Source organism: Pygocentrus nattereri, chromosome 1, assembly GCF_015220715.1.
Source record: "Pygocentrus nattereri isolate fPygNat1 chromosome 1, fPygNat1.pri, whole genome shotgun sequence".
Taxonomy (NCBI): domain Eukaryota; kingdom Metazoa; phylum Chordata; class Actinopteri; order Characiformes; family Serrasalmidae; genus Pygocentrus; species Pygocentrus nattereri.
Genome location: NC_051211.1, coordinates 14419745 through 14491833, shown reverse-complemented (window position 1 = coordinate 14491833; position 72089 = coordinate 14419745). Strand labels below are relative to the sequence as shown.

Here is a 72089-nt window from a genome sequence, read left to right as displayed (position 1 = left end):
CATTTAAGACAAAACTTTTGTCAGTTTTCATTTTATCTAGCCGCCTTGTTTATCTCAGTATAGCATGAAATTAATAAGAGATATGAGTAAGAAAAGAAGAAAATGAAAATGTACAGAGTTTAGTTGTGTTGCATGAAGGCAATGCTGTGTGTGTGTAGCAGGAGAGAAACAGTTAAAGTAAAAGGTGGAGTGGTCTGCATCATATAATTCTCAGTCTTAAAACAAGTCCCACTCTGGCCCCGAGGGTATGTATACTAATCATATTGACTTTTTAAACCCAAATATCATTGATGGATAACAATGTTGGGTAAGCTACTTTGAAGCATTCCTTTGCAAGCTACCAATTACTTCACACTAGAAGAAGTTAAACTAAACTGAACAAAGATATTCTGGGGAGAAATCTAATCTTTAGTAAACTAAAGTTACTTCAAGTAGTTCATACTACTTTGTGAAAAAAATGACAATGTAATGTAGTTTGAACTTATAATAAAATATAATACAAAAAAGTCACACAATTGAGTTTATTGCAAAAAGGGCCCATTTGATACATCGCTATTCATGTAAGGAATGTCAGCTTTTATGGCCCAAAATTGTTTGTAGTTTCAATAGTTAACTACACAAAAAGTAGCAAAAAGCAATTTTACTACTTGAATAACTATGCAAATATGAATGTAGTTAAACTACCAGCCCCCCTAAAATGTAGTGAAATGTCTAGTTTAATTACTACTCCCCAACACTGATAGAAACCCTGTGATTGTTTTTACTAGAAGAGTGAAAGTGCATCATATTGAAGGTTGATATAATGTAAACAGTAACAACTGAACAGCAAATAATATTTACCCATTTATTTGTAATAATAAATACTAGAAATAGTACTTGTTAAACTGCTGTTTTGCACAGCCCAAATAAAATTCTTAATGATAATAATAATCACACATTCCTGTTGCTCAAATATACAAAACCGATCAAATTCAGCATTGTGTGTTTTCCTGTCATAATACCTGGCCTCCTTCTAAATCTTTGTGTAAAGGAAATGTCAATACTACTGCACTGAATTTGATTTGAAATAAATGTGATTTACAGATATGCTTCCATATCAGGAAGTAATGATTCCTAGTTTTTGAATTCTGCAGCAGTGAGATCATCAGGCACATGGAAGTGTGATTGTGCAGTGCTGGAGTCCAGAGTAACAGGGGCTTTAGGACAGAGAAGAAAAAGAAACATGAGGTTCCTCAGACATTTATATACCCTGTGTTGCATGAAGGCAATGCTGTGTGTGTAGCAGGACAAAATATCCTCAGTTTTGCTAAAAGGTGTATAAAATCAAGTGCAAAGCCATGCAATCTCTATATACAAACATTGGCAGCAGTAGGGGTCATAATAAGAGCTCTGTGCCTTTAAGAGTGGCACTGTCATAGAATGGCACATTTGCCACAAGTCAGTGTGTGTTATTTTTGCCCTGCAAAATCTTCCCTGAGCAACTGTGTCATCATTGAAGCGTCTAGAAGGAACAAAAGCTCAACCACAAAGTAGCAGGCCATGCAAACTCACAGAGCAGGGCTGTTAAGTGCTGAAGCGAGTTACCACTAAAAATCGCCTATCCACACTACAGAGTTTCAAACTAACTCTGAAAGAAACATCAGTGAAGAACTGTGAATCAGGATCTTCATTAAATGCGTTTTCACAGCCAAGCAGCTACACAAAAGCTTAAGATCACTATGTGCAATAAGCATCTGCTAATGTGTTCTTTAGAGTGATAAATCACACTTTACTAACTGGCAGTCTGATGGACGAATCTGGGTTTAGCTGGTGCCAGGAGAACCCTACCTACCAGAATGCATAGTGCCAACAGTCAAGTTTGGTGGAGGAGGGATAATGGAGTGGAGCTGTTTTTCAGGGTGGGCTAGGCCATTCACATTACTCGTTGTGAATTGACTGTAAGTGTATTTTACTCAGAGAGAAGATTAGGAGAAAAGGACTAGGCAAACTTAGTTTTGCTGGACCACCACTGGCTGCATGGCATCGTCACAAGATCTTTCTGTCCTACTACTACTAACAATAGAAATAAGTAGAATATTCAGTAATTGCTCAATTACAACAAGATACTTTAATTAAACAGGTATACAGGACTGTTATTATCGTGTTCTATGTGTACTATGCTACACAGTCATCATCCAGTGCTGGCATACAGCTATAGTGGATAAATCTGGGATCTCATTTGACTTGTTTGATAATTAATTTGATAAGTCGGACATGGTACACTACATTTCCAAAAGTATTCGCTCATCTACCTTCACATGCATATGAAATTCAGTGAGATCTCATTCTTAATCCATAGGTTTTAATATGATGTTGACCCACCTTTTGCAGGAATAACAGCTTCAACTCTTCTGGGAAGGCTTTCCACAAGGATTATGAGTGTGTTTATGGGAGTTTTTGACCATTCTTCCAGAAGCGAATTTATGAGGTCAGACACTGATGTTGGATGAGAAAGCATGGCTCACAGTCTCCGCTGTAATTCATCCTAAACATGTTCTGACGGGTTGAGGTCAGGACTTTGTGCAGGCCAGTCAAGTTCTTCCACACGCTCACTCATCCATGTCTTTATGGACTTGATTTTATGCACCTTTTGCCATGGAAGTGATTGGAAAATTTGAATTCAATTATTTGGATGGGTGAGTAAATACTTTTGGTAATATAGTGTATTTAGAAACAGAGCACGACTCATAAGATAAGATAAGATAAGATAAGATAAGATAAGATAAGATAGACTTTTACTATCCCACTGGGGGAAATTTGCGTTATTACAGCAGAATACACAGTAAGCACATAAAGAGTAGTAAGTAGACAAAGATGTCCATCATACAAAATACAAAATATAAGACCCATTTATGACCCATTTATGTACATTTTTGCCACATATGAGCCTGTGGGAGCCTATGATACCAGACAAATGCCTTCAGTTACTCAGAATCAAGCAAAACTTTAAGTTAAACCCTGTAAATAAAAAAGGTCGCCAGTCCATCGCAGGGCAGACAGACACAGACTCACACCTAGGGGCAATTTAGCATGTTCAATTGGCCTGACTGCATGTCTTTGGACTGTGGGAGGAAACCGGAGAACCCGGAGGAAACCCACGCGGACACGGGGAGAACATGCAAACTCCACACAGAGAGGACCCCAGTCACCCAGCCGGGGAATCAAACCCAGGCCCTCCTCACTGTGAGGCGACAGCGCTACCCACCACGCCACTGTGCCACCTTTCAGAAACATCTTACCACTAAATAGAAAACCAGAAGACATAGAATACTAATAGAGTTGAAAAAATAGAAATGGCGTTGGTTATTAACTGTTGTTATATTTTTAAATTTTTAACTATCAACTGCAGCTGACTATAATGCAAAAAGCAAACGTGATCATTTCAGACTGACTCACGTTATTATGCTTTGGTATTTGGCATACGTCCAAGGCAACCTGGTGTGTACATCTCAAATATGGATAGAATTAAAACATTGATAGGCATTATAAACATCATAATAAATTTTGAATTAAAACATTTATTGATATGAGATGGAAAAGGGGAGAGGTTTTTATATCTGAATGACAGCACCACCTTGCAACACACTTAACTTGAGCCCTTTTTAGTTGTTCTTAACATTAAATGAACTTTAATGTCGGGCATTAACTAATCACACTATGTGTAGGTAATAGACTGTCTTCTCTTCACCTCTTTCAAAGCTTAAATTCAAAATTCAAATACACTAAAATGCAGTACCAAAAAATCCCATGGCCTTTAAAATTTGTAACGAGGACATTCAAGGTTTAAATGAAGATGTAAGGAGCCAAAAGTATATTTTGGAAATATAACTGAGTAAGAGTACCAATACCATGTAATTTCAAAGATACTTAAATAAATTACACAAAATAATACCTAAAAAATACTTAAGTGTGGTAACAAACTACAACTACTTTTCCACCCTGTACTTAATTAACTCAAATTTTTTATTTGCCACACACAAGTCAAAGAGGCTGTTGCAAAGCTTTAGCTGGTAAATGTAGAACATACATGCTTTATAAGAAACACCAAGTTATAAGTGTTAATTAAAGCACAGGCATTAACAGCTCATCCTGTTTTTTCTGTTATTCACTCTCTGTAGGTTGAGTCTGTTATGTGTTTTGTATCCACTGTGAGGGTTCTGATGGAGATGAGTCCACAGAGTCTAAAGCAAGAAAACACACAGATAATAGGGCTAAACACTTGGACAGAAACACTCACTGTCAGCACATTGACATATTCTATCACACGAATGGACATACAGACAGATCATAAATAGGATAATATTAGGACACCACAACAGTTTGGCATAGATTCTACAAGTCTCTGGAGCTGTACTGGAAAGATAAAGTTGCTCCCTCTGTTGGTGTTTTGATGTTTGTGGTGGAGAGCACTATGTAACTTTGGCATGTTTTGTGGTAGACATGCAATTCTTTCATAAATTCTTCAAACCCTTTCTCTTTTTCACATTTTATGTTGCAGCCTTGTGATAAAATAAAAAAAAGTTTTTCCCTAACATTGTAAAATATTGCACTGACATAACCGTTCAGACGCTTTACTCGGTACTTAGTTGAAGCACCTTTGGCAGTGATTACAGCCTCCAGTCTTCTTGGGTATGATTCCACAAGGTTTGCACACTTGTAATGAAATTTTACTTTTTCTTTTTTTTTAAATGAATTTGCATTTACTCATTATGGGGTATTGAGTTCAGATTGATGGGAGGAAAACCAGAAATTTTTAATTTTAGCATGAGGACTGAAGAAAGGGTCTGAAGACTTTCCAAATACATTGTATATGCCCCTTTTTATAAGTCAACAGTGGCTTATTACTCTAGAATGTTCCTTCACTTTTTAGCAAGAAACAATTTTAGCAACTAAATTAAATCTGATATATGTGTATTGTGCAAAATAGTAAACCAGGTGTGAATTTCGAAAAGGCTGAAGTTAACTTCTTATACAGCAGCTTTTTGTTTGGATATTCTGTTCCACCTCTGTTCCACTTGTACAGGCACCTAAATGTAACTGCTGCATGATTTAAGGTGGAGTGACAAATTCAAATAAGAAGCTAATTTCAGGTCATTTGTCTCATATGTGCTTCCCTTAAACTCATGTCACTGACCATCAGACACTGTTTGAATGGGAAAATTATTATATACATTCACTGTAATTACAGTCATTAAACAAGGCCTTGACTATAATTACAATAATTTAAGGCAATTACAGTGATTAAACAAAGCCCCATGTATGGCCTCATCTGGTGCAGCGGAACAAGTTAGGCAGCTTCTTAGATGCTGCAAGAGCAAATAGATGCCTATTAATCGCTCTGGTGTCCATGTTAATGCTAATGCTAACCTCTAAAGACAGGCCAATCTTTTGTGTCTACTGCCTCAGAAAACATAGTGGACTACTTTAGATGCAAAAGACAAGAAAGCAGGGGAAGACAGAGGGGCTGCTGTGCTTTCATTTTCAGTTTAAACATAACTGAAACATCCATAGCTAACATTAGTGACATTTGCAATATTTGTATGTTGCATGGAGTTTGCATGTTCTCCCTGTGTCTGCGTGGGTTTCCTCCGGGTTCTCCAGTTTCCTCCCACAGTCCAAAGACATGCAGTCAGGCCAATTGGACATGCTAAATTGCCCCTAGGTGTGTGTGTGAGTGACTGTCTGTGTCTGTCTGCCCTGCGATGGACTGGCGACCTGTCCAGGGTGTATCCTGCCTTCCGCCTGAAGACTGCTGGGATGGGCTCCAGAACCCCCCCGCGACCCTGACGGAGAAGCGGCTTAGAAAATGGATGGATGGATGGATGTTGCATTATCTGTGCATATTTATGGCATACTGACATAATGGTTATGGCAAAACTCGTACCTGGGGAAGAACTGAACTGATATACTGCCCACTACTAACTTTATGTAACACTGACCAATGCTTGTAACTGGTGAAACATGAAGATAAAGTCCCAGTGAAAACACTTACTGGCATCAGAAGATGTTGCTCTGAAGACCTACACCTGTGTTGTGGCATAAGGGGGAAAGGTCTCAGTCTAACAACAAGAAAGAACAACAGATTAAAAATGATTTTGCAGTTACATTTTCATTTGTTCATGTTTGTAACTCTCTTTGGCCCTGAGTGTCTGGGTGAATTTTTGAAGTGAGGATCTTACTGTTAGAGATTCATAGATATCATCTGAGATCTTGGTCTTAAGATTAAGAGCTGTGTATGTGTCGTCTTCGGGATCTGGGCCAACATTCTATATGAAGAAGAAAAAAGGAATTTGTCAGCTCCGTGCACAGCTGCCTCTCTCTGCAACTGTATGCCTAAACAGCACTGCATGGCTCTGCACTCTACCTGGAGGCCATGATGAATAATGATGCACATGTTCTAATGGATCACACACCTCATAATCATCTTCAATTACTGCCTTCTTCTTCTTCTTCTTCTTTCTCCTGCTTTCACCAACTTCATATTCATTTCTGCTTGTTGTCTTATTCTTCCTCCAGCTTTTATCTACCCAGTATTTCCTTCCATCTGTTTTCCACTTCTTCCTCCTGCTTTCAGGTAATAAATGACAACAGCTCTACATTGCGTATTGTCATGCTTAATTATTATTATAGCAATTGATAAATATGTTGATATTGTTTTAGTTCAGCATGATGTTTCTTATACTTTTTTAAGCAGGTTGTTGACATTTCTTAAATGCTATTTTAAAAATGACATTTACAATTTCCTTTTTTTTACAAAAACAACTGCTTATCTTGAATTCTGTAAGCTAAGATATTATGTTAATAAATAGAAACAACAACAAGCTTGAATACAGTCTAATGTCCATGTGCTTGCATAACATGCATGCATATGAAGAGATGTCACAACACATATTGACTAAAATATTTGTGTTCAGCTACATAGTAAAGTTCATTTTCATGGTTCACAGCAAGTCGTACTGCCCTCTAAACCGCACTGACCAGTCTGAGCAACCTTAATGAAGATTGGATGTGGATGTAAGAGAAGGTTGAGAGAAGCTTTGGGAATGTATTTATGGAAAAGGTTTGGGTGACTATTGACTTGTAGTGTTTACTTGAGCACTGGACCACTGAGACTAAAGTGCTAAAGTAAAGAAGCAAAATTTGGCAACAAAACATGTCTTGGCTGCTCCACTACATCTGGTTTATGTCAGACCGTTCCTTGTGCTATTTGCTAATGTAACCACTCTAGGCCGGTTTCACAAGCATGGATTAAACCTAGTCTTGAGCTAAACTGCTGTACCAATGCTGAATCAGCACTAGAAAGGATTTTAGTCTAGGCTTAGGCTTAATTGGATTCGGAAAGCTGACCCTAAATGTTGGATACAGAGTTTGATTGTAATTGTGAGCATCACCTTATCCACAGAATGGTGAAGAGAACAGCTGTAGCGAGCCCTCCACAGAATCCACCGATGCCAGCAGCTGCAACCTGTGCTTTACCTGAGTGAGAGGGTTAAAAATACCTGAAATAAAGGTCTTTAAACCAGAAAACAGAGTCATGTAATTGAGTAGCTAACGCTGCTCACCTATACATGTGACTGGTACAGGACGTGCATAGTCATGGCCAATTCTGTTGCCAGCCTTGCAGTAGAATGGTGCAATGTCCTCTTTAGTGATACTGGTGATGCTGTAGGTCTGCCCATATGCCACAGGTTCACTTTCACCTTCTTTATACCAGGTGTAGTCCATCACAGGTGGGTTAGCGTGAGCCTTGCATGTCAGGGTCACAGACACTGACGTCTTCTTTGGCAAGTCTATAAGTACAATATCTCATTTTGAGCTACTGGTCCTAGAACTCAATCAGAGTTAAAGGGAACTCTTAAATACATAATGTATAAAAAATATTGCGTGCCAAAGGACTATAAATAGTCCTTTACTTACATAGAATATCAAGTGGTGTGTACTCTGAGAACGCAGATCCATGCTGGTTGGATGCCCTACACTTGTATTTGTAACTGTCTTCAATGCTGATTTGTTCAATGCTGTAATTCTGACTGTAGGCTATTTGTAAATCTTTTCTTTCTGATCTCTTAAACCAGGTATAGCTCTTCACAGGTGGGTTTGCTTCACTGCTGCAAGTCAGAGTCACTGAATGACCCTCACGTATTCCACCAGATGGTCTGCTAGACACCAAGACAGTCTTTGGGCCGTCTGCAAAAAAAAAAAAATTAAACAGCAACAAAAAGTCATAAACCACAGAATTCTAACCATAGAATTTAGTGGGTGGCTTACCCAGCAATCACAGTTGCCTGCCCACTAAAAATATTGTTTTTTACCTTAGGAAAAACAAAGGCACACTGCAACCACAATACACTTATTGTTGTCCATTTGTCAGTCCACATTTATGTGACTTCACAATGTCTTAAATGACCACCAGATTAATAATCACTAGCAGTATTAAAATGGTAAATTTGGTGGAACACTCATACTATGACATGAGTACGCAGTGTACTTCATAATAACAGGTTAATTAGGTCAAAACTGATATTAATGCTACATTCAGGCAACTTGTTTAAAGATAGACATACACACTTCCTATCTGAAGTCTACCTACTTCATGAGTCATCCTTCACCATACTATCCACAAGTAGGAGAGTGTATGTGTGCTGTACCGACTTGAATACCTGAACTCTACAGTGAAGGTGTATGGTGTTATGCTGTGAGGAGAATTTTGCTGGCATAGTTTGGGTCCACTTCATCCCTTTACAGCAGAGGTGCAAAATCATGGTCTTGGAGATCTACCACCCTACAGAGTTTAGTTCCAATCCTAATCTAAGACATCTGATCCAGGTAATGAAGGTTTATAGGGGTAACTCAATATTAGAGCTAGGTGTGTTGGATCTGAATTCTCTAGGATGGTTGAGTTCCAAGGCAAGGATTGGGCACTCCTGCCTTAGAGGGACCAAGTTATCAGTACCAAGATATTCTGACTGATCAACATTATCCTATAAAATATTTCTATTCAGTTTAGAGTGGTCTCTTCCAGAATGATAATGCCCCCATTCAAAGGGCACAAGTAGTCACTAAATGGTATGATGAGTAACTAGGTAGATCAAATGCTTTGGCCTTAACCGTCACCAGATCTCAACACAATCCAAGATCTATGGGACAGTAGAACCAACTTGTTCAGTGCTGTCCCCCACCATCATCAAAAACTTAGCTGAAGAAATATATTTTGGACGAATGGTATTCTATCTCACCAGTACTGCACCAGCCATTTGTAGAATCTATGCCAAGTTGCAGTGAAGCTGTTCTGGCAGCTTATAGTGGTTCTTTAATCTATTATATATAATAATATAATTATTCATCCATCCATCCATCCATCCATCCATTTTCTAAGCCGCTTCTCCGTCAGAGTCGCGGGGGGGGTGCTGGAGCCTATCCCAGCAGTCTTCGGGCGGAAGGCAGGATACACCCTGGACAGGTCGCCAGTCCATCGCAGGGCAGACAGACAGACACAGACACAGACAGTCACTCACACACTCACACACTCACACCTAGGGGCAATGTAGCATGTCCAATTGGCCTGACTGCATGTCTTTGGACTGTGGCAGGAAACCGGAGAACCCGGAGGAAACCAACGCAGACACGGGGAGAACATGCAAACCCCACACAGAGAGGACCCAGATCACCCGGCCGAGGAATCGAACCCAGGTGTGAGGCGACACCACTACCCACCACGCCACCGTGCCACCCATAATATAATTAAATATAATAATATATAATATAATTATAATCTGTAGACCATATGTGTCATTGGGCTCCATTACTGATGGCTCCCTTCCTAGGCCCAATCCCATTTCACCCCTTGCCCCTACCGCTTAGTCCTTAGTGCTCTGTTTTGCGTGCTCAGGTCTAGGGATAGGGTGTCCCAATTTTTGTTGAGATAGAGGGGTAGGGCGAAGTGTTAGGGCTACATGGCCCTCCAAACTGAGTATTATAAGAAAAAAAGAAAAAACAGCAAGATGGCTGCAAAAGTGACCAAAGAAACCCACAAATGTATTTAACTTTCCCATTCCACCTTAAATAGTCCTGCAATATTGACACCTGAAGCGCAAGAATGTAACTGCTGCACCATTTAAGGTGGAATGGGACAATTCGAAGAAGAAGCTGGTGAATAGTTAATTTCAGCTTCGTATCACCAAAGAATTAGTGGTGGGCAATAATACATTGTCTTATATCCCCTCTTTGAAAGCTTATGATGCCCTAAATGTAACTGAAGCCCAGCAGCGATGTTGCTGAACTTTTCCTTTCTCTGGTATCACTGAAGACGGGCTGGGTTGCCTAACAGTAGCCTGTTAATGTTGTTTTTTTTTTATTTGAGGGTTGTCCCATTTCGTAGGGTGACACTCAAAAACAAGGGGTAGGGGTAAAAAGAAGAAATGGGATTGGGACTGTAGTCTCCCGTCCAGGCCCTTGGCTTTACTCCCCAGCAGAAGATTTTTTGTGCAAAATGTACACAGAATATTTTGTTCCAGTAGATATAAAATGCTTACTTACATAAAATATCAAGTGTTGTGTACTCTGAGAATGCAGATCCATTGTATTTGTACTTGTATTTGTTACTGTCCTCTGGGCTGATACTTCTGATGCTGTAATTCTGATCAGTGCCTATTTGTATATCTTCAGTTCCTGATCTCTTCAACCAGGTATAGATCAACACAGGTGGGTTTGCATCACTGCTGCAGGTCAGAGTCACTGAATCGCCCTCATGTATTCCACCAGATGGTCTGCTAGACACCAAGACACTTTTGGGGCTATCTGCACAAAAAAAAAAAAAAAAGACAAATCTTACAATGTTTCACCTGCCAAAGAACTGGTGCTGGTGCTGGAGTTGCTAGACTATCCAGCGATATTGATTACCTGCCCACTAATCCCAAAAAAGATTTTTCTTGTGGTTTCACACTGCAACCACAACATACTTACTATTATCCATTTGCCAGTCCACATTTATATCACATTTATATCACATTTATACTTTCTTACTTTACCAAAAACCTGTGAGAGTCAGTACAAATACATCATTGACTACTGTCAGGGTCACTATGACAGAGATTTTCTGTGGGAACTTTAGAAGTACATCATAATTTTTATCTGCTGACCCTAGCACTGAGTGAGAGTGAAAGAGAAGTGTTATGTCCAAAATGTGCATCAATTGTGTGTCAGTAGACACAAATGGTCCCTTACTTACATAAGATATTAAGATGCATGTACTCTGAGAATGCAGATCCGTGCCGGTTGGATGCCCTGCACTTATATTCGTAACTTTCTGCAAAGACAGTATGCTTGATGCTGTAACTCTGCTCGTTGCCTATTTGTATATCTTCAGTTCCTGATCTTTTAAACCAGGTGTAGCTCTCCACAGGTGGGTTTGCTTCACTGCTGCAGGTCAGAATCACACATGTTCCCTCCAATATTCCACCAGAGGGTCTGCTAGACACCAAGACCATTTTTGGGCTATCTGCAAAAAGCAAAAGACAGTCAGCCCCGTTACTGACGCCCTTGGTAAAAAAAAATTCATTAAAAAAAATTCACTCTGACAGTATGAGAGAAATATAACCTTTAATTGAAGTAAACTTGGCAAAAAACCTTATGATTTTTAACAAAACCATCTGTCATAATGATCACCACCCCTGCATTTAGTACTTTAGTACAACCTCTCTTTGCCAACATCACAGCAATGAAGCTTCTCCTGTAATTTTAATGAAATCGGTAAAAAAAAAAACAAAAAAAACACTGAAACCACTTCTAAACAGAGAATCACTTCAGTTCCTCCAGAGTTCTAGGTCCCCTCTTTTGGGGTTGGTCAGATGATGGAGCATTTTGGAGTCTGAGGTAGTTGTGGTGCACCAGGATTAATATGGTTTGGTTCTGGATCTGGAGGCATAGTCCAGAAGAGACATTGAGAGGTAGGCATTGGTAACTGGATTTTTAGGGGGGGCTGCAAACAGGGCAGAGAAGTGGGGAGAATAAAGTCCAAGCTTAGAGGCTCCATAGTTGCAGGTGGGGAGGGACTGGAGGGGTCACGAGCAGTCAAGCATTGATAGGTAGGGAATGACGGAGCCATATTGTAGCAGAGTGAGAGGACTTGTCTGCCCTTAGAGGACCCACAAGTGTGAGCCAGAGATGTGTGGAGAATAAGCCAGTGGCAGGTGGTACAGTGCAGGGTTCAGGAGCAGTAGCATTGATTATGAGGTAGCTGAAGGGTGGGGTCAAGAAAAGAAACGTAAAGTATGACTTATAGGCTCCATTGGTGCAGGAGTGTCTAGAAGTGGTGCAGGAGGCAGAGAGGGCCAAACGCTGGCAATAGAACAGTGATGAAGTAAAAGAGAGGGTGGGGATTGGGTTGGTGGGTGTATCTGAGGAGAGGAAACTGGAAATGAGGTGGTAGGATGGAGGGGAGGGGGGTGAATGATGGAGGAGCAGGAAGTGGAGGAAAGAGAGTAAAAAGGTGGATGAAGGGAGAGAGAAGCATGGGAAGGAGGACAAATAAGGGATGAAAACAGAGGGAGTAGATGGGAATAAAGGGGTGGGATGAAAGGAGGGAGAAAGAGAGGGCAGGATGTATACAGAAGATGACACAGATGGGGAAAAGAGAGAAAGAGGGTTAGGATGGGGTGAAAGGAATGAGGGAGAGAATATGGTGGAGAGAGGGAATGAAGGGGGGAGGAATGGGTGAATGGGTAGAAGAGTGAAGTGAAGTTGACAGAAGGCTAAACACAAAGAGGCTGTGCATCCCACTTAATAAATGTAAGGCATTGGTATGTGAGAGATTGGAATTTTGGCAGTGCACTAAGGCTAAGAGTTGGGTGTAAACAGGCAAGAGCAAGGTAGTTGAGCTGTGTCAACCTGGGGAACCTCTTGAGATGACTGTCAAAGAGGTGATGTCATCATGTATGGGGTGGTGCTGGTATGAGTTTATGAGGTACAGAAATTTTGTGTTTTTTTTTCTTCAATCAAATTAAGATCACTGCTATGCTGTGAATGGACCATGATCCAAAAATATCTAGCCAAGAATTCGTCTGACTATTGACCTCTACTTTAGTCAATTGTGCTCTCTTGGACTCCCGGTTACGGACGGGTGTAGCAGCACCAGGGATCGAACTCACAATCTCCTGATGAGGCCAATGCTTAGATGGCTCTCTTTGCTAATATCACAGCAATTTTTTTTTCTGTAATGCTTGACAAGATCAAGAGCAAGTAAAATGAAAACTCACCTTAATGCATTTCACCGTGTTTGTCTGTTTAGCAAAACACTAAAAAAGCAAGATCATCACTGCATAGTAACATATAAACATGTATTGTACATATAAACACCATGTGACAGAAATATTACTTTGATGCTTTCTTTTTGGAATTCACTTGAAACGCAGAGCTTTTCTTACAGAAAGATATGATTTGAACTTTTTTTCTAGATATACCAACTTTACACTTTTACTTAAAGGACCATTGCTAAGGCCCCCCTACCTAACAGATCCACTACATAGGTGTACAATATAGGACTTCGGACCACTGATGACAGGAAGGGTGGTGGACTATTTTCAGCATATCACTGACACTGAAGTGTGTGGTACTGGTAAGAGTTTCTAAAGCACAGTGGTGATGCTCTTTTTTTTGTTTTTTTTATACATAGGATTTGAGTGGTCCACCATCCAAAAATATCCAGTCAATATTTTAATTCAGTCACTCTGGGATCAGAAACTGACCTCTCATGAAAGGCAACAGTGTCTACAATCAAATTAGAGGTTGTACTTCAGTGATACAAATTGGAAATATGTCACTTATGTGTAGCTGAGTAGTCCTAAAAAAGTGGGCATATGGTAAATCTAGGTCAGCACACTTGGTCAACAACAACAAAAAAATTATATACAAATTTATCTATTGACTCTGTATGAGAAGGATGAGAACATTATGAGGTATAGTGATAACGCAATGCATAATCACTAAAGTACGTAATACATTAAGAATTTACACATGGTTTACATGTGAGCTGACAGTGGAAGAGAGATGGCAGCAGAGAGCAAGCGTTTATTTATTTCCAGTGGAGCTGAGACAAAGTGAAGTATTTCAGCTCATGTGAAACATTCAGCCATTGGAATGCTCTGGTGCTTGGTCATAGTCAATAGTGCAGTAGGGACAAGGCACGTGGGTGCAAGGGCTCACAGAGTTTGGATTAAAGATGAATAAACATATACATACAGCATTTCGTTTTGCCCTGCACTTTCACTTAACTCTATAGGTATTCAGTTACAGTCTGTGGCCCATCAGTTGTCATACACAATTTATCAGCCCCCTCTACCCCAGGTTCTGACCATAGGACCACTGTTGACCAAATCATATTTGAGTGAAGATTCATTCTCAGCACTGCAGTGATGTACTGTCAGGGTAACTGACATCAGAGGTGTTCTTTGGGAACTTCAGACACACACTGTATTCTTCTGATTGTTGCCACCTGTTTTCCACCTGTCCCTCATTATCCCTGTGTTTTATAAGCCCCGTGTTTGCCCTTTGTTTTTGCTGGTCACTGTTCTGTTTGATTGTGCTTGTTGTTTTATGTTTATGCTGTTTAGAGTTCTGTGTTCATTTTTGTCATGTCTGTCCCTCCTGCTCTTCATGTCGGCTATATGAACCTGGACCGTTTTGAACATGACCCTGGATTTGTCCATAAAAAAGTCGCTTATCTCAGCGTATGCATCCGCCTCCTTGCTCCCCGGCATTACAGCTCCATAATTAACTATATTAGCTATATCAGTGATGAGACGAGAAATTCTCTCATCTAATCACTAATATAGATGTAGCTAATATAGTTGTATTTTATTACCTACACATAACATACTACAGCTGACAAGAGAACATTCACTGATAACCAGCATATTGATGGTATTTCATATAACTGACATTATTAAGAAATCAGCAGGTACATTAGCTGCCTTTCCTGTTAGGTGGGGTTTGATACAGACAGCCTTTTATAACATGTTTATTGTGTGCTTTTACAGTAAGGACAAAGATGCAAAAGAGGGAAGCAGGGAGAGAGAGAGACAGACAGACAGAGGGAGAGAGAGAGAAAGAGATGAGGGGTATATTAAATAAAATAAATTTAAAACTACCACTTGATTTAGTGTAGGTTTATATAAATGCATTTTCAGCTGAAAATAAAAATAAAAGAACTAGTAAAATTATTATTATAAATACACTTCAACTGGATAGGAGTCAAATCAGGGACCAATGAAAGGAAAAGGTGCATACCAGTTACCAGGTAAAAAGGAGTAATACTTTTGTTAAAAAGAACTAAAGGAGAAACTTACAGTTGGTGTAATTCTCAAATTTGGCAGTTATTTTATTCACTATGAGATGTAGGTCACATTTTTGCAAAATGGACCACACTAAAATTCTGATCCTAGTTATGGCCCTGTATATATACACATACATACACAACAAAACAAAACTTGGTTTAGACACTGGAGCCAGTAACGTTCCTTAACACATCCTCACAACATTAAAACCTACAAAAGAGATTCACTGGTTACTTCTGTTACACCTGCACTGTGTATTGAAATGAACTTACCTATTTTTCTACTTGGGCTGGTATCAGGTGTTGAATGGTCAGAAATTGCTGATGAATAAGAAGGAAGATGTTTTTACATTAATTGATCATTACCATGTTTATAAATATATCGATGCATTATTAATTAATTAATTTAATTAATAATGCAATGTATTAATTACTGAATAATATAAATAACAAGAAGAAGAAGAAGCATTCGTAGCATTATCAAGTTTGCAAGCTGGCTTAGTGATTTGAAATTGTATAAAATGTCTAAGTCTGTTGATTCTCTTGGTTTTTAAAGCAAAACTCTATAATTAATTGATTTTGGATGGCCAGAGACAGAGACACTGGTCAAAAGACTGAAAGAACAAATGTATAAAATAATGGTAATATGAATGTATTGAACCTGCACTGTGTATTCAAATGAACTCACCTTCTGCCTTGTATGGGATGACCCCATGTGGTGAAGGGGTAATGGTTCCTGTTGAATAAGAAGGAAGTGTTTCACACATTCATTAATCATTAATATGTTTATAAATGTGTCAGTGCATTATTAATTCATTATTTACACGAATGTCATTTTTAAACGAATAATTAATGTAAATAATAAGATAAAGAAAAAGTCTTCATAGCATTATCAAGTCTGTAAGCTGACTTAGTGATTTGAAATTGTATTAAATATCTAAAACTGGTCCTTCTGCTCATTTGATTTCCATTTCAAAACACAGTATTGAAAATGGGTCAGTTGTCATTTTTGCTTCTGTTGTTGGCAGTGGAGAAATCCAGAAGCAGCTTCATTTTACAGTTTCACAAACTGAACATAAAATCAAATAAGAAACAAACAGGAATGGAATAAGAGGTCATATTTCACTGATCCAAAATATCACCTCATATTTGACTTTTTCAGCAACTATGAGGTTGTTGCTCCACACTTGGACTGTCATGTGTTTATAGTAGTCTTATGACACTGTTGCTGCTGCAGTAAATCTGGTTTTTGGAAAAGAGCTTTAGAGGTGCATTGAGTGGGCTTTTCCACCCCCCTCCCCTCCCCCATAAAAAGGGATGTTGTTGTAATTTACTGTTGTTAATGCCGTTGTTGTGTTACTCTACAGTGTGTGTGTGTGTGTGTGTGTGTGTGTGTGTGTCTGTTTTGTGTTATTCTTAGGTCATTGTGGGAATCTAGAATACAAAAGGATTAAATTACGTATTTTAGTGGACATTCCATGACTGACAACGTGTGGTTTGATGCTCTGTAGCAGTCATTTTGTAAAATGCATTTTTTATCAAATATGTCACTGGTGTTTCCTTTCTTATAACACCAATGAGGATCGGTAACACCAGTGACATCCATGTTTCAAAGAGGTTGGGACAGGGGCAACAAAAGACTGGGAAAGTATTTTATTATTTGCAAAAAACAGTTTCAGTTGCTTGTTAACACAAATAGCTAATCAGCCAATCACATGGCCGCAGCTCAATGTATTGAGGCATGTAGAGGTGGTCAAGACAACTTGCTGAAGTGCAGACCGAGCATCAGAATGTGGAAGAAAGGTGATTCAAGTGACTTTGAACATGCCATGGTTGTTGGTACCAGACAGGCTGGTCTGAGCATTTCAGAAACTGCTGATCTACTGGGATTTTCACACAGACCCATCTCTAGGGTTTACAGAGAATGGTCAGAAAAAGAGAAAATATCCAGTGAGCGGTCAGTTGTGTGGACGAAAATGCCTTGTAGAGGTCAGAGGAGAATGGGCAGACTGGTTGGAGATGATAGAAAGGCAACAGGAACTCAAATAACCGACCAAAATCTCTGAGGAATGTTTCCAACACCTTGTTGAAAGTGTGCCACGAAGAATTAAGGCAGTTCTGAAGGCAAAAGGGGGTCCAACCTTTTAGTACCAAGGTGCATCTAATAAAGCGGCCGGTGAGTTTACGTTGAAAAGGATTTGAAAGTCATCGTATTCTGTTTTTTATTTATGTTTATACAATGTCCCAACTTCATTGGAACTGAGGTTGTACTTGAATTCAAACGGATGCAAAACCAGAAGTAAAGATTGAGTGAGGTTTAGTTTCATTTCTGTGACTGCACAAGCTACATGATTAAATGTAATAATATGTTTTAGCGAGAAAATAAATGAGTGACAAATCTGGCTTTTATACCATTCCTGGTATGGGTTCAGTTAGTTGGGTTATGGGTCTACAATAAAACGGCGACAACCTTCTCTGCTAACGGATCGCTCTTTATGAGCCTTTTCTGCCAAGAATTGACCCATTTCCTTGTTTTCAATGCTGGATTTTAAAATGAAAATCAAATGAACATAAGGTGCACGGACCAAGACTTCAGTGCAGCTGCTCTTAATGTCTGTCGTTTCTCTTGGTTGTTAAAGCAAAGCTCTGTAATTAATTGATTTTGGCTGGTCAGAGCCATCACTGTTCAACATGTTCACTGTTCAAAAGTCTGGAAATATAAATGCATAAAATTATTGTAATGTGTTAGTCCTGTGCAACTTCACAGCAGCAGATCATTTAAAGGAAGCTGGGAGAATGAAGAATTTTGAAATATCTACAGAATGATGAACAGTGATGATGATTCTGAACTGACTGAGAGAAATATATAACATCAAGAATGAAGTTATTGTAAAATTATTGTCCAAGAAAACTCATCCTTAGACAGTGATGAGCAAATTTCAAGGCAGATGATGTGAAAAGAAAACTTGTAAATATAAAATCACATTATTTCATTTATCTATTAATAACTTCTTGTTGTTCCCAAAAGACCTTAGGGATTGAATAAAACATCTAAAACAACTAAAACAACTACAAAGTGTGTAGTTTATAGTATTTAGTTGTAGTTTTTGGGGCCCAATTATTATAATTTTTTCGCTGTTACCCTGTGAATGCAGAAGCAAAGTAGAGAGCTAACATTACAACTAGGAATTCATATTTTGGCCTTCTATAATGATTCAGACTAGAGCAGAGATGATCACTAGTGCAGAAAGTTTGTATGAACATAGAGCTAAAACAGAACACAGGTAAATATCCCAATATAACACACATAAATAAAAACAGGAGAGGCCTAGTAAACAAACAAAAGCATAGGCTACGTTATTCTATGCTAAGCTATGACAAGGGAGTAAACAGGAACTAGGCACTAAACCTTTGTGCTGAAACAAAATGCACAATGCCATGATATTCGTATTGGGAAAAAACGTTTTGCATTATTACTTAACCTGTGAAGTAATTCAGTTAAGAATGTTTTAGTAAGCCCAAGAATAATGTGCAAAGTAAAAAAATAAACATATTGTGGACACCCCAACACTCCCAAATTCCCATTTTCACCCTAAACAAACATACACAAGCGCACATTATAGCAAAATAACAATAAACAAAAGTGGCTCGTGTAACTTACTATAGGTAGAGCGTAATGCTGTTGGAGAATCAGTCCTGCAGAGGTAAGGGCAGTTAATAAGTGTGAGTGAAGAAATAAATACCCTGGATACCGACTCTTAAATTACGCTCATGTATACTTTCTCTCCTTTGACTTCTTTAAGCAATGTTTCATTGAACTGCCAGAGAAAAATGTCTGTAAAGGAAAATTTCACAGCAGGCAAATTTTTATATATGCACCAATAATTTTACATGGTTTCCCAGGTATTTGGGGAGTCCCATGGTGCTTGGCTACTCCAGTGTTCCTATCTGCTAAATCAGTCACCATAGTGCCAGTGATGCTAGCTTTAATGGCAACACAATGTTTCTGGTTTGGTAATGTGGCCGCCCACACATGAAATACTCTTTCCACCACACAAATATGCTGTGGCATGTTATAAAGTTATTCTGAGGTATCCCAAGCATGAGAAAGCAACTGAGTGAACCTGTATGCTACAGCACCATTAAAAAGGTCTGTGGTTGAAGGAGGCTAAACATTGACCTTTCCATAAATTTGTATTTGAGTGCTTATTTTGCCTTAATAGACAATATAATCTCATAAGTTTATTTTCAGGGACCCCCCAGAATTTAGATTTTGTGACATTCAGGGGCCAAGAGGTTAATTAGAGTACCCCCCCCCCCAGGGCCCCTGCATTTTGCACCTTGCATGGTTTGACGGGACATTGTCTCTCATTAAAGCTACACTATGCAAGACTTGGGAGACCTCTCTGGTGAAAATGGTGAAAAAGCTTCGGATCTCCTTTCTCCAAAGTATAAGGATCTGATAAAAGCAAGGTCATTGAAAAAGTATTCAAAGAGAACTTGGTCAAAACTTGGTGAAGGACGAGTCTTTTGAGGGCATATGTGAATGATTTACTATTGTAATAATATCTCGAACACTTTAATGTTGATTTTGCATTTGAGACCTGAACATCGAGCTGGGCCTTCTTTATGAGTCTATGCCTGTGATGTTAATATGTAAAGATGTGTGACATGGTCTGAAAAACCTCCAGCAAATTCTGAACTAACACCTCTGACTTTGACATTATTATTCATTTAGGTTTTACACACTATGTTTTAGTTTGTGTTTTTTCCCTCCTGACTCAATAACACTACTTCATTTAATTTTAGTAAATCCTATAGTGCAGCTTTATTTTACACACAACTATGTACTTAAGTAAAATCATCTTATGATCATCTATCCTGGTCACCAGGTTGATAACTAGATTACTAGATTACTAGATAACTAGATTACATATAATCAAATTCACAGAGTACTTTGAGTATATCAACATTTATATTCGGGCTTAGAAACCTTTATTTAAAAGTGAAGAATATTTTTTTTTTATTTAGTGTAATGTATATGTGACATTTCACTCTCACTGTCACTGTGATCAGAATAAAATGATCCAGGGCACTGTTTATAAACAATATTGTAACACACAGTTTACCAACAGGTCAATTAGGCACACTAGAATGTAACAAGAATATATAGCCATCCTTTCAGAGAGCTTCAACATTTGTATCATTAATGATGACTAGGATTAGGGTCCTCAGGGCCCATTATGGGAATGCACCATAATCCAGCTGTGTGTGACGTGGCCGCAGAACACAGACGCATGCAGATCTTAAACAGTGGGTTGTAATACGAAAACAGGAGACAGGCAAAAACGTGATTGAAGAGGAGTTCAAGAGTCCATACACAGGTTCTACAACACAGGCGACAGTAGCGAGGGTTTTTCTTTTTCTTTAGCAGACATTTGGATCCCTTGGCATGTCGTTCAAGCTATGTCTTTGGAAGATTTAGGTAGTTTTGCTTTTTAATGAGAATTTCACCAAAATAAAACCACCACTGATAAAATCATCGATACTTTCAGAAACATTACCTGGGGTAGTTTGTTGTATAGTGCCAGTAGTATGTCAAAAGCTGAGCTGTTTGATTGGTTAGGTTGGAGGAAGAAAGAAATAAATTAGAAAGAATGAAATAAATTAGCACTGACTCACCAGTGACAACACACCATCAACCATGTAAATAAACTGATATGTCTTCTAAGAGCGTGATGATTGATTGGCGAGGGGTGCAGCTCATTGGCTGTTCGCGCTCACTGACGTCATGGACATACATGGGGCGCCGTTTAAAACTCTTATAACAGGAGTTTTAATATATAAAATAAATAAAATATAACAGCGGGGTTAAAATGGTTTATGCTCTTCTGGGTTCCAGGAAATGATAGTATTCTTTCACGTTAAAATGTTTTTATAAACTGTAATTTTGCTCAAATGCTCCATCGTAACCCATTCCTTTTGGGCTCGCTCCGGAGCGCCCTCTAGCCTTTGAGAAAGCTGAAAGACATTGCAAAGTGGTGATTCTCCTCTCTACCAGTTGTGTGGCCGTGTTTAAAATAGCATACCGTGTAGTGTAAAGTGCATTTGTATATATTATTGTATACTGTACTGTATCCAGTATACGACACAAGCAACATATGAAGTAGGTGGACCTCAGAAACTGCTCAGTGAGTGGAAGTATGAGGCAGTGTTTCTAATAAAGTGCACACATCTCCAAAGTGTACTCTTAGAAGTTACTCTTAGCCAGATATACAACATTACTAGTAAGAAGCTGAATATAACATCTGTATGTATTAGAATTTACATCAGTGATACATCAATAGATTTCTTTATTGTTATACATCAAGGGTGGTATGTCTTTATCACTGTAGGGAAGGCATGTTCCCAATAGTTGTATTAAGTTTTTCCATAATGCATTCTTGATGTTATAATGAGAAAACACTGATGAAAGAAAACACAAAACACAAAAAGAACAAAAAAAAAACATTTTGATGAGAGAGAGTTATGCAATAATGAGCTACCAACTATTTTATAACATGAAAAATAATCATAAATGCTAGTTTTGGACCAGCAAGCTCATTTATTCAATGGTAGATTAAGTACAGAACTATACTTAAGTGAAAGTATAGGTAACGTATCAAACTCTGAGCTTCTGAAAGTGGAAATATAAAAGCAGAAACTTAAAGAAAAAAAAAAAAAAAAAAAAAAAAAAAAAAATATATATATATATATATATATATATATATATATATATATATATATATATTATAATCTTAAGCATATAAAAGTAAAAAGAACATATTTTAACAGATCATATTAAGAGTCTTTTTTACTTCTTAACATTAAAGTAACTTGGCACTAACAGATCTGAGTCTGTCATACAGTTAAACACAGCATTGAAAAATCCCAGGGCCTGAGAACCTTGTAACAGGGACATTCAATAGAAAGGAGTAAAAGTAAATAGTTTTGGAAATATAACAGATGTGCAAATATTCAATTTTAACAATACTTGAATAAAGTACACACTTAATGATATAGCAAGCACTTTATAAGGTAATATATTGGTTTGCCACACAAGTCAAATAGGCTGTTTGCAGTAAAGCTTTAGCAGGTAAATGTGGAACTAGGCAAAAAAGAAAAGAAAATAGGCAAACTTTATAAGAAACACTGTATTTTAAGCAATTAATGTCTCATTCTTCAATTTTTGTATCCGTCGTGATGGTTCTGATCATGACTCCACCAAGTCTAAGGCAAGAACACACACAGGTAATAGTGCTAAACACTCAGACAGAAACACTCACTGTCAGCATATTGACATATCCTATTATATCAATGGACACACAGACAGATGACAAATTAAAGAAAAACACAACAGAACATTTCTTAGTCTGTTATTAAGCTACCATAAGCCACCAGAACAGCTTCAGTGTGACTTTGCAAGTCTCTGGCACTGAACTGAAGGGATAAAACTCCATTTTTCCATAATTTATTCCCAGTTGTGTTTTAATTATTGTGGTGGAGAGCACTGACATGTAGTATCTAACACGTTAGTCCAAAATCTCACTTAAATGTTCAGTTGGGCTGAGATCTGGCGATTGCAAAGGCCCGAGCATAAGATTTCCATCATTTTCATACTCAAACTATTCAGGGACCCCTTGTGCTCTGTGAACAAGGGCACTGTCATGGTAGAAGAGACCACTCTCATCAAGATGCCATAGGATAATGGTGGTCAGAATAACTTTTTTATTGATGTAAACTTGTGCTCCCTTCTGCCATGTCGTGTACTCCACACTTGTACTCATCTGAAATTCACCACAAGGCTCTCTAATGTGCATTTGTCTTTGTAATGAGGTGTTTAACACTGCAACCCCACTGTAATATCCCTCTCTGTAATAGCCCTGGATGAGCTGTTCTTGCTGACAGCTTAAGGACATCTTGCATCGACATTCTCAGTCACCTAAGGAACACTTGCTCTTGTGGTGTTTCTTACATATTGCACTAATTTGAGCATCACAGTCACTGAATGTGAACCTCTGTTCACAATTTCCAACCCAATTGCAATGCTTAGCGTTTTCGTACATGTCACAGAGCATTACAGCTTTATAGTATCATGCATTACAGCTTCTACACCTATTATGTTTCTCCACTCAAGTATTTCTCTTAATTTGTCACCTGTTTGTGCTCACAGAAACTTTGTGGTGAAGTACAGTATAACTATGTGTAGTAGTGGGCAATATTTCAGGACAATTTACAGGACAAAATATGGACAATTTCAGCATGTGCTATAGTGCACATGTATTTTATGACAAAAACATGTTAGATGTTTATGTAATCCTTTTTTGTAGGTTATTATTACTCAAGAATGTTTCTTCACTTTTTAATAAGGAACATTTTGAAGTTTATCTGAAATAATTCTATTGAGCAAAACAATATTTCACATCTGAATTTATACAAGGCCTAAGTTGGCTTCTTATCTGGTGGCTCTTTGTTCAGATTTTCTGTCCCACCTTAAATAGAACAGCACATTCTGGCACCTGTACAGACATCTAAGTGTAACTGCTGCACCATTTAAGATGGAATGAGAAAATCAAACCATCGGAAACTGCTGGAATTTGGAAAATATTATAGTAATTTAGTCATTAGGCAGTTTCTCAGTTGCTACGAGGAATCCCTGTAATTGGTTAGATTAGGCTAACATCCCCAAAAGTCATCTGTGCATATTTATATATTAGTAATGGTTATGACAAAACTGAACAGAGCTGAACTGATTTACTGCCCACTACTAACCCTGTGTAAACACTGACAAGCTGATGAAGCATCAAATCCAAATGAAATCACTTACTGGAGACAGAAGAGGTTGCTCTGAAGACCTACACCTGCGTCACATCATAAGGAGCACTGCTCTGAGTCTAACAGTGAGAAAGAACAACAGAAAGGAAAACAGATAAAAGACTAACTTACTTTGCATTTACATTTTCAGTTGTTCATGTCATTCTCTTTGGACTGGGTTTTGAAGTGGGGATCTTACTGTTAGAGCTTCATAGACATCATCTGAGGTCTTAATATTAAGAGCTGTGTATGTGTCGTCTGGGCCAACATTCTACACGAAAAAAGGAAAAAAAGGTGTGTCAGCTCAATGCACAGCTGCCTCTGTATGGCTAAACAGCACTGCATTACCCCGCGCTCTACCAGGAAGCCAGTATTAATAATAATACACACGTTCTAATGGATCACACACCTCGTAATCATCTTCAATTGCTGCCTTCTTCTTCTTCTTTCTACTGCTTTCATCAACTTCATATTCATTTGTGCTTGTTGTCTTATTCTTCCTCCAACTTTTACCTACCCAGTATTTACTTCCATCTGTTTTCCACTTCTTCCTCCTGCTTTCATGTAATAAATTACAACAGTTCTGCTTTACATATTAACATGCTTAATTACTATCATGTGATGAACATGGCAATGGTGTTTCACTTCAGCACAATGGTTGTCATGCGATGCTTTAAAAAGCTCTTTTTTAAGCAATTGTTGATATTTTTAAAACACATTCATTATTTCTTATTATTTTTAAAAAGTTCATTTTTATGGTTCACAAGTCGTGCTGTCCTCTAAATACTCTTAAAGGTTTGAGCAACCTCAGTGAACACTTGGATGTGGTTTGAGCAGAGGGAGAGTTCTGGGAACGTATATACGCAAGAGGTTCTTGCAACTACTGACCTTGTGCTTGTTAGCTGCGTTAGCCTTGTAGGTCCAGTGCTAAACTACGGACGCAAAATTTGCAAACCAAACATGTCTTACCTATCAACTACATCTGGTCTAATCAGATGATTCCTTTAAAACAGGGGTGTCAAACTCAATTGCACAGGGGGCCAAAACACACTTTAGTTTGCAGGCCGAACAGAATAAACATTTATTGAACACACTAAAACTAAATGTTTTTTGAACATAAATATGAATAAAAATAGACAGGAATGTTATTCTGGAATAAAAAATAAACTTAAACTTTAAATAACATACATTTCTTGCTCTCCATAAAAATATATCCTCTCAAAATTATACAAGTTAGAAATATGAACATGCTGCAAAACAAAACAAAACCTGGAAATATAAATACATTTTATGCTTTTCAGCAACAACAAATAACGAATCAAAGCATTCAGTTTTCTTTGCTCTTGTGCCATTTTATCAGAGCTGGATGCTTGGGCATCTTTTTTTGGTAACAAGTTCGTTTATGTTTGGCGTGAGGTCCCGTGTTGTGGAGACTCTCAGGATGGACTGCAGGTGCTCATCAGTGAGACGACTCCTGTGTGCTGTTTTGTTTGTCTTCATCACTGAGAACAGCTTCTCACACAGATACGTGCCACCAAACATGCACAAGGTTCGAGCCGCGTGTAGGCGGAGCTGGGGCGCTGCTGCGGGACTGGAGTGAATAAGCTCTGTGGGCCCTGCAGGGTCGCACTTTGCCTTTAGTGTCTCATTACACTGCAGCTCAATCAGCTCCATCTGAATCTGCACAGGTGCAGTTTCCACGTCGACGGCAAATGGATTACGAACAACTCAAAATTCTTTTTTTTGTTTTTCAAAGTCACCAAAGTATTTATCAACAACGTTGTGCCGACTTGGTTCAGCATTACTTGGCAACAGGGAAAGTGAGGCAAGTTGCTCTGGTGCTTTTGTTTCTCCCATAAAAGCAGCTTCACTTGAAACGCCTTCACTGCGTCATACATGTCAGTGATCATGCGGTCGCGTCCCTGGAGCTGGAGCTTTAACGCAATGAGATGAGCTGTTATGTCAGCCAGAAACGCCAACTCACATTTCCACTTTTCATCCCGCAAAACGCTGGAGTCTTTTCCTTTACTGTCCATGAACTGACAGATTCCGTTGATGAGCTCAAAAACTCTGTTGAGAACTTTCCCCCGACTTAGTCAACGCAGCTCTGTATGATAAGGGATGTCGGCAAACTCTGAATCTATCTCCCGCATAAAGGACTGACATTGCCGGTGATTTAAACCTTTACTTCGGATAAAGTTCACGGTTTGCGTTACAGCGCTCATTGGTCCATCTTCAGGACTTTGCCACATAGTGCTTCCTGGTGTATGATGCAGTGATATGCTGTTAACTCACCAGTGCAATTCTCCTCCTGCATCTTCACTCGCATCACCGCACTAGTCCACTTCTTTTACCGCACATAGCCGCTGCTCCATCAGTTGTAAGTCCAATAAGTTTGTCCAGCAGTTTCATGTCGGTTACACTTTGACATACGTTTTCAAACATGTCCTTTCCAGTCGTCCCGTGCATCGATTTAATGTCCAATATTTCCTCTGTAACGCGCAAATTGGAGTCCACCCCACGGATGAAGATGGCAAGTGATGCAGTGTCACATATGCTTTAAAAGCTGTGCTTTGTGCAGTTTCCCAGACATGGATTAAACCTAGTCTTGGACTAAATTGTAGCACCGGTAGTAAATCACCATTATAAAATCTTTTTAGTTTATGCTTAGGGCAAATTGGGTTTGAGAAACTGACCCTTAATGATAGTTAGTTGGATACAAAGTTTGATTGTAACGGCTTAAATATTAAATAGACACACATCACCTTATCCACAGAATGGTGAAGAGAACAGCTGTAGCGAGCCCTCCACAGAATCCACCAATGCCAGCAGCTGCAACCTGTCCTTTACCTGAGTGAGAGGGTTAAAAATAACTGAAATAAAGGTCCTTTAAACCAGAAAACATGTGATTGAGTAGCTAATGCTGCTCACCGATACATGTGACTGGCACAGGACGTGCATAGTCATGGCCAATTCTGTTTCTAGTCTTGCAGTAGAATGGTTCAATGTCCTCTTTAGTGATACTGGTGATGCTGTAGGTCTGCCCATATGCCACAGGTTCACTTTCACCTTCACCTTCTTTATACCAGGTATAGTCCATCACAGGTGGGTTAGCATGAGCCTTGCATGTCAGGGTCACAATAACTGATGTATTCTTTGGGGAGTCTAGAAGTACAATATACAACTCAGACAGAGTTAAAGAAAACTCTTATGTGCACCATGTATATAAAATATTGTGGTTCCAGTACATATAAATGGCTCTTTACTTACATAAAATATTAAGTGGTGTGTACTCTGAGAATGCAGATCCATGCTGGTTGGATGCCCTGCACTTGTATTTGTAACTGTCTTCAATGCTGATATGTTCAATGACGTAATTCTGCCCGGTCCCTATTTGTAAGTCCTCTTCTCCTGATCTCTTAAACCAAGTGTAGCTCTTCACAGATGGGTTTGCTTCACTGCTGCAGGTCAGAGTCATTGAACCACCCTCCATTATTCCACCAAATGGTTTGCTGGACACCTGTACCCTCTTTGGACCATCTACAAAAAACAAAAATAAAAAAATAAACCACAGAATTCTAACGATAGAAATTATCTGGTGGACTACCCAGCAATCTCATTGACCTGCCCACTAATCCCAAAAATGATTTTCCTCAGCAAACGGAAAGGTACACAGCAATTGTAACACAGTGATTGTTGACAATGGATAATGTGCATATGTCTCAACTGACCATCAGATCAGTGACCACTTTTTAACAAGGAAAATATACTGTGTTATTATGATGTACATATAGAGTGTAAACCACAATAACTAATATAATTGGGCCATTAACTATCATTACAGGACATGATCAGACTGCAATAGCAAGAACAGCATATCCACAACTACACAGACATCAAGTACAGTATAGCAGAGTTGCAGCACCTAAACCCCTCTTTACAACGCAAATACACATTTGAGTGTGCCAGTAGATATAAATGATCCTTAGATAACTTACATAAAATATCAAGTCGCATGGTTTCTGAGATTGCAGATCCAAGCCGGTTGGATGCCCTGCACTTGTATTTGTAACTGTCTTCAACTCTGATATGTTCAATGGTGTAACTCTGCCCGGTCCATATTTGTGAATCCTCTGTTCCTGATCTCTTAAACCAGGTGTAGCTCTCCACAGATGGGTTTGCGTCACTGCTGCAGGTCAGAGTCACTGACCAACCCTCAAGTATTCCACCAGATGGTCTGCTGAACACCTCTACCCTCTTTGGGCCATCTGCAAAAAAAACAACAAAAAATAACTCACAGAATTCTAGCAATAGAATTTAGCTGGTGGAATATCCAATAATCTTCCTCCAGGATGGTGCCAAGTATGAAGTAACTAATTTTGCAGTAAAGTAAACACTTTTAGAAATCGGATCGATGATCACTCATCGAAAACTGTACTTTGAGTTCCTGAGCAGTGATCCATTGTTTGAACCTAGAACAGGCTTATTCATTTGGGCCAACCAGCTGAGGAAATGCCACAGATACCAGAAACGGGGAAGGAGAGTCACCGTTCTGGCCAGGCTGAAGCGACGTGCTAACTGCCCCGTCCCACTCCCCAGCATACTACTGGCAAATATAAAGTCCCTGGATAACAAAATCAGTGAACTCAGAGCACGATTCTCTTTCCAGTGAGAGACACAAGACTGCTGTATAATCTGCCTCACAGAGACATGGCCGTCAGTGGAAATTCCCAAAGAGGTCATTGGGGTTCTTTGTGCCTCGTGAAGACAGAAAAAGGACCTCTCTGGGACGAGTAAGGGGGAAAAGTGTATGTTTTATGATGATATCAAAAATGCTTGGTGTGATCAGAGGAAGCTGATCATTCATTGAGTCTTTCTGCTCCCCGGACCAGGAATATCTCATTATCTTGTACAAACTGCTGTGGCTGCTGGGAGAGATTTCAGGGATCATTGTCACCACCGTGTACATCCTACTACAAGCTGATACAGACTTGACACTTGGGAAGCTGTGCTAGGCTGTTAACAGGCAGGAGACCGTGTTCCCAGAGGCTACCTCCCTTGTTCTTGGGGACTCTCCAAAGTACTTTAAACATGTCTCATGCAGCACATGGAAATCGCACATGCTGCATCTGAAAAGGGCACTGCCCACCTTCAGAGAGGTCCACCACTGGTCAGACCAATTTGACCCTGCACTTCAGGACTGTTTTGATGATGCAGACTGGAAAAGGCATCAAACAATAACACTGATGAATATGTAGACTGTGTTACCAGATTCATCAGGAATGATGTTATAGAGGATGTTGTGCCCAGGAAAACAGCCACCTGTGCTCTCTGTAAGACCATAAGTGCAGCCAAATGCAAGTACAGGGCTAAAGTGGAATCTGAGTTCAACACCACCAACAAAAGAAGCCTGTGGGTGCAGTTAAACACAATAATGGACTGTAAGAGGGAAACTTGTTCTGTGAAAAACATCAGTGCTACACGTGCAGGTGAGCTGAATACTTTCTACACCCGTTTTGAGGTAAATCACGCCGTGCTCATAGAAAGAGTCCCGCCACCACCAAGTCAGACCCCTCCCCCCCTCTGTCTCCATGGCTGACATGTGCAAAGCCTTTAAGTGCGTTAACATTCACAAGGCAGCCGGGCCTGCTGGTACTCCTGGATGTGTCTTCAAAGCATGTGCACATCAGTTGGCGGGAGTGTTCACAGATATTTTTAGGGAACCAGGCCTGTGACCAGAAGTCCGTCTATAAGCCTGTCAATACACTTCTGAATCGTCATCATGATGTACACCATGGGCAATCCACACTGCATCCATATGTCAAACAGACTCTCTGTGATCTTACTGTAAATTCAGTCTAGCAAATCTATGTTTGCACATATAGATGGTCATCTTTCACATCCATTCATAAGCTGCATAATCTGGATACGTACATATCAGTATTCTGTCCACTGTTTACCCTGCATGTAATTTCTCTACCTCAGACTCACGCATTACATACATGGAAATGTGTAAAACTGTATGTATCATAGCTTTTATTTCAGGACTATATTACTCTGAATAACTGTACATTGGAAATTTGATTAATGACTTGCCCACTAATGCAAAAACGATTCTTATTTTCCTCAGCAAACAGAAAGTTAAATACAACACCCTGATCGTTGACAACTTGCAAATGTCTTGACTTTCTATTGGATTAGCAACCACTCTGTAACAAGTAAATAGAAAATACTGTGAAAAAAATGTGTTACCATAGTGTGACTACCCAGTGTACATCACAATAGGTAGAAAATTAAGTCATTAACTATCATTAAAAAACATGCTCAGATTGTGTCAGCAAAAACAGTATGCCCACAACTACACAGACAAGTTGCAGCAGCCCCACCCCTTACAAGAAAAATACACATTTGAGTGTGCCAGTAGATATAAATGACCCTTAGATAACTTACATAAAATATTAAGTCGCATGGATTCTGAGATTGCAGATCCAAGCCGGTTGGATGCCCTGCACTTGTATTTGTAACTGTCTTCAACGCTGATATGTTCAATGGTGTAATTCTGCCCGGTCCATATTTGTGAATCCTCTGTTCCTGATCTCTTAAACCAGGTGTAGCTCACTACAGGTGGGTTTGCATCACAGCTGCAGGTCAGAGTCACTGAACGACCCTCAAATATTTCACCAGGCGGTCTAGTCACCATGACCCTCTTTGGGCTATCTGCAAAAAAAAAAAAAAGACTAATCAGCTCCATAATTGCTGGGACCCTTTATAAAAAAGAAAAAAAGATCATTAATATCTCACACTGAAAATATGAATGAAATAAAGTCTTTATTTGCAGATCATTTAGTCAAAGAAAACAACACCATGTGTCATAACGTTTGGCACCCTGAATGTAGAACTTCTCCTCTGCATGTAAAACCTCTTCTTTACAACATCACAGTAATTAATCTTCTCCTGTAATGTTCAACAAGGTTAAGAGCAATGAATCTGAAACAGCATTAAATCTCTCCAGAATCCTCCAAGGACCTAAGTCATGTTTTGGACTATTCAGCTTCTTGAACACAGGGTCTAAATCATGGGACTGGAATGGCCATGTCAAAGGCTTGATTCTGAGGTCTTTAAATGATTGTCTTGGTTTGGGATCATTGTTCTCATGGAAGATCCAAGCATGTATCAATTTTGTAAGATTTTCATTTACAGGCTTTTAGTACTTGATGGAGTCCATGATGCCATGTATTATAACATATTCTGGAGAAAAAAAAGGCCACAAACACTGGAGCTCCTCAGGACTGTATGTTCAGCCCTCTCTTGTACTCCCTGTACACCCACAACTTCTCAGCCAGACACAGCTCTGATGTCATCATCAAATTTGCAGATGACATCACGACTGTGGGGCTGAACTCCAATGACGACGAAGAGGACTACAAAGAGGAGGCCAGCTTCCTGACACACTGATGCCATGAGAACAACCTTTCTCTGAATGTCAACAAGACCAAAGAGCTCATAGTGGACTTCAGGACACAAGAGAAAGTGTATACTTCCATCACCATCAATGGAGCTGCTGTAGAGAGGGTCAGCAGCTTCAAGGTCTTCGGTGTTCACATCTCAGAGGAACTGACATGGACCGACCACACCACATCAGTGGTGAAGAAGGCACAACAGCACCTCTTCTATCTCAGGTGGCTGAAGATGTTTGGCATGAATCCCCGCATCTTCAGAACATTCTACACATGTACTGTGGAGAGCATTTTAATATGCTTCATAACAACCTGGTATGGAAACTGCACTGCCATCAAGCAAAACCCTACTGGATTTATACACTAGTTGTTGCCTGAGGAAGACAAGAAGGATCCTTAAGAACTCCACCCACCCAAGCCACTGTCCTCACAGCTGCTGAGTGGGAGAAGATACAAAAGCATGACGTCCAGAACATCCGAGACAGTTTCTTCCTCTGGGCCATCAGGCTGCTGAACAGCCTGTAGTGCTTGTGTATCCGTCTATAAGCCTGTCAATACACTTCCGAATCGTCATCATGATGTACACCATGGGCAATCCACACTGCATCCATATGTCAAACAGACTCTCTGTGATCTTACTGTAACTTCAGTCTAGCAAATCTATGTTTGCACATATAGATGGTCGTCTTTCACATCCATTCATAAGCTGCATAATCTGGATACGTACATATCAGTATTCTATCCACTGTTTACCCTGCATGTCATTTCTCTACCTCAGACTCACACATTACATACATGGAAATGTGTAAAACTGTATGCATCATAGCTTTTATTTCAGGACTATATTACTCTGAATAACTGTACATTGGAAATTTGATTAATGACTTGCCCACTAATGCAAAAACGATTCTTATTTTCCTCAGCAAACAGAAAGTTAAATACAACACCCTGATCGTTGACAACTTGCAAATGTCTTGACTTTCTATTGGATTAGCAACCACTCTGTAACAAGTAAATAGAAAATACTGTGAAAAAAATGTGTTACCATAGTGTGACTACCCAGTGTACATCACAATAGGTAGAAAATTAAGTCATTAACTATCATTAAAAAACATGCTCAGATTGTGTCAGCAAAAACAGTATGCCCACAACTACACAGACAAGTTGCAGCAGCCCCACCCCTTACAACAAAAATACACATTTGAGTGTGCCAGTAGATATAAATGACCCTTAGATAACTTACATAAAATATTAAGTCGCATGGATTCTGAGATTGCAGATCCAAGCCGGTTGGATGCCCTGCACTTGTATTTGTAACTGTCTTCAACGCTGATATGTTCAATGGTGTAATTCTGCCCGGTCCATATTTGTGAATCCTCTGTTCCTGATCTCTTAAACCAGGTGTAGCTCACTACAGGTGGGTTTGCATCACAGCTGCAGGTCAGAGTCACTGAACGACCCTCAAATATTTCACCAGGCGGTCTAGTCACCATGACCCTCTTTGGGCTATCTGCAAAAAAAAAAAAAAAGACTAATCAGCTCCATAATTGCTGGGACCCTTTATAAAAAAGAAAAAAAGATCATTAATATCTCACACTGAAAATATGAATGAAATAAAGTCTTTATTTGCAGATCATTTAGTCAAAGAAAACAACACCATGTGTCATAACGTTTGGCACCCTGAATGTAGAACTTCTCCTCTGCATGTAAAACCTCTTCTTTACAACATCACAGTAATTAATCTTCTCCTGTAATGTTCAACAAGGTTAAGAGCAATGAATCTGAAACAGCATTAAATCTCTCCAGAATCCTCCAAGGACCTAAGTCATGTTTTGGACTATTCAGCTTCTTGAACACAGGGTCTAAATCATGGGACTGGAATGGCCATGTCAAAGGCTTGATTCTGAGGTCTTTAAATGATTGTCTTGGTTTGGGATCATTGTTCTCATGGAAGATCCAAGCATGTATCAATTTTGTAAGATTTTCATTTACAGGCTTTTAGTACTTGATGGAGTCCATGATGCCATGTATTATAACATATTCTGGAGAAAAAAAAGGCCACAAACACTGGAGCTCCTCAGGACTGTATGTTCAGCCCTCTCTTGTACTCCCTGTACACCCACAACTTCTCAGCCAGACACAGCTCTGATGTCATCATCAAATTTGCAGATGACATCACGACTGTGGGGCTGAACTCCAATGACGACGAAGAGGACTACAAAGAGGAGGCCAGCTTCCTGACACACTGATGCCATGAGAACAACCTTTCTCTGAATGTCAACAAGACCAAAGAGCTCATAGTGGACTTCAGGACACAAGAGAAAGTGTATACTTCCATCACCATCAATGGAGCTGCTGTAGAGAGGGTCAGCAGCTTCAAGGTCTTCGGTGTTCACATCTCAGAGGAACTGACATGGACCGACCACACCACATCAGTGGTGAAGAAGGCACAACAGCACCTCTTCTATCTCAGGTGGCTGAAGATGTTTGGCATGAATCCATGCATCTTCAGAACATTCTACACATGTACTGTGGAGAGCATTTTAATATGCTTCATAACAACCTGGTATGGAAACTGCACTGCCATCAAGCAAAACCCTACTGGATTTATACACTAGTTGTTGCCTGAGGAAGACAAGAAGGATCCTTAAGAACTCCACCCACCCAAGCCACTGTCCTCAAAGCTGCTGAGTGGGAGAAGATACAAAAGCATGACGTCCAGAACATCCGAGACAGTTTCTTCCTCTGGGCCATCAGGCTGCTGAACAGCCTGTAGTGCTTGTGTATCCGTCTATAAGCCTGTCAATACACTTCCGAATCGTCATCATGATGTACACCATGGGCAATCCACACTGCATCCATATGTCAAACAGACTCTCTGTGATCTTACTGTAACTTCAGTCTAGCAAATCTATGTTTGCACATATAGATGGTCGTCTTTCACATCCATTCATAAGCTGCATAATCTGGATACGTACATATCAGTATTCTATCCACTGTTTACCCTGCATGTCATTTCTCTACCTCAGACTCACGCATTACATACATGGAAATGTGTAAAACTGTATGCATCATAGCTTTTATTTCAGGACTATATTACTCTGAATAACTGTACATTGGAAATTTGATTAATGACTTGCCCACTAATGCAAAAACGATTCTTATTTTCCTCAGCAAACAGAAATGTGTTACCATAGTGTGACTACCCAGTGTACATCACAATAGGTAGAAAATTAAGTCATTAACTATCATTAAAAAAACATGCTCAGATTGTGTCAGCAAAAACAGTATGCCCACAACTACACAGACAAGTTGCAGCAGCCCCACCCCTTACAACAAAAATACACATTTGAGTGTGCCAGTAGATATAAATGACCCTTAGATAACTTACATAAAATATCAAGTCGCATGGATTCTGAGATTGCAGATCCAAGCCGGTTGGATGCCCTGCACTTGTATTTGTAACTGTCTTCAACGCTGATATGTTCAATGGTGTAACTCTGCCCGGTCCATATTTGTGAATCCTCTGTTCCTGATCTCTTAAACCAGGTGTAGCTCACTACAGGTGGGTTTGCATCACAGCTGCAGGTCAGAGTCACTGAACGACCCTCAAATATTTCACCAGGCGGTCTAGTCACCATGACCCTCTTTGGGCTATCTGCAAAAAAAAAAAAAAGACTAATCAGCTCCATAAATATTTTCACCCTTTATAAAGAAGAAAAAAAGATCATTAATATCTCACACTGAAAATATGAATGAAATAAAGTCTTTATTTGCAGATCATTTAGTCAAAGAAAACAACACCATGTGTCATAACGTTTGGCACCCTGAATGTAGAACTTCTCCTCTGCATGTAAAACCTCTTCTTTACAACATCACAGTAATTAATCTTCTCCTGTAATGTTCAACAAGGTTAAGAGCAATGAATCTGAAACAGCATTAAATCTCTCCAGAATCCTCCAAGGACCTAAGTCATGTTTTGGACTATTCAGCTTCTTGAACACAGGGTCTAAATCATGGGACTGGAATGGCCATGTCAAAGGCTTGATTCTGAGGTCTTTAAATGATTGTCTTGGTTTGGGATCATTATTCTCATGGAAGATCCAAGCATGTACCAATTTTATAAGATTTTCATTTACAGGCTTTTAGTACTTGATGGAGTCCATGATGCCATGTATTATAACAAATTCTGGAGAAAAAAAAGGCCACAAACACTGGAGCTCCTCAGGACTGTATGTTCAGCCCTCTCTTGTACTCCCTGTACACCCACAACTTCTCAGCCAGACACAGCTCTGATGTCATCATCAAATTTGCAGATGACATCACGACTGTGGGGCTGAACTCCAATGACGACGAAGAGGACTACAAAGAGGAGGCCAGCTTCCTGACACACTGATGCCATGAGAACAACCTTTCTCTGAATGTCAACAAGACCAAAGAGCTCATAGTGGACTTCAGGACACAAGAGAAAGTGTATACTTCCATCACCATCAATGGAGCTGCTGTAGAGAGGGTCAGCAGCTTCAAGGTCTTCGGTGTTCACATCTCAGAGGAACTGACATGGACCAACCACACCACATCAGTGGTGAAGAAGGCACAACAGCACCTCTTCTATCTCAGGTGGCTGAAGATGTTTGGCATGAATCCCCGCATCTTCAGAACATTCTACACATGCACTGTGGAGAGCATTTTAATATGCTTCATAACAACCTGGTATGGAAACTGCACTGCCATCAAGCAAAACCCTACTGGATTTATACACCAGTTGTTGCCTGAGGAAGACAAGAAGGATCCTTAAGAACTCCACCCACCCAAGCCACTGTCCTCACAGCTGCTGAGTGGGAGAAGATACAAAAGCATGACGTCCAGAACATCCGAGACAGTTTCTTCCTCTGGGCCATCAGGCTGCTGAACAGCCTGTAGTGCTTGTGTATCCGTCTATAAGCCTGTCAATACACTTCCGAATCGTCATCATGATGTACACCATGGGCAATCCACACTGCATCCATATGTCAAACAGACTCTCTGTGATCTTACTGTAACTTCAGTCTAGCAAATCTATGTTTGCACATATAGATGGTCGTCTTTCACATCCATTCATAAGCTGCATAATCTGGATACGTACATATCAGTATTCTATCCACTGTTTACCCTGCATGTCATTTCTCTACCTCAGACTCACGCATTACATACATGGAAATGTGTAAAACTGTATGCATCATAGCTTTTATTTCAGGACTATATTACTCTGAATAACTGTACATTGGAAATTTGATTAATGACTTGCCCACTAATGCAAAAACGATTCTTATTTTCCTCAGCAAACAGAAATGTGTTACCATAGTGTGACTACCCAGTGTACATCACAATAGGTAGAAAATTAAGTCATTAACTATCATTAAAAAAACATGCTCAGATTGTGTCAGCAAAAACAGTATGCCCACAACTACACAGACAAGTTGCAGCAGCCCCACCCCTTACAACAAAAATACACATTTGAGTGTGCCAGTAGATATAAATGACCCTTAGATAACTTACATAAAATATCAAGTCGCATGGATTCTGATATTGCAGATCCAAGCCGGTTGGATGCCCTGCACTTGTATTTGTAACTGTCTTCAACGCTGATATGTTCAATGGTGTAACTCTGCCTGGTCCATATTTGTGAATCCTCTGTTCCTGATCTCTTAAACCAGGTGTAGCTCACTACAGGTGGGTTTGCATCACAGCTGCAGGTCAGAGTCACTGAACGACCCTCAAATATTTCACCAGGCGGTCTAGTCACCATGACCCTCTTTGGGCTATCTGCAAAAAAAAAAAAAAAGACTAATCAGCTCCATAATTATTTTCACCCTTTATAAAGAAGAAAAAAAGATCATTAATATCTCACACTGAAAATATGAATGAAATAAAGTCTTTATTTGCAGATCATTTAGTCAAAGAAAACAACACCATGTGTCATAACGTTTGGCACCCTGAATGTAGAACTTCTCCTCTGCATGTAAAACCTCTTCTTTACAACATCACAGTAATTAATCTTCTCCTGTAATGTTCAACAAGGTTAAGAGCAATGAATCTGAAACAGCATTAAATCTCTCCAGAATCCTCCAAGGACCTAAGTCATGTTTTGGACTATTCAGCTTCTTGAACACAGGGTCTAAATCATGGGACTGGAATGGCCATGTCAAAGGCTTGATTCTGAGGTCTTTAAATGATTGTCTTGGTTTGGGATCATTATTCTCATGGAAGATCCAAGCATGTACCAATTTTATAAGATTTTCATTTACAGGCTTTTAGTACTTCATGGAGTCCATGATGCCATGTATCCTAATAAGTTCTGGAGAAAAAAAAGGCCACAAACACTGGAGCTCCTCAAGACTGTATTTTTTTTTCTAACCATCTTCTTCACTGTGTATTAATACACTGTCCTGTTCAATCCAGGTTCACTTCAGCTATGGTTGTTGTAAACTTATTTGTTCTTGATCTAACAGTGAACATGGTCCTTTTCAGGTATGTAGCTAGCAATGTCCTGACTCATTTTTCTCAGTGTACTCTCTAATCTTCCTCGGTTTCTGACCACCGGAAGATGTTTACTATTCTCAGTGCATCAGTGACACTGGCATAGTGGTTTGTCAGTGTCACTTCTAGGCTGCGAGTGGTCCACCATACAAAAATACCCAGGACATTTTTTATATCAGTCACCCTGGGATCTGAAAATTGACAGTTGATGAAAGGCCAGAAGATGGCTATGTCATCTTGTAGATCCTACAGGGCTCATGTCACACCTGTGCTCAAACAGACTTAGATTCTTCTACTGATTTTTAAATGCCTTCATGGACGCTCTCCACAATAAATTTGTGACATGGTGGTTGGGTCCCCTTAAGAGCCCTAAGATCAGCTCACAGGAGCTGTACCAGACATTCGGCATAAAAGTAGTAAAGCTGCTTTGTCTCATTTTGGCCGTAATCAGTGGAATTTCCTTCTTGAAGATGTGAGGGCTCTGGAAGATCTGGCACTTGTTTAGATTAGCTTTTAATTAAAATGTTATTTATTTTACTCCTTGCATGTGCACTTTTAAAATACTTCCACTTTATTATATATATGTTTTGTGAATTGGACATTGGAAATAAGTTACTTACATGAAACACTGAGAGTCAGAGTAGCACTTGCTTCTAAATGTGCGTTGCTGGTCTTACACATATATTTTCCACTGTCCTCAGCTCTGATGCTGTAAATCCTGTAGCTCTGTGTGGTCCCTAGAAATGTTGTCCCTCTGAACCAGGTGTAATTCACAGTCGAGTAGATTAAACTATAGCATGTCAGAGTCACTGAACTGCCCTCCACTATTTCACCAGGAGGACTAACAGACACTGAGACAGTTACTGGACCTAGAAGTAAAGATTACATACAATTCATGGACCTAGAGAGTTTAGACTGAAAATGTATTCTGCTCAATTTGATCATTCAAATAAACTCACCTTCTGTTGTGCTTGCACTGACATTATGTGTTAGAGGGGTAATTGTTGCTGATGAATAAGAAGGAAGTTTTTTACATTCATTAATCATTAATATGTTTATAAATATATCAATGCCTTATTATTTTTAATTAAAAATGAAATGTTATTTAATATAACACCACCATCACCAATAATAATAATAATAATAATAACAATAACAATAACAATAATAATAATAATAAGTAGAAGAAGAAGAAGAAAAAGAAGAAGCATTCATAGCATTATCAAGTTTGCCAGCTGGCTCAGTGATTTGGAATTATGTCTGTTGTTTCTCTTGGTTGTTACAGCAAAGCTCTGTAATTCATTGATTTTGGCTGGTCAGTGACACCACTGTTCAACTGTTCAGGTTCCCTGTTCAAAAGTCTGGTAATACAATGTATAAAATGTTTGGAATATGTTAGTTCTATGCAACGTCACAGCAGCAGATCATTTAAAGGAAGCTAAGCTGTGAAAAATAAAGAAAAATTGAATGTGTACAGAATGTAAACAATGTTGATGATTCTGAAATGACAGAGAGAAATATATAACATCAAGAGTGAAATTATTATAAAATAAATATCCATAAAAACTCATCTTTAGACAGTGGTGAGAATCTAAAGGCAGATCACAAAAAAATGTAAATAGAAAATCACATTATTTCATTTATCACTTAATATCTTCTTGCTGTTTCCAAACTACCATAAGTATTAAACATATAAAGCAACTTTACGTGTCTGGTTTGTAGTATTTCGGTCTTCACCATACGTCATTATTGTGTATAAAATGACAAGTGATTGCAAACTTTTAAATGGTAGAGCAGCATAGCTGCATCACACCAACTAAATCTCCACAAACATGTATGTTTACGCAGCTCTAGATCATGCAGTTAAGTTGTGGAACAGTGCAGTTATTTTCATTTTCACCTCAACCTAAAGAGAGAATACAAAGTGATAAAATGGGTAACATAGAGGACACTGGAAGTTAAACCTGTACATTTCATCAGGAAAGAGAGACACTCCAGTCAAAAGGAAAAATTTAACTACGGCTGTATCTAAACGTGCCATAGTATGGCCTATTCTAATGATTGAGAGCAGAGACGAGCACTAATGCAGCAGGTTTGTATGAACATAGAGCTAAAACAGAACACAGGTAAATAATCAAATATAAAATGCATAAACAACAACAGACAGTAAAACAGGAAGTAGGCTGATGCTAAACTAAGTGCATTAATCTTTGTGGTGGAACACTGATGAATTAAAAAATGTCATGCTATTTAATAAATATATGTACATGCTGAATAAAAATTTGTTTCAATTTATTACTTCACCAGGGAATTGATAAAGGAGAAACTTACAGTTGGTGTAATTCTCAAATTTGGCAGTTATTTTATTCACTATGAGATGCAGGTCACATTTTTGCAAAATGGACCACACTAAAATTCTGATCCTAGTTATGGCCCTGTATATATACACATACATACACAACAAAACAAAACTTGGTTTAGACACTGGAGCCAGTAACGTTCCTTAACACATCCTCACAACATTAAAACCTACAAAAGAGATTCACTGGTTACTTCATTACACCTGCACTGTGTATTGAAATTAACTTACCTTCTGTTGTACTTGTGTTGACATCAGGTGTTGAATGGTTAAAAATTGCTGATGAATAAGAAGGAAGATGTTTTTACATTAATTAATCATTACCATGTTTATAAATGTATCAATGCATTATTAATTAATTAATTCAATTAATAATGTAATGTATTTATTACTGAATAATATAAATAACAAGACGAAGAAGAAGCATTCGTAGCATTATCAAGTTTGCAAGCTGGCTTAGTGATTTGAAATTGTATAAAATGTCTGTTGATTCTCTTGGTTTTTAAAACAGAACTCTATAATTAATTGATTTTGGATGGCCAGAGACAGAGACACTGGTCAAAAGTCAGAAAGAACAAATGTATAAAATAATGGTAATATGAATGTATTGAACCTACACTGTGTATTCAAATGAACTCACCTTCTACACTGTTTGGGGTGACCCCATGTGGTGAAGTGGTAATGCTTTCTGCTGAATAAGAAGGAAGTGTTTCACACATTCATTAATCATTAATATGTTTATAAATGTGTCTTTATGAGCCTTTTCTGCCAAGAATTGAGCCATTTCCTTGTTTTCAATGCTGGATTTTAAAATGAAAATCAAATGAACATAAGGTGCACGGACCAAGACTTCAGTGCAGCTGCTCTTAATGTCTGTCGTTTCTCTTGGTTGTTAAAGTAAAGCTCTGTAATTAATTGATTTTGGCTGGTCAGAGCCATCACTGTTCAACATGTTCACTGTTCAAAAGTCTGGAAATATAAATGCATAAAATTATTGTAATGTGTTAGTCCTGTGCAACTTCACAGCAGCAGATCATTTAAAGGAAGCTGGGAGAATGAAGACTTTTTAAATATCTACAGAATGATGAACAGTGATGATGATTCTGAACTGACTGAGAGAAATATACAACATCAAGAATGAAGTTTTTATCAAAATTAATATCCATAAAAAAAGTGGTGAGAATCTAAAGGCAGATCATTTGAAAAAAATGTTCTAAATAGAAAATCACATTATTTCATTTATCACTTAATATCTTCTTGTTGTTTCCAAACTACCATAAGTATTAAGCATGTAAAACAACTTTACGTGTCTGGTTTGTAGTATTTCGGTCTTCATCATACGTCATTATTGTGTATAAAATGACAAGTGATTGCAAACTTTTAAATGGTAGAGCAGCATAGCTGCATCACACCAACTAAATCTCCACAAACATGTATGTTTACGCAGCTCTAGATCATGCAGTTAAGTTGTGGAACAGTGCAGTTATTTTCATTTTCACCTCAACCTAAAGAGAGAATACAAAGTGATAAAATGTGTAAAACAGTAAAATGTGTATGTGTATGTGTAAACAGTAAAACAGGAAGTAGGCTGATGCTAAACTAAGTGCATTAATCTTGTCAACTTCTTTGGAACGCGTTGCAGGCATCAAATTCAAAATGAGCGAATATTTGCAAAAAACAATAAAGTTTATCCATTTCAACATTAAATATCTTGTCTTTGTAGTGGATTCAATTGAATATAGGTTGAAAAGGATTTGCAAATCATCGTATTCTGTTTTTATTTATGTTTTACGCGACGTCCCAACTTCATTAGAATTGGGGTTGTAGCATGAAGGAACTACAGTATATAAGATTCACTGAACTGTACTCCATTATTTTACCAGAAGGACTAACAGACACTGAGACATTGTTGGACCTAGAAATAAAAAATGCAGGTGAAAGATTGAAATGAGGAGTTTAGAATGGAAGCTTAGCTAATTAGCTGCTTAATGTGGATATATATTCATGGCTGTAACTAGCTATGAGGACACAGAGGTCTGGACCTCGGTAGTTTCAGAAGGGTTTTTTTTTCACTTTCTTCCAATCATGAGATTAAACGTAGAAACTATTATGATAATGCAGTCTACTCAGCGGCACAGTCACATTATCCAGGCCAACCAATGGAAAGGGGACAGAATATTTATTATGCTGCATTTCAGGGATGGTTCTTTTTCTTTTGTATTTTCTGTATTATGGCCAATCAAAACCTGTCGATATTTTCTAAACCCTCCAATTACCGTTTAGCAACTGTTACTATCCACAATTGTTTCAGTATTTAGCTAGCTAGCATTCATAGCTAGAGTGAAGACACTGAGATCCTTGCAAGTTTCTATAGGGTTTTAGGAGATTCACTGTAGAAAAAGTAATAAAACTACACAGAGAGTAGTGAGAGGTTGTCACCTGACCTCAGAACATAAGCATAATTTACATATTAATATAATTTATTCCATATTAATGTAAAATCTAAGCTCCATTATTAATTTCTTTATTTGGAGCACTCACAACACTGATAGCTAAATCAGCCACGGTTGGCTCCTCCCACTACTCCATGTGCTTTTTCTGTTTACTTTCTGATCGTCCATGTGCCCCTTTGTTTTGATCTTCCACGTGTTTTCTTTGTTTTGGTTTCCTAATCCGGCCCCTTGTTTTGTGCCCCCGCCCCTGATTGTTGCCACCTGTTTTCCACCTGTCCCTCGTTATCCCTGTGTTTTATAAGCCCCGTGTTTGCCCTTTGTTTTTGCTGGTCACTGTACTGTTTGATTGTTCTGTTTGGTTGTGCTGGTTGTTTTATGTTTATGCTGTTCAGAGTTCTGTGTTCATTTTTGTTATGTCTGTCCCTCCTGCTCTTCATGTCGGCTATATGAACCTGGACCGTTTTGACCATGACCCTGGATTTGCCCATAAAAAAGGCGCTTACATCCTCACAGAGGAATGTAAGAAGAATTTTGAAATATCTACAGAATGATGAACAGTGATGATGATTCTGAACTGACTGAGAGAAATATATCAAGAATGAAGTTATTGTAAAATTATTGTCCAAGAAAACTCATCCTTAGACAGTGATGAGCAAATTTCAAGGCAGATGATGAGAAAATAAAACTTGTAAATATAAAATCACATTATTTCATTGATCAATTAATAACTTCTTGTTGTTCCCAAAAGACCATACGGATTGAATAAAACATCTCAAACAACTTAAAACATCTAAAACAACTACAAAGTGTGTAGTTTATAGTATTTCAATCTTCACTGTATGTTATTAATGTGTATAAAATGACAAGTGATTGCAAACTAAATCTCCACAAACATGTACGTTTACGCAGCTCTAGATCATGCAGTTAAATTGTGGAACAGTACAGTTATTTTGGTTTCCACCTCAACCTGAAGAGAGAATATAGGGTGATGAAATGTGCAACATAGAGGACACTGGAAGTTAAACCTGTACATTTCAACAGGCCAAACTTCAGTCAAAACGAAAAAATTTAACTATGGCTGTATGTGTTGTAAACGTGCTTCCTCACATCCTACAGTGGTGCTGCAGTAGTTTTCAGAGTGAGTGAGACTAAGAAAACCGATTCTGATGATGTATCGTGAAGGTTGTAGTTTTTGGGGCTCAATTATTATGATTTTTTTCCTGTTACCCTGTGAATGCAGAAGCAAAGTAGAGAGCTAACATTACAGCTAGGAATTCATATTTTGGCCTTCTATAATGATTCAGACTAGAGCAGAGATGACCACTAGTGCAGAAAGTTTGTATGAACATAGAGCTTAAACAGAACACAGGTAAATATCCCAATATAACACACATAAATAAAAACAGGAGAGGCCTAGTAAACAAACAAAAGCATAGGCTACGTTATTCTATGCAAAGCTATGACGAGGGATTAAACAGGAACTAGGCTCTAAACCTTTGTGCTGAAACAAAATGCACAATGCCATGATATTCGTATGGGGGAAAAAAGTTTTGCATTATTACTTAACCAGTAATTCAATTAAGAATGTTTTAGTAAGCCCAAGAATAATGTGCAAAGTAAAAAAATAAACATATTGTGGACACCCCAACACTCCCAAATACAACAAAATACAACAAAAACACCGTAAGTAAACATACACAAGTGCACATTATAGCAAAATAACAATAAACAAAAGTGGCTCGTGTAACTTACTATAGGTAGAGCGTAATGCTGTTAGAGAATCAGTCCTGCAGAGGCAAAGGCAGTTAATAAGTGTGAGTGAAGAAATAAATACCCTGGATACCGACTCTTAAATTACGCTCATGTATACTTTCTCTCCTTTGACTTCTTTAGGCAATGTTTCATTGAACTGCCAGAGAAAAATGTCTGTAAAGGAAAATTTCACAGCAGGCAAATTTTTATATATGCACCAATAATTTTACATGGTAATGTGGCCGCCCACACATGAAATACTCTTTCCACCACACAAATATGCTGTGGCATGCTATAAAGTTATTCTGAGGTATCCCAAGCATGAGAAAGCAACTGAGTGAACCTGTATGCTACAGCACCATTAAAAAGGTCTGTGGTTGAAGGAGGCTAAACAATGACCTTTCCCTAAATTTGTATTTGAGTGCTTATTTTGCCTTAATAGACAATATAATCTCATAAGTTTATTTTCAGGGACCCCCCAGAATTTAGATTTTGTGACATTCAGGGGCCAAGAGGTTAAGATTTGGAGACTTGGGAGACCTCTCTGGTGAAAATGGTAATTGTAAGCTTCGGATCTCCTTTCTCCAAATTATAAGGATCTGATAACTGCAAGGTCATTGAAAAAGTATTCAAAGAGAACTTGGCCAAAACTTGGTGAAGGACGAGTCTTTTGAGGGCATATGTGAATGATTTACTATTGTAATAATATCTCGAACACTTTAATGTTGATTTTGCATTTGAGACCTGAACATCGAGCTGGGCCTTCTTTATGGGTCTATACCTGTGATGTTAATATGTAAAGATGTGTGACATGGTCTGAAAAACCTCCAGCAAATATTGAACTAACACCTCTGACTTTGACATTATTATTCATTTAGGTTTTACACACTATGTTTTAGTTTGTGTTTTTTTCCCTCCTGACTCAATAACACTACTTCATTTAATTTTAGTAAATCCTATAGTGCAGCTTTATTTTACACACAACTATGTACTTGACAAGTAAAATCATCTTCTTCATCTACATGAATTAGGGAGTGCTTCATGTAAATGATATGTAAATGAGGTACACTTAGGCTGGTTCTTGATTTCAGACACTGAAGCTGAATCATCATTTGTGCTCAAATCACTTGTTTCCAAGTCGTACGAACGTTCCAGTTTGTACCATCATTAAAGGCAGTTAAATTGCAAATTTGTGAAAATTTTAATAAATAAAGCATTTATGTGGGTTTTGTTCCTTTTTTTTGCGTTTCATTGTCTATTCTTATACAATTATGTAACACTGAGATTGTGTGAATGGTAGAATATTTTTTAAGTTGTTGCTGTTGTTAACAAAAAAAAAACAAAAAAAACTTAAATCACAAAAACTTAAGGGCCATTGTGCTGAATACAATATCGCATCATATTTTATGGGCTCCAAGTAGGCTGACAAGCAGTGTAGAGAGGAAGGAAGTTGCTCTGTAGATCTGTCTCTATATGGGTATTTGCCATCAGAGCTTTGACAGCCTCTGATGACTCTGAGATAACATAGAGAGCTTTTCCTATTTTGTTAGCAGACTTTTGTAACCCTTGATGTCTTTCTAGCTGTGCCATTGGAGGATTTACATGGTGTTTTTAATGATAATTTCACCAAAAAAACGAACAAACAAAAAACAAAAAAATGATATCATTTATGGTTGTCAGAATCTTACGTGGCTCTAACCCAGTACCAGCCGTATATTAAAAGCCGAGCTTGAGGGCCATTGTGTTGAATACAGTTTTGCATCATATTTTATGGGCTGCAGAACTGATGACTCTCAGACTCTCAGAGAGTTTTTCTTTTTCTTTAGCAGACATTTGGATCCCTTGGCATGTCGTTCAAGCTATGTCTTTGGAAGATTTAGGTAGTTTTGTTTTTTAATGAGAATTTCACCAAAATAAAACCACCACTGATAAAATCATCAGTACTTTCAGAAACATTACCTGGGGTAGTCCGTTGTACAGCGGCAGTAGTATGTCAAAAGCTGAGCTGTTTGATTGGTTAGGTTGGAGGAAGAAAGAAATAAATTAGAAAGAATGAAATAAATTTATGACAACACACCATCAACCATGTAAATAAACTGATATGTCTTCTAATAGGCTTATGTTTACATAGAAAGAAAAGATAAATGCACTGCTGTTAAAGTGATGATGTTTCAGGAGAGACTTACGTGGCATCATGAGCAAAAGAACCAGAGAAAGAGGATGAACCATCATCACTGTGGCTTTGGCCTATAAATGTGTACAGAAGCAATACAACAGTCATTAAATTTGTTGTCAGCTGTTCACCAGGATCATGACTGGATGCTGAGTTTGCTTTAACTTAGTGAAATTTTATATTAGCAGAGCTGATCCGGACTAGGGCTGTAAATGAATGGTCAATAATGTCAACAATAGAAAAAATCTGTAGCAAATCTTTTTATTGAATCTTTTCATTTAGATTTTTAAAGTGACGTCCAACCCACACTGAGTTAATGACTTAACCTGAAGAGGACAGCAATTCATTTATAGCATCATACCAATGTGAGCAGCTAGCTGAAGAAGAGCAATTAAAAGTTTAAAAAGAAGTAAAGCGTTTATTTTGAAATTAATGACAAAGTCATCACAAACAACATATGCATGTCTGACTTAGTTTTCCACAGATGCTGGTGTGGATTGTGAAGCAGCAGAATTTTGAGTAAACTGACAAACAAACGACTCTAGTTCTCACTAGAGCTGAATAAGTGGGCAAAAATAATCACAATACATCAAGAAGTGTTTAACAATACACAACTAGTCAAGATCAGGGATGGATCATGGTCTCATGAACTTTATAACAACAATAGCAAAACAATGTTTAATAATAATTTAATGCTAAATCATGAATTGAATAATAAGTAAAAGGATCAAGAACCCATCAACTTAAGGCAGCCCGGAGATTTTTTTGGACCTCGTGTTGTGCACAGTGGCACATTCTGGAACAGGAAAGGGCTTTTTCCCCCAAACTGGTGCTATAAATCTGGGGGAATATCATTGTGTAAAATGTTTTTGTATTTCATCGCATTAACATCCATCTTCACTGGAACTAAGGGGCTCAGCCCAAACCCCTAAAAAGAGGCTCAGATCCTTAATCTCCTCCAAAATGTACTCTTGGCTCTATGTATTCCATAATGTTCATAGTGTTCACCTGGCATTCACCAAACAAGAGATAGCCAGAATTTTTAGACTGGGGTGGCCAGGTAAGACCTAGAGATTTTATTAGGGTGGCACGCAGCAAAGAAAAAACACAAATAAAATAGTGTTTCTATATTAAAATGACTTAAAAATATATGTGTTGAATTTTTTCTGTTCAGAACTAATATATGTATAAAAATAAATCAAGACCCCATGTTATTAAATGTGCATGCTTTTTCATACGTAATAAATGAATACACAAATATATATACACATGTATATATATATATATATATATATATATATATATATATATATATATATATATATAAACATATATAGAAATTATGTTTGATATGTTTTCTTTAAAATGTTTTGATCTTACACTAAAATAAAATCTCTTACCTTATTAAGACAAGTTCCTGACACATACAGCAAATGATGGGTTCCTGGAAGTGCTGAGCTTTTTTAATGCAGTGAGGTTACATGTGGCTAACGCCTTTTTTCACATGACTATCGGTGTTATACAGTCATTCTACACTAATAGAAAAGTATATATCTCACATGAAGACAACAGTTCAATGTCTAAAATTTTTCTTTGCACCCATTGGGCTCCCTAATAAAAATGAAGCATCATTTAGTTGCTGACCATCCTTTTATGACCACAGCATCACCATTTTCTAATGGCTACTACACCATGACAGCTGCAGTCTAAAGACAATCATTTATCTATAATACACTTGTTGTGACATGTGTCAACAGAAGTGTCAAAATAAGCAAAACAATCATCCTTCTGGTGTTTAGATTGAGCTTTCATATAGCACAGTGGCTAACACATGTCGACCCACATCACACATCCACCCAGCAGACTGGTGTTTAGTTCTCCACCCAGGCTACATCATACTGTACCAATACACTTTCATGAGAAAGATTACTAATGTGATACTAGCTTAGGTTGTGATCAGACTGTAAATTGTTCTGGAGGAGTCTCTGCCATATGGGATCTTAAAAATCTTTAAATAACAGTAAAATCTTCAAATGTGGTAAAGTTTTCATGTGATGTCATTTTAATGCACAGTAGCATTAGCTTAGTTGTAGCATTCATGTTTTTACTGATAAATGACCTTGTATTTCAGACAATCCAGTGATACTCATAAAAAATGAATAGGACAAAATATGTCAGCTTTTGAGTCTTTTTGTATTCCACAGAATGTGACACAACACTCTTTCAAAACACTATTCATTTTTGTCATAGATAAAACCAGCTTAGATCTGGGCTTCCAAATATGGGCCATGACGCCAACTACAATATGATTAATATGATTTTTATCTCTTTTTTCAGTACTGCAGAATTGAAACCCTCTGCATTGTAGTTCGTAGTTAGGTCCTTTTTTGGTTAATAGAAAGCTAATACAATTGATAGCAACAGCCCTCCATCTCCAATACCTTTAAACTCTCCAGGCAGTTTCCTTTCAACTTTAAAATATTGAGTGTTTCATATTGTGTTTTAATGAGGCAATAATATTAATACATTTAGTTAGTCTAACATTTAAAATCTGAACTGCAGTTTACTTTCAATATCTACATCTCTGCTCTAATATCTTTCTCTGAGTGGTTACTTTCATGCCACATATGCCACTTTCATGCCACTTCCTTCCCAACTGTAATGCTGTGGCTGCCGGAGTTAACCAGAAGACGGGTACAGGCAAAAAGTGCCCTTTTTTATAATCTTTATTATGATCAGATAACACACAAGTACACAACAATGCTTGGATTCATGAATAAAACAAAAAACATGACACTGAGAACACTAACCAATAGCAGAGTGTACAAGAGTAACGCTGGTCAAGGAACAGGAGAAACAGAGGGGTATATATACAAACACTCATGACAAAGGACAGCTGACAAGGGTGAAACCAGGAACAGGAAATAGGTGAGGCCTGAAGACAAGAGCAGGACAAGGTAGGAGAGGACACAGAATAAGAACAACAGCCCGTATCAGACCAAAAGTACCAGTTACACCAACACTTCAACTTCAACTCCTATCTGAATCATGATTTTTTCCCTATATGCATGTTACCTCTCTGTCTGAAAGTTGCCTTGCCATTGCAAACTTGCCATCCTGTCACAAAGTTGCCATTCCAAATCCTCCATCCCCCTATTTCTAAATGTTACCACTTGTTTAACCACCTCTGTCAAAATTGACACTGTCCCAATGTAGCTACTCTTGTCACAAAGTTGCCATTTTGGGTTGCTTTGTGATTATGGCTGGGTATCATTCAAGAGTTTTTGATACTGATACTGACACTCATACTTCAATACTGATTCCTGAATTATTGCTCCTGTTATTTTCACATTTACTAAGATCTTTATCCTTGGGGTAAATTTGCTCCATGCAATTTAAACCTCCAGAAAATGATTAGAATTAAAATTCTTATCGCAGTTTGTGTCAGGTACTATGTTTCTTTGCAAAAAAATTGTATTAATCATTTATTTAGAAACTTTAAATGCTGATTTGGGTCAAATTAACCCCAAAGATAATAGGACAGTTAACCCCTTCAAATGCCAGAGCCCACTGGCAAGCCCTAAGTTTTATTGCACAAGAATAGCGCAGTCCCTGTAGCTGCTGAATAATAAGCCTTAGTGTGAAATAAGGAAATAAGGTTTTAATGTGTTAAACTGTTTTTGATAACATCTCTTAAAAAAAGTTAAATGAATGTAGTAGGAGAGTTTAAGGACCTCTGCTGTTTGTACATATAAATGTTCAACAAAAAAGAGGTGACAATTTGCCTCAAGCCTGTTACATAGCATAACATAAATTTTTCTGCTGCATAGTAAATGTGCTACGTTATCATGTTTTCATGGCAGATTGTACTTAGTAATATAATAGCATAATTTTACTGTTATTGTTAATGTCCTGGCATGGTAGTCTGCAAAGGGCAAAATTAAAATGCAAAATGGCAATGTAATCCTAAATTTGAATTAAAATTTTCCTCTCATACATGCAAGTTTTTGGGTTCAAAATGAAAATTCAAATTCAGTAATTCCATTTACATTTGCCAGTTGGTGCACTGGTACCGACATTTCATTTACTCAGAGATTTAAATGCTTTATTAATTAGCGTCATTTAAAATTTAAATGTATTTCCAAAACTGCATGTTCATGCATTATTTGATTTTGCAATAACAGTGTCAAAATGATGATTAAACACCAAACCAGCAAATGCACAACATTGTCACAACGTTGTCTACATTCTTGCAACATTGCTACAAAGTTGTCAAAAAGTGAGGCTGTTTACGTTGCCACAACCTCCAATGTTACCTAAGTAACACTGACATACTGTATTGTGACTTCCTATTGACTACTTTGAAAAGAGAAGGAGGATTGTCACAAAATACTGACAACACTGCCACTACGTTGTCATAATGTCATCAGATAATGTTGTCACAACTTTATGAGGAATGACTTTTCATGGTTGTGACAACATTGTGAGTATCAAGACAAAAGGTTGTCACAACATTGTCACAACAAAACTGTGTTTACTGGGAACCTAGAAAGATATCAAAATTCAAATGCAAATGGGAAACAGCGCCTCTCCTCTACTGAATTGCCTACTGTGCTCATGCTGTGGCAAAAAACTTTTGCAAATGCTTTAGACCAGACTGCATTTTCATTTTCATGATCTTGCCAACCTATCAATCTTGCCGTCAAGGCAGAGGCCAAGATCACACAGAAAAAAAGGTTTTTATCTAAAAACATGGTAGCCAAAGAGTTTGTACCCACTCTTATACTAGCAGATGAGGTAGCAGGCTAATAGCTACAGACACATACCACCAACCACAAAACACGCTTCTGTCTTTAACTCTCTCTCTCTCTGCTCTCAGATTCTTTATCCTCTACAACGGATGTTAGTTGAGCATTAGTTACTGAAATAACCTGTACTGCGGTGTGATTCACCGGTAGCTGGCTAACTACCATAGCATTAGCATCACACCACAGAACAATTTTTTTTTTCTTTCTGTCACTTCAATACAAGTCATTCGAATTTGTGCTCTTGGATACAAGTCTTTGTCTTCCATTGGGTGTTTTTAATCACTGGTTTGCTAGAACCCAGCCTGTACTGTGGTGGGAGGCCTCATACACTCATCTTAGCTTAGCTTAGCAGGCTACAGCATAAAGCACTACAGACCAGGTCAGATTTCAGCTTTTTGTCACTCCAACATTGTCAGATGTTACCATCAGATGACTTTGCTCTCAATGTTAAAAACATTTATCATCTATACTTTTGATAGCAGAGCACCAGTTCACCAAATTGAACCTGCATTGGGGTGTTTGGATCTCTTTACCTGCCTGCAACACATTCCAAAGAAGTTGGGACAGGGGCAACAAAAGACTGGGAAAGTTGAGGAATGCTAAAAAAAACACCTGTTTGGAACATTCCACAGGTGAAGAGGTTAATTGGAAACAGATGAGTGTCATGATTGGGTATAAAGGGAGCATCCCTGAAAGGCTTAGTCGTTCACAAGCAAACAATGTTGAGAAACAATGTTTCTCAATGTGCAATTGCAAGGAATTTAGGGATTTCATCATCTACAGTCCATAATATCATCAAAAGATTCAGAAACGTCACCGGCTTCTCTTTATTTAAGTTACTTAGCAAACATTCTAGAATTATTTGTAGAGTACTGACTCATGATTGTGTCACATTTAAGACAAAACCGTCAGTTTTCATTTTATCTAGCCACCTTGTTTATCTCAGTATAGCATAGAAATAATAAGAGATATGAGTAAGAAAAGAAGAAAATGAAAATGTACAGAGTTTATTTGTGTTGCATGAAGGCAATGCTGTGTGTGTGTAGCAGGAGAGAAACAGTTAAAGTAACAGGTGGAGTGGTCTGCATCATATAATTCTCAGTCTTAAAACAAGTCCCACTCTGGCCCTGAGGGTATGTATACTAATCATATTGACTTTTTAAACCCAAATATCTGGAAGAAGTTAAACTAAACTGATCAAAGATATTCTGGGGAGAAATCTAATCTTTAGTAAACTAAAGTTACTTCAAGTAGTTCATACTACTTTGTGAAAAAAAATCAAAATGACAATGTAATGAAGTTTGAATTTATAATAAAATATAATACAAAAAAGTCACACAATTGAGTTTATTGCAAAAAGGGCCCATTTGATACATCGCTATTCATGTAAGGAATGTAAGCTTTTATGGCCCAAAATTGTTTGTAGTTTCAATAGTTAACTACACAAAAAGTGGCAAAAAGCAATTTTACTACTTGAATAACTATGCAAATATGAATGTAGTTAAACTACCAGCCCCCCTAAAATGTAGTGAAATGTCTAGTTTAATTACTACTCCCCAACACTGATAGAAACCCTGTGATTGTTTTTACTAGAAGAGTGAAAGTGCATCATATTGAAGGTTGATATAATGTAAACAGTAACAACTGAACAGCAAATAATATTTACCCATTTATTTGTAATAATAAATACTAGAAATAGTACTTGTTAAACTGTTGTTTTGCACAGCCCAAATAAAATTCTTAATGATAATAATAATCACACATTCCTGTTGCTCAAATATACAAAACTGATCAAATTCAGCATTGTGTGTTTTCCTGTCATAATACCTGGCCTCCTTCTAAATCTTTGTGTAAAGGAAATGTCAATACTACTGCACTGAATTTACAGATTTACAGTGATTTACAGATATGCTTCCATATCAGGAAGTAATGATTCCTAGTTTTTGAATTCTGCAGCAGTGAGATCATCAGGCACATGGAAGTGTGATTGTGCAGTGCTGGAGTCCAGAGTAACAGGGGCTTTAGGACAGAGAAGAAAAAGAAACATGAGGTTCCTCAGACATTTATATACCCTGTGTTGCATGAAGGCAATGCTGTGTGTGTAGCAGGACAAAATATCCTCAGTTTTGCTAAAAGGTGTATAAAATCAAGTGCAAAGCCATGCAATCTCTATATACAAACATTGGCAGCAGTAGGGGTCATAATAAGAGCTCTGTGCATTTAAGAGTGGCACTGTCATAGAATGGCACATTTGCCACAAGTCAGTGTGTATTATTTTTGCCCTGCAAAATCTTCCCTGAGCAACTGTGTCATCATTGAAACGTAACCACAAAGCTCAACCACAAAGTAGCAGGCCATGCAAACTCACAGAGCAGGGCTGTTAAGTGCTGAAGCGAGTTACCACTAAAAATCGCCTATCCACACTACAGAGTTTCAAACTAACTCTGAAAGAAACATCAGTGAAGAACTGTGAATCAGGAGCTTCATGAAATGCGTTTTCACAGCCAAGCAGCTACACAAAAGCCTAAGATCACTATGTGCAATAAGCATCTGCTAATGTGTTCTTTAGAGTGATAAATCACACTTTACTAACTGGCAGTCTGATGGACGAATCTGGGTTTAGCTGGTGCCAGGAGAACCCTACCTACCAGAATGCATAGTGCCAACAGTCAAGTTTGGTGGAGGAGGGATAATGGAGTGGAGCTGTTTTTCAGGGTGGGCTAGGCCATTCACATTACTCGTTGTGAATTGACTGTAAGTGTATTTTACTCAGAGAGAAGATTAGGAGAAAAGGACTAGGCAAACTTAGTTTTGCTGGACCACCACTGGCTGCATGGCATTGTCACAAGATCTTTCTGTCCTACTACTACTAACAATAGAAATAAGTAGAATATTCAGTAATTGCTCAATTACATCAAGATACTTTAATTAAACAGGTATACAGGACTGTTATTATTGTGTTCGGTGTACTATGCTACACAGTCATCATCCAGTGCTGGCGTACAGCTATAGTGGATAAATCTGGGATCTCAATTGACTTGTTTGATAATTAATTTGATAAGTCGGACATGGTACACTACATTTCCAAAAGTATTCGCTCGTCTGCCCTCATATGCACATGCATATGAAATTCAGTGAGATCTCATTCTTAATCCATAGGTTTTAATATGATGTCGACCCACCTTTTGCAGGAATAACAGCTTCAACTCTTCTGGGAAGGCTTTCCACAAGGATTATGAGTGTGTTTATGGGAGTTTTTGACCATTCTTCCAGAAGCGCATTTATGAGGTCAGACACTGATATTGGACGAGAAGACATGGCTCGCAGTCTCCGCTGTAATTCATCCTAAACATGTTCTAGATGCACCTTTTGCCATGGAAGTGATTGGAAAATTTGAATTCAATTATTTGGATGGGTGAGTAAATACTTTTGGTAATATAGTGTATTTAGAAACAGAGCACGACTCATAAGATAAGATAAGATAAGATAGACTTTTACTATCCCACTGGGGGAAATTTGCATTATTACAGCAGAATACACAGTAAGCAGAGTAAGCAGAAAAGCAGAAAAAAGAGTAGTAAGTAGACAAAGATGTCCATCATACAAAATACAAAATATAAGACCCATTTATGACCCATTTATGTGCATTTTTGCCACATATGAGCCTGTGGCCATGAAAGTGATTGGAACAGCCAAATTCAATAATTAGGATGGGTGAATGAATTACTTTTGAATTACTTTTTGAGTGAATTACTGCTACTCATGAATGAATCCATGGAGACAAATTTAGCTAAATCTAGATTATGATCACAGACTGTTATTAGCATAGTAATACATCTGTCAGACTCTAGGATTATTTCACACAAGATGCCTTCAGTTACTCAGAATCAAGCAAAACTTTAAGTTAAACCCTGTAAATAAATTGTTGGTGTGCAGGTGGGGTCCATTTGTGGAGGTGGCTTTTCCAGTTTATAACCTGTGGGTCTTCAGGTTTGCCTCCATCAACCTGCAGAACTATTTCACCACGCAAAGAACTGGCCCACGACGACCAATCCAATTTGATAGCTGGCACGTTCCCTGAGTTTTTCCAGCAAGATGGTGCACCACCACATTATGGGTGTCAGGTCCGATCATTCTTAGATGAACAGTTTCCTGAAAAGTGGATTGGTCGTCGTGAGCCACTTGAATGGCTCCCAGGGTCTCCCGATCTGACCCCCTTAGACTTTTATCTTTGGGGTCATCTGAAGGCAATGGTCTATGCTGTGAAGATACGAGATGTGCAGCACCTGAAACTACGGATACTGGAAGCCTGTGCTAGCATTTCTTCTGCGGTGTTGCTATCAGTGTGTGAAGAGTGGGAGAAGAGGGTTGCACTGACAATCCAACACAATTTGCAGCACTTTGAACACATTTTATAAGTGGTCAGAAACTTGTAAATAACTCATGAAAGAATAAAGTTACGTTAAAACCAAATTTGTGAAATTCTCAATAAGTTTGATGTGTCACATGACCCTCTTCACTCCTGTCTGAAAGTTGCCAGGTCTGTCCCAGAATTTTCATTCTCATCCCAAACTTGATATCCTGTGCCAACGTTGCCATCCCAAATCCTCCATCCTCCTCTTGCTGCAATATGTCAAAATTGAAACTGTCCCAGCTTTGCTATGTTTGTTGCAAAGTTGTTGTTTTGGATTGCTTTGTGATTATGGCTGGGTCCCAGTTATTTTCAGAACAGATGCCAAAATGTTTGATGTTGTGACATGTTTATATTACATGATCATTTTTGCCATGTGTGCTCTCATTAGCTTAATTATTATAGTAGTCATGACATCAGATATTTCTGTCAAAACATGTAGCACCGTATTGTGGGCTCCTGGCACAGTAGCTGCGGTGGAAAATACAACAGAAGGAAAAGCAGTGTTTTCTGTTTATGTGTACGCTATGTATAAATAATGTACAAACTTGATACTTTAACAGTAAACTTCAGCTTTAATTTCATTTATTTGATTGAATATCAATTGAACTTTTGCTTTTTCAGAAACATCTTACCACTAAATAGAAAACCAGAAGACATAGAATACTAATAGAGTTGAAAAAATAGAAATGGCGTTGGTTATTAACTGTAGTTATATTTTTTAATTTTTAATTATCAACTGCAGCTGACTATAATGCAAAAAGCAAACATGATCATTTCAGACTGACTCATGTTTTTTATGCTTTGGTATTTGGCATACGTCCAAGGCAACCTGGTGTGTACATCTCAAATATGGATAGAATTAAAACATTGATAGGCATTATAAACATCATAATAAATTTTGAATTAAAACATTTATTGATATGAGATGGAAAAGGGGAGAGGTTTTTATATCTGAATGACAGCACCACCTTGCAACACACTTAACTTGAGCCCTTTTTAGTTGTTCTTAACATTAAATGAACTTTAATGTCGGGCATTAACTAATCACACTATGTGTAGGTAATAGACTGTCTTCTCTTCACCTCTTTCAAAGCTTAAATTCAAAATTCAAATACACTAAAATGCAGTACCGAAAAATCCCATGGCCTTTAAAATTTGTAACGAGGACATTCAAGATTTAAATGAAGATGTAAGGAGCCAAAAGTATATTTTGGAAATATAACTGAGTAAGAGTACCAATACCATGTAATTTCAAAGATACTTAAATAAATTACACAAAATAATACCTAAAAAATACTTAAGTGTGGTAACAAACTACAACTACTTTTCCACCCTGTACTTAATTAACTCAAATTTTTTTATCTGCCACACACAAGTCAAAGAGGCTGTTGCAAAGCTTTAGCTGGTAAATGTAGAACTTACATGCTTTATAAGAAACACCAAGTTATAAGGGTTAATTAAAGCACAGGCATTAACAGCTCATCCTGTTTTTTCTGTTATTCACTCTCTGTAGGTCGAGTCTGTTATGTGGTTTGTATCCACTGTGATGGTTCTGATGGAGATGAGTCCACAGAGTCTAAAGCAAGAAAACACACAGGTAATAGGGCTAAACACTTGGACAGAAACATTCACTGTCAGCACATTGACATATTCTATCACACGAATGGACATACAGACAGATCATAAATAGGATAATATTAGGACACCACAATAGTTTGGCATAGATTCTACAAGTCTCTGGAGCTGTACTGGAAAGATAAAGTTGCTCCCTCTGTTGGTGTTTTGATGTTTGTGGTGGAGAGCACTATGTAACTTTGGCATGTTTTGTGGTATACATGCAATTCTTTCATAAATTCTTCAAACCCTTTCTCTTTTTCACATTTTATGTTGCGGCCTTGTGATAAAATAAAAAAAAGTTTTTCCCCAACATTGTAAAATATTGCACTGACATAACCGTTCAGACGCTTTACTCTGTACTTAGTTGAAGCACCTTTGGCAGTGATTACAGCCTCCAGTCTTCTTGGGTATGATTCCACAAGGTTTGCACACTTGTATTTGGGGAATTTTTGCTGTTCTTCTTTGCAGATCTTCTCAAGTTTTGTTAGGTTGAAAGGGGACCTTCAGTGGACAACCATTTTCAGGTCTCTCCAAAGATGCTCAACTAAATTCAAGTCTTTCCCAATCATGTCAAATTAACTGAATTTACCACAGGTGGACTCCAATCAAGGTGCAGAAGCATCTCAAATATGATCAAGAGAAATGGAAGGCCCCCAGAGTTCAGTTTCAATTTTCATAGCAAAGGGTCTGAATGCTTATATCCAAGTGAAATTTTACTTTTTCTTTTTTTTAAAATAAATTTGCTCTTTCTCATTATGGGGTATTGAGTTCAGATTGATGGGAGGAAAACCTGAAATTTTTAATTTTAGCATGAGGACTGAAGAAAGGGTCTGAAGACTTTCCAAATACATTGTATATGCCCCTTTTTATAAGTCAACAGTGGCTTACTACTCTAGAATGTTCCTTCACTTTTTAGCAAGAAACATTTTTAGCAACTAAATTAAATGTGATGTATGTGTATTGTGCAAAATAGTAAACCAGGTGTGAATTTCTAAAAGGCTGAAATTAACTTCTTATACAGCAGCTTTTTGTTTGGATATTCTGTTCCACCTCTGTTCCACTTGTACAGGCACCTAAATGTAACTGCTGCATGATTTAAGGTGGATTAAAATTCAAATAAGAAGCTAATTTCAGGTCAAATAGAGGAAATAGATGCCTTTTAATCGGTCTGGAGTCCATGTTAGGCTAATGCTAACCTCCAAAGACAGGCCAATCTTTTGTGTCTACTGCCTCAGAAAACATAGTGGACTACTTTAGATGCAACAGACAAGACAGCAGGAGAAGACAGAGGGGCTGCTGTGCTTTCATTTTCAGTTTAAACATAACTGAAACATCCATAGCTAACATTAGTGACATTTGCACTATTTATATGTTGCATTTTCTGTGCATATTTATGGAATACTGACATAATGGTTATGGCAAAACTCGTACCTGGGGAAGAACTGAACTGATATACTGCCCACTACTAACTTTATGTAAAATAAAGTTGACCAATGCTTGTAACTGGTGAAACATGAAGATAAAGTCACAGTGAAAACACTTACTGGCATCAGAAGATGTTGCTTTGTAGACCTACACCTGTGTTGTGGCATAAGGGGGAAAGGTCTCAGTCTAACAACAAGAAAGAACAACAGATTAAAAATGATTTTGCAGTTACATTTTCATTTGTTCATGTTTGTAACTCTCTTTGGCCCTGAGTGTCTGGGTGAATTTTTGAAGTGAGGATCTTACTGTTAGAGATTCATAGATATCATCTGAGATCTTGGTCGTAAGATTAAGAGCCGTGTATGTGTCGTCTTTGGGATCTGGGCCAACATTCTATATGAAGAAGAAAAAAGGAATTTGTCAGCTCCGTGCACAGCTGCCTCTCTCTGCAACTGTATGCCTAAACAGCACTGCATGGCTCTGCACTCTACCTGGAGGCCATGATGAATAATGATGCACACGTTCTAATGGATCACACACCTCATATTCATCTTCAATTGCTGCCTTCTTCTTCTTCTTTCTCCTGCTTTCACCAACTTCATATTCATTTCTGCTTGTTGTCTTATTCTTCCTCCAGCTTTTACCTACCCAGTATTTCCTTCCATCTGTTTTCCACTTCTTCCTCCTGCTTTCAGGTAATAAATGACAACAGCTCTACATTGCGTATTGTCATGCTTAATTATTATTATAGCAATTGATAAATATGTTGATATTGTTTTAGTTCAGCATGATGTTTCTTATGCTTTTTTAAGCAGGTTGTTGACATTTTTTAAATGCTATTATAAAAAAATGACATTTACAATTTCCTCTTTTTCTTTTACAAAAACAACTGCTTATCTTGAATTCTCTAAGCTAAGATATTATGTTTATAAATAGAAACAACAACAAGCTTGAATACAATCTAATGTCCATGTGCTTGCATAACATGCATGCATATGAAGAGATGTCACAACACATATTGACTAAAATATTTGTGTTCAACTACATAGTAAAGTTCATTTTCATGGTTCACAGCAAGTCGTACTGCCCTCTAAACCACACTGACCAGTCTGAGCAACCTTAATGAAGATTGGATGTGGATGTAAGAGAAGGTTGAGAGAAGCTTTGGGAATGTATTTATGGAAAAGTTTTGGGTGACTATTGACTTGTAGTGTTTACTTGAGCACTGGACCACTGAGACTAAAGTGCTAAAGTAAAGAAGCAAATTTGGCAACAAAACATGTCTTGGCTGCTCCACTACATCTGGTTTATGTCAGACCGTTCCTTGTGCTATTTGCTAATGTAACCACTCTAGACCGGTTTCACAAGCATGGATTAAACCTAGTCTTGAGCTAAACTGCTGTACCAATGCTGAATCAGCACTAGAAATGATTTTAGTCTAGGCTTAGGCTTAATTGGATTCGGAAAGCTGACCCTAAATGTTGGATATAGAGTTTGATTGTAATTGTGAGCATCACCTTATCCACAGAATGGTGACGAGAACAGCTGTAGCGAGCCCTCCACAGAATCCACCGATGCCAGCAGCTGCAACCTGTGCTTTACCTGAGTGAGAGGGTTAAAAATACCTGAAATAAAGGTCTTTAAACCAGAAAACAGAGTCATGTAATTGAGTAGCTAATGCTGCTCACCTATACATGTGACTGGTACAGGACGTGCATAGTCATGGCCAATTCTGTTGCCAGCCTTGCAGTAGAATGGTGCAATGTCCTCTTTAGTGATACTGGTGATGCTGTAGGTCTGGCCATATGCCACAGGTTCACTTTCACCTTCTTTATACCAGGTGTAGTCCATCACAGGTGGGTTAGCGTGAGCCTTGCATGTCAGGGTCACAGACACTGACGTCTTCTTTGGCAGGTCTATAAGTACAATATCTCATTTTGAGCTACTGGTCCTAGAACTCAGTCAGAGTTAAAGGGAACTCTTAAATACATGATGTATAAAAAATATTGCGTGCCAAAGGACTACAAATAGTCCTTTACTTACATAGAATATCAAGTGGTGTGTACTCTGAGAACGCAGATCCATGCTGGTTGGATGCCCTACACTTGTATTTGTAACTGTCTTCAATGCTGATTTGTTCAATGCTGTAATTCTGACTGTAGGCTATTTGTAAATCTTTTCTTTCTGATCTCTTAAACCAGGTATAGCTCTTCACAGGTGGGTTTGCTTCACTGCTGCAAGTCTGAGTCACTGAATGACCCTCACGTATTCCACCAGCCATTTGTAGAATCTATGCCAAGTTGCAGTGAAGCTGTTCTGGCAGTTTATAGTGGTTCTAATAATAATATAATTATATATAATAATATATAATATAATTATAATCTGTAGACCATATGTGTCATTGGGCTCCATTACTGATGGCTCCCTTCCTCGGCCCAATCCCATTTCACCCCTTGCCCCTACTGCTTAGACCTTAGTGCTCTGTTTTGCGTGCTCAGGTCTAGGGTTAGGGTGTCCCAATTTTTGTTGAGATAGAGGGGTAGGGTGAAGTGTTAGGGCTACATGGCCCTCCAAACTGAGTATTATAAGAAAATAAGAAAAAACAGCAAGATGGCTGCAAAAGTGACCAAAGAAACCCACAAATGTATTTAACTTTCCCATTCCACCTTAAATAGTCCTGCAATATTGACACCTGAAGCGCAAGAATGTAACTGCTGCACCATTTAAGGTGGAATAAAACAATTCGAAGAAGAAGCTGGTGAATAGTTAATTTCAGCTTCGTATCACCAAAGAATTAGTGGTGGGCAATAATAAATTGTCTTATATCCCCTCTTTGAAAGCTTATGATGCCCTAAATGTAACTGAAGCCCAGCAGCGATGTTGCTGAACTTTTCCTTTCTCTGGTATCACTGAAGACAGGCTGGGTTGCCTAACAGTAGCCTGTTAATGTTGTTTTTTTTTTTTATTTGAGGGTTGTCCCATTTCGTAGGGTGACACTCAAAAGCAAGGGGTAGGGGTAAAAAGAAGAAATGGGATTGGGACTGTAGTCTCCTGTCCAGGCCCTTGGCTTTACTCCCCAGCAGAAGATTTTTTGTGCAAAATGTACACAGAATATTTTGTTCCAGTAGATATAAAATGCTTACTTACATAAAATATCAAGTGTTGTGTACTCTGAGAATGCAGATCCATGCTGATTTGTTGCTTTGCACTTGTATTTGTTACTGTCCTCTGGGCTGACACTTCTGATGCTGTAATTCTGATCAGTGCCTATTTGTATATCTTCAGTTCCTGATCTCTTAAACCAGGTGTAGCTCTCCACAGGTGGGTTTGCATCACTGCTGCAGGTCAGAGTCACTGAATCGCCCTCATGTATTCCACCAGATGGTCTGCTAGACACCAAGACACTTTTGGGGCTATCTGCACAAAAAAAAAAAAAGACAAATCTTACAATGTTTCACCTGCCAAAGAACTGGTGCTGGAATTGCTAGACTATCCAGCGATATTGATTACCTGCCCACTAATCCTAAAAAAGATTTTTCTTGTGGTTTCACACTGCAACCACAACATACTTACTATTATCCATCTGCCAGTCCACATTTATATCACATTTATATCACATTTATATTTTCTTACTTTACCAAAAACCTGTGAGAGTCAGTACAAATACATCATTGACTACTGTCAGGGTCACTATGACAGAGATTTTCTGTGGGAACTTTAGAAGTACATCATACTTTTTATCTGCTGACCCTAGCACTGAGTGAGAGTGAAAGAGAAGTATGAGCCAGAGATGTGTGGAGAATAAGCCAGTGGCAGGTGGTACAGTGCAGGGTTCAGGAGCAGTAGCATTGATTATGAGGTAGCTGAAGGGTGGGGTCAAGAAAAGAAACTTAAAGTAAGACTTATAGGCTCCATTGGTGCAGGAGTGTCTAGAAGTGGTTACAGGAGGCAGAGAGGGCCAAATGCTGGCAATAGAACAGTGATGAAGTAAAAGAGAGGGTGGGGATTGGGTTGGTGGGTGTATCTGAGGAGAGGAAACTGGAAATGAGGTGGTAGGATGGAGGGGAGGGGGGTGAATGATGGAGGAGCAGGAAGTGGAGGAAAGAGTGTAAAAAGGTGGATGAAGGGAGAGAGAAGCATGGGAAGGAGGACAAATAAGGGATGAAAACAGAGGGAGTAGATGGGAATAAAGGGGTGGGATGAAAGGAGGGAGAAAGAGAGGGCAGGATGTATACAGAAGATGACACAGATGGGGAAAAGAAAGAAAGAGGGTTAGGATGGGGTGAAAGGAATGAGGGAGAGAAAGAGGTGGAGAGGGAATGAAGGGGGGAGGAATTGGTGAATGGGTAGAAGAGTGAAGTGAAGTTGACAGAGCGCTAAACACAAAGAGGCTGTGCATCCCACTTAATAAATGTAAGGCATTGGTATGCGAGAGATTGGAATTTTGGCAGTGCACCAAGGCTAAGAGTTGGATGTAAACAGGCCAGAGCAAGGGAGTTGAGTTGTGTCGGCCTGGGGAACCTCTTGAGATGACTGTCAAAGAGGTGATGTCATCATTTATGGGGTGGTGCTGGTATGAGTTTATGAGGTACAGAAATTTTGCGGGTTTTTTTTCATTCAAATTAAGATCACTGCTGTGAATGGACCATGATCCAAAAATATCTAGCCAAGAATTCCTCTGACTATTGACTACTACTTTAGAAGTGTAACATATCATAGATAGATAGATAGATAGAACTACAGTAGGCCCCATAATTGTTGATACCCCCCAGCAAATGTAGTCTAAGAAAACACAAACCTATATACCTATATACCCACTACTTAGGACTCCCCCAATCACACGATACTACCAATGCTAGGAGGATGAAGGCTAACACAGGCTTCCTCCGAGACCTGCGAAACCAGCCACCGCTTCTTTTTGAACTGCTGCCCACACAACGTCACGGGACAGCCGAACGTGCTCGGAGGAAAGCGCCAACCGCCAGATCTGTTACATCAGCTATCAGACACCTGAGCTGACTAGCATCACGTTGAGTGATGGGGGGAGAAGGGGGGCCATCCTACCCACCCAGGGAGAGCTAGGCCAATTGTGCTCTCTTGGACTCCCGGTTACGGACGGGTGTAGCAGCACCAGGGATTGAACTCAAGATCTCCTGATGAGGCCAATGCTTAGATGGCTCTCTTTGCTAATATCACAGCTAATTTTTTTTTCCTGTAATGCTTGACAAGATCAAGAGCAAGTAAAATGAAAACACACCTTAATGCATTTCACTGTTTTTTGACTGTTTAGCAAAACACTAAAAAAGCAAGATCATCACTGCATAGTAACATATAAACACGTATTGTACATATAAACACCATGTGACAGAAATATTACTTTGATGCTTTCTTTTTGGAATTCACTTGAAACGCAGAGCTTTTCTTACAGAAAGATATGATTTGAATTTTTTTTCTAGATATACCAACTTTACACTTTTACTTAAAGGACCATTGCTAAGGCCCCCCTACCTAACAGATCCACTACATAGGTGTACAATATAAGACTTCGGACAACTGTTGACAGGAAGGGTGGTGGACTATTTTCAGCATATCACTGACACTGAAGTGTGTGGTACTGGTAAGAGTTTCTAAAGCACAGTGGTGATGCTCTTTTTTTTTTGTTTTTTTTATACATATGTCAGCATCTCTGTTAGGTTTTGAGTGGTCCACCATCCAAAAATATCCAGTCAATATTTTAATTCAGTCACTCTGGGATCAGAAACTGACCTCTCATGAAGGGCTGTGTTAACAGATGGGCAACAGTGTCTACAATCAAATTAGAGGTTGTACTTCAGTGATACAAATTGGAAATACGTCACTTATGTGTAGCTGAGTAGTCCTAAAAAAGTGGGCATACGGTAAATCTAGGTCAGCACACTTGGTCAACAACAACAAAAAAATTATATACAAATTTATCTATTGACTCTGTATGAGAAGGATGAGAACATTATGAGGTATAGTGATAGCACAATGCATCATCACTAAAGTACGTAATACATTAAGAATTTACACATGGTTTACATGTGAGCTGACAGTGGAAGAGAGATGGCAGCAGAGAGCAAGCGTTTATTTATTTCCAGTGGAGCTGAGACAAAGTGAAGTATTTCAGCTCATGTGAAACATTCAGCCATTGGAATGCTCTGGTGCTTGGTCATAGTCAATAGTGCAGTAGGGACAAGGCACGTGGGTGCAAGGGCTCACAGAGTTTGGATTAAAGATGAATAAACATATACATACAGCATTTCGTTTTACCCTGCACTTTCACTTAACTCTATAGGTATTCAGTTACAGTCTGTGGCCCATCAGTTGTCATACACAATTTATCAGCCCCCTCTACCCCAGTTTCTGACCATAGGACCACTGTTGACCAAATCATATTTGAGTTCATTTTCAGCACTGCAGTCATGTACTGAGGTCTTCTTTGGGAACTTCAGAAGTGCAAAAGTGTTTCAGGAGTTATGGAGGGCCCTTTACTTACATAAAATATCGAGTTGCATGTACTCTGAGAATGCAGATCCATGCTGATTCGATGCTTTGCACCTGTATTTGTTACGGTCCACTGGGCTGACACTTCTGATGATGTAATTCTGAGCCATGCCTATTTGTATATCTTCAGTTCCCAATCTCTTAAACCAGGTGTAGCTCCACGCAGGTGGGTTTGCGTCACTGCTGCAGGTCAGAGTCACTGAACCACCCTCAAGTATTCCACCAGAGGGTCTGCTAGAAGCCAAGACTCTCTTTGGACTATCTGCAAAAAAAAAAAAAAAATTAAATGTAATTTAAAACAAAAACCTATACACTTCTTAAACAAAATGACGTGTGCCAGAATTACTGCATTTATGACGTTATGCAAACTCTCTTTACTAATATCACAGCAATGAATATTTCCCTGTAACATCTCATGAGATCGAGAGCAAGGAATATGAAAACACTCCTTCATGCATTTAACTGTTTGACCATTAAGCAAAAAACTAGAAAAGCAAGATCTTCACTGCACAGTAACATATAAAGCTGCCATCATGCAACAAGAACATACATTTTATGCTTTATTGCTCTTTTTGCTTACATTTGAAAGTAATTCAACCTTATTACAGAAAGATATAATTTGTATTTTATTTGTATAGTACTTGTATAGCCTTTATTAGAAAGATTGAATCTGAATGACCACTTAAAGGCCCTTTGCCTACCTAATAGGTCCACCATATAGCCATACATTATAAGGCACAGGACCACTGTTGATGGAATGGGTGGTGGACTATTCTTAGCACAGCAGTGACACTGACAATTTGATAAACAATACTGCAAAGTTTGTGGTACTGGTACAAGTATCAGGCACAGTGGTAATGCTGGGGTCTAAAAATATCCAGTCAATTTTTAATATCAATCACTCTGAGATCTGAGATGCGCTAGAGGATGGCTTTGTTAACAGATAGTCTACAGTGTCTACAAAACATTGGTGCTTCCAATCCATTTGGATAAGATTACACATCAGTGATATTAATTGGAAATAAGTCACTTACATGCGGTGATGTAGTGGGGTAACAAGAAAGCTGTGTAGCTGTCTGTCTGCAGAGCTGTAAAAAGACAGAGATGTTTTAATTTGAATGGTTTTAGATATTGAAATAGAAATACTGCAACAGTTATTCATTTGTAATGTAGCCAAAATGTCACCCACTATAGCAGATGTCTGCACCCTCCACCTGTGACCATCACTTTTTAACCTTTTTCTTTAAACTTGTGCTATTATAACATACAGTACATAAGCACTACTGAAAATTGCACAAGTTCAGCAGGAATTTACTTTTAGCCTCTAAGATCTGCTTGGGACTTTACCAGCGAGGGCTTAACCACATAATGCAACATACTGGACTTGCCACATTTTACATTGTGAAAACAACCAACTTTTGTATGGTATGGACTTTATTGCAGCACTAAACCTGAGCATTTAAGGACACAATGTCCACTGATTGGCAGGTCCTTTTTTGGAGGTGTCCACTTCACCTGAACCTGCATTTGGCTGTGAGGAACTTAACTGGCTGAAACTGAGAGACAGTGTCCTCCTGTCCAGCAGAAACTCCACTGCCTGCCCTTTTCAGTGAAAGATGCAGTGTCTGAAATGCCTCCAAGTGGCTGATGTAATGGGTGTCACCAAGTGTAGGGATGTAGAAGAGGTCTGGTGGTATCAAGATGTGTGTGGACCTCCATGAACCTAACAAAGCAGTTAAAGTTGATAGATACCTACTCCCACATGTTGGTGTCACTCCTTTCCACTAGAGGGCTTCGCGCTTGTTTACGTGCTCGCATTTCTGACGGGCGAGTAAGAGAAGAAAAAGACGGCTTGCATGTAGCTGGGACGGCTATAAACGAACTGAGCGGAATTAAATGCACTTAAATTACACTTAAAAAAGGCAAATAACATTGCCCCAACGTGGTAAGTGGTTCGGTTTTATGTTAAATCATCTGTTGGGTTGTGTATGTTTTCTGCCTGAGTGTTTCAAATGGGATACGTCGCTGTATTCAATTAGAATGTTCGTGAGATGTGCGAGTTTGGTTTAAGTTTGTGTGTAGATCTGTAACATCCTCATATTATGTGTATTTTTTCATATGCTTGGAGGTAAAGATTTATAAGTTAAGTGTATTGGCGGTTTATTAGACTGAAAACCTTTATTTGAAATTGTAAATGCTGTTTAAATGCTGAATTTAAATTTCGGAAATTTGTTATTAATCTAGCATGTCCTTAAGTATGACTGATTCAAATGGTTTATACTATAGGGTGTATATTTATCTGGATTATGATTCTGAATATTGTATCTTCATTCATTTTTTCAGTTTAACCAGTGGTTACTACGCTGTGTGTGACAAAAGTGCAAATAAAAAAAAAAAAAACAACCGCAAAGTTTATGTTATTCGTAACATAAAGTTAAACACGAACGGCAACATGTCAAACCCAGAAGAGTCTGAGGGAGAAGTAGACCTCGTGACAGTGAGGAGGAGGCGAGGACAAGCTAAGGCAGCCATAACTAAAATGATAACAGCTGCAAATGTACATATGACAGAATATGAGCCTGAAGGTTTGAAGGCAGCACTGGAGAGCCTCGGCCTAGCCGTCACTCGCTTCCAGGAGATACACAAGCTTTATCATGATAGGCTCATTGATGACAATGACAAAGAAGAGTCAGAAACCTATGAGAAGGTCATCTTGATGAGTGTTCACGAGGTGCGTCACAATGCCCTAAGCTGGCTGCAAGAAGTAAACACTCCTGGTGAAGTTGACACCATAGATCCAAATGATCCAGCCAAGGAAGCCCCAGATAACACGGATGATGACAACCCCACGTCAGCTGAGCTAGAAAACCTACGTGCCTTACGAGAGAAAGAACGAGAGAAATTTGAACTGCTACTTAAGCGCAATGAAGAGGAGTTTGAATTGGAACTCCAGCGTGTGCATCACAAGGCAGAGCTAGATGCACAGATGTTACACAACCAACAAAAGATACAAGCTGCAACAACAAATCTTTATTCTACACCCAAGGCTGGCAAGAGCCCATCAACGACACGACCATCACTGTCACCGATATCAGAAGATTCGATCTCACAACTGCTTGAATTGTCAAGGCAGCAGTGTCAAGCCCAAGTAGACTCCCTGAGGCTCCCACCAACTAATCTAATCAAGTTCAATGGTGACCCCCTTCAGTACTGGAAGTTCATGAGACTTTTCACCACAATGGTGGACAAAGAGTCTGTTGCCGCAGAAGAGAAGTTAACTCGTCTACATCAATACACTGAAGGAAAAGCTCAAGATGCTATTAGTCACTGCTTATACAACCCCAATCCCAGTGCAGGGTTCCAGGAAGCAATGGGGCGGCTAAGAACAAGATTCGGAAATCCTCATACCATCTCCCAGGCTTGGGTTGAGAAGGTTTTGAACTTTAAAGAGATAAGAGACAATGTGCAACTGAGAGATTTTGCAGACCAACTGAGAGGCTGCAAGGATACACTTTCTGCCATGAAGTGTGAGGAGGAGCTCAGTGGTCGCCGCACATTAGTTGAAATAATCAGCAAACTACCACCAGATCTCAGGTCCAAATGGTTGAATATAAACTACGATATCACAAAGGGGGGACGTCTACCTAAACTCGAGGATGTTGTCAACTTTGTTGAGACAGAGGCTGAGAAGAGATCTGATCCAGTCTTTGGTAGCATAGTGAACTATAAGAAGCAGGAGAAAACAGGCAATATTATGATACCCAACAAGGGCTCAAAGAAACCTTATCCAAACTACTCTGCAAATGTTAAGGCAGCTGCAGTTCAAGAGATCAAGTCTACACCTACTAAACGGACAGCTAATTCAAAATGTCTGAAGTGTTCAGAGCCCCACTTCTTGAACCAGTGCCCAGCTTTTCGATCACTGACTGTGCCAGAACGCCTCATGTTTGTTCAGGAGAAGCACCTGTGTCAAAACTGTTTCATGATGGGGCATAGGGCTGAGGTATGCACACGAAATTGGGTATGCAACGTACCTGGCTGTGGACAGAAACATAACAAATGGCTACACCCAAACCACACTAACAAGCAAAATGCAACAGCAAGTCAGAATGCCACAGGTGACAACAAAACAACTCAACAAAAACAATCTACCCAGTCACCTAATGTCACTTGTGGATTTGCTGGCGCCGGAAATGGTAAAGTTTGCTTACCTATTGTTCCTGTGGTAGTTAGAGGCAAGGCCAGTAACATTAGTTCTGTCACCTATGCATTACTTGATGCTGGAGCCAACACAAGTTTAGTGTCAGAAGAGCTCACAAAGAAACTCAAGGTCAAAGGTAAACCTGCAAGGCTGGATCTTGATACTGTAGGAGGCAGCCAAGAAGGTATATTCACTCGATGTGTGAACCTTGAGATAGACTCTCTGTATGATGGCAACATGTATACACTCAATGGTGTGAGAACACTAAGTAAGTTAAACATAGGTCTCAGCTGCCTCGCCACACCTGATGAGGTTGCTAAATGGGATCACTTAGCAGACATTCCTATTCCTAGTGTCAACTCGGATGATGTGCACCTCGTCATTGGACAGGATGCTCCACGCCTTCTCAGAGCTGAAGAATATCGTGTAGGTAGAGATAATGATCCATATGCCACAAGAACAGTGCTTGGTTGGGCTATAAATGGGCCAATTGATTATGAGGAAGGCGGTAAGAATGTCAAGGCCTATTTCCTCAAGGCTGATCACAGTCTGCAAATGCAGGTAGAAAGGTTTTGGAAACTCGACGACCCCACCCAAAAGGACAATCTATCAGTCAGTGACCAGAAGGTGATTAAAGAGTGGGATAATTCAGTCTCTAAAGACGGCTCACACTACATCTTAAGCATACCCTTTAAGGACAAATCAGTAGCACTGCCAAACAACATCAACTTAGCAGGACACAGACTACAACTCCTGAAACGTAGACTGACAAAAAATGCGGACTTGCGAATGAAGTATGTGGAAGCAATGAAGTCAACCATCGACAATGGCTATGCGGAAGAAGTCCCAGCTTCATTCTCTGACCGCAACGATGGCAAGGTATGGTACCTCCCGCATCATCCAGTGATTCATCCTCGAAAACCAGGAAAGGTACGGGTTGTCTTTGACTGTGCAGCTAAATACGATGGAGTATCGCTTAATGATGTTGTTCATCAGGGACCAGACCTAATAAACAAATTAATAACCGTGTTGATTCGGTTCAGACAAGGTCCTGTTGCTATAATGGCAGACATCGAAGGCATGTTCAATCAGGTTTATGTAACGCCTGACCACAGAGACGTTCTGCGGTTCCTGTGGTGGAAAGACCATGAGCAATACAATGATGTAGTTACTTATCGTATGACATCTCATCTCTTTGGCGGAGTGTGGTCTCCAAGTGCAGCGAGTTTTGCCTTAAGAAAATGTGCATTTGACAATGCGCATCTGTATGATGCGGACACCGTCTCCACTGTTGGAAAAAACTTCTACGTGGATGATTGTCTGAAATCTTCTGACTCACCTCAACAAGCCATCCATCTAGCAGTGCAGCTGACCAACCTACTCAAGCAAGGAGGCTTTCACCTGACCAAATGGACAAGCAATTCTGCCGAGGTTCTAAAGTCTATCCCAGAGCAGGAACATGCGAATCACTCTCCATTGCTGGACCTGGATCGAGATCCATTAATGGAGAGAGCTCTGGGTGTGTTATGGCACATAAAAAATGACCAGCTCACATTCAGTGTGAGGGTTAAAGACAAACCCAGCACAAAAAGAGGTGTGTTAAGCACAATAAGCTCAGTCTATGACCCCCTGGGATTAGTGGGTCCATTTATTTTGAGAGGAAAGGCACTATTCCAGGCACTGTGTCGTATTAAGATAGGCTGGGGTGAAACCATCCCTAGTGAGATTGCTGAGCAATGGGGCCGGTGGTTGGATGACTTGCCAACACTATGCAAGCTGCAAATTCCTCGATGTCTCAGACCGACAGTCTACATTGTGCCTTCAGTCACCATGCAGCTCCATCACTTCAGCGATGCGTCCGAATTGGGATATGGTGCTGTCTCCTATCTCAGGCTTGTTAGCCATAACAGCATATACTGTAACATTATCATGTCCAGGAACAGGCTGGCTCCAGTCAAGACAACCACCATCCCACGATTAGAGCTGGCGGCTGCAGTGGTAGCAGCGCAGCTTGATCAGAAAATCCGCCAAAGCTTTGAGCTGCCCTTACTGGATTCTGTCTTCTGGACTGATAGCACGATTGTGCTGCATTACCTGAGAAACGAAGATAAAAGGTATCAAACCTTTGTCGCAAATAGAGTTTCGCAGATCCGTGAAGTCTCAGCA

The 72089-nt window shown here is 38.8% G+C and overlaps 1 protein-coding gene and 2 long non-coding RNA genes across 3 annotated transcripts; all 3 read right to left on the bottom strand.

Annotated features, from left to right (window-relative positions):
• Nucleotides 1-22226: 22226 nt before the first annotated feature.
• LOC108411792 lies at nucleotides 22227-24843 on the bottom strand. The gene is made up of 4 exons (XR_001856593.2): nucleotides 24630-24843; nucleotides 24420-24491; nucleotides 24234-24300; nucleotides 22227-22636 (listed from the first exon to the last, which is right to left on the bottom strand). It is a non-coding gene; the product is annotated as an uncharacterized LOC108411792 (long non-coding RNA).
• Nucleotides 24844-26981: 2138 nt separating this feature from the next.
• LOC119265218 (B-cell receptor CD22-like) lies at nucleotides 26982-37465 on the bottom strand. The gene is made up of 7 exons (XM_037545189.1): nucleotides 37216-37465; nucleotides 35069-35335; nucleotides 32921-33187; nucleotides 28219-28488; nucleotides 27491-27760; nucleotides 27152-27385; nucleotides 26982-27070 (listed from the first exon to the last, which is right to left on the bottom strand). Exons 1-7 carry the CDS (start codon nucleotides 37463-37465, stop codon nucleotides 26982-26984), a joined length of 1647 nt encoding a protein of 548 aa, XP_037401086.1.
• A 3730-nt stretch (nucleotides 37466-41195) lies between these two features.
• Nucleotides 41196-46756, bottom strand: LOC119263059. The gene is made up of 3 exons (XR_005130074.1): nucleotides 46720-46756; nucleotides 44761-44795; nucleotides 41196-41246 (listed from the first exon to the last, which is right to left on the bottom strand). It is a non-coding gene; the product is annotated as an uncharacterized LOC119263059 (long non-coding RNA).
• Between the last annotated feature and the right edge of the window lie 25333 nt (nucleotides 46757-72089).

What these genes read in the sequence shown, in the direction of transcription:
- LOC119265218 (XM_037545189.1), bottom strand. Translation starts at nt 37,465, where the DNA reads ATGGTGACTAGACCGCCTGGTGAAATATTTGAGGGTCGTTCAGTGACT. An exon ending in CATGCGACTTGATATTTTAT is followed by an intron (nt 35,336 to 37,215) that starts GTAAGTTATCTA and finishes TTTTTTTTGCAG; the next exon opens with ATAGCCCAAAGAGGGTCATG. An exon ending in TGTGCCAGTCACATGTATCG is followed by an intron (nt 27,071 to 27,151) that starts GTGAGCAGCATT and finishes CCTCTCACTCAG; the next exon opens with GTAAAGGACAGGTTGCAGCT.